This window comes from Lathamus discolor, chromosome 1 (genome assembly GCF_037157495.1).
Source record: "Lathamus discolor isolate bLatDis1 chromosome 1, bLatDis1.hap1, whole genome shotgun sequence".
In the NCBI taxonomy this organism is placed as follows: domain Eukaryota; kingdom Metazoa; phylum Chordata; class Aves; order Psittaciformes; family Psittacidae; genus Lathamus; species Lathamus discolor.
The window spans coordinates 103,713,238-103,782,948 of NC_088884.1; the positions used below are offsets into that span (position 1 = coordinate 103,713,238).

Genomic DNA, 69,711 nt, shown 5'->3' on the forward strand with positions numbered 1-69,711 from the left:
GTTACCAAGAGGGACACTGATCAACTCAGAACATCTCATGCTAAATGGTACAAATCATCTGATTTCTGAAATGGCTTATTTCATGCCAAAAACTGAGTTGCTTGCCTCAGGACAGAAGATCAAGAATTGGTAAAACTGGTTTAATCTCCTACCAACCTGAGGCTACTGCCCTGCTTAGCCAAGTCTGACAATCAGACCACAGGAATTTCACTTCCTTTCTACTTACTACAAAAGCTGACACTGACAGCAACAAAAATTACCTGAGGCAAGCTTTTCATGCTGTGTATAGTCACAAACACTAAACCCCATTTCCGCTGTGGTATTTATCAAGTTCCATTTCTCCAAACCACCTTCTTGCTGGATAGTTCTCTTCAGGACAAATCTTCACCCTTAAATAAAAAACCCAGCCGATTTCTCTGTTGTGTTCAGGTCAAAAAGATCTACGAGAATGACAAGCGCCTCACAGCTGGCAACCACGCTGTTGAGCTGCTCCTGCACGACTTTGAGAAAAATTATCACATGTATGTGTACCCTGTGCACTGGCAGTTCCATCAGCTTGATCAGCACCCTGTTGACAGGTAAAAAAAGATCTTTGTGGTTCAGATTTGCTGTTGAAGTTCAGGCTGTTTCACTTTTCTAAACCACTCGAAGGATTCTCTACCTGCAGGAGCAGTCCCTCAGCTGATAGAAGGCTATGTCCCCCTCTTTCTAAGGAGGCATTCGTCTAACACAGAACCTCCCCCATTGTTTTGCTGTAGCCATGTCTTAGGTCAGGATCTGGTACCCTCTTGCCTTTCATAATCATCATACATCACACCTTAGGCTCTATAGTGTCTTCATAGCTACTAATGCCCTGATTCTGAAAGAAAACAAGGCTCACAAGATTCTGTTATTACTGAAGATAAGAGGAACAGGCTAAGTACAAAGGGCAGAGGCCTGTCAGCAAGAATTCACTAGTGGTATACCCATAGCTTTCAAATAATGCTACGGAAGTCTCATAGTTTAAAGAACACATATGGTAAGACAGCACCAGTGTCACAGTTCAGAGGAAGCCCCCAGCTTCTGAGAAAGTGACTCAGATTCCAGGCTTTTAGCCATGCTACTTGCTGCCGGAATTCATGTTTCCAGGCTGCAGGCTCCAAGTACCTCATGCTGATCACACCTACTGTCTTAGAACATAGCTAAGCACCTTTGTAAGCTGATCTCCTGAAGATTAACAGCAAAACGCCACAACTTCTGAAAAAAAAGTGTTAGCAAACAAATAGCAGTAAAAACATTTTAGTTTATCATCGGGTATCGAACATCATTGTAATGGCCTGGGACAGATTCACTACGGAAGCACCACAACAAAATCCACCAGGGCACCTGTGTCAAAGCCACCAGTCATCCTCTAGCAGCTTAGATCATCTTTGATGATGCTGGTGATTTATTAATGAAATATAGCTCTACATACTGCTCTTTCTTTCAGATTATTAACGCACTCTGAGCTTGCACCTTTGAGAGCCTCCCTTGTTCCCATGGAACACTGCATAACCCGCTTCTTCCAAGAGTGTGATGGAGACCGTGATAAACTCATTGCTTTGAGGGAATGGTGCCACTGCTTTGGGATTAAGGAAGGTAAACTAATAAAACAGACACATGTACAGGACAAAATGTTCTTACCAAGACTAGACACATTTTCAGACCAGAACATATGAGATTGTAGCCAGAGGCTCATGGATGTTGTGCACAGAGGCAACTGGAACAGTAGCAACACTGCAAGAGGTTCAAGGTTCTGAATTGCTATATAAAGATAAGAAAAAATCTTTTCCATGAGGAAGAATTTGGGAAGTAGTTTGTATTTAATCTCAAATAATTCCTGTGTGATGTCTGAACCTGTACGTTCCACATGTCTGTCCCTTAGAACACTCTATTTTACTCCTTGGTGCCAAAGGAAAGGCAAAGTGAGCATGTATCTTTAAATGAGTGATCAAAACATACTGATTGAAAACGCCTTTAAAGATCTCAAGCCAAGCAGGGAAAACAACAGAGATCTCTCACTGATCAAGTAACTATGCTCACTTCTAGATTGCTATATACAACACAAATGCTGTCATCACACAATAGCTGCAGGCCAAACCACCTATTTCACCACATCTGTCAGATGCAACACACACCCAGATGGTGCCCACGAGACTGCACGCATCAGTAGGCTTAGGTAGAGGCAGTGTCAGTTTCTGAATCCCAAATGCATTTACGCATATGTTTGGTTCAGCTCAATCCACATCAAGACTTCTCTAGGAAAGTGAAAAGCTAGATACCACTGTGTTGGTGACGTCTCTAGAATTCAGCAGCAGCTGAACAGAAGCTGGCAAGATAACAATTTGAGATTTACATACCTACATTTAATGTAGTACATTCTTCTGTAATCCACTGTCTTCTGATCTAACCCTGAGTGACAGCTGAACAATAATGCCAGTCATTCAGAAAGGGTAGCAGTAGCACAGGTTAATCCTAGCTATGTGACAGAAGGCCCTTGGCAAAACGTGCAGACTGAAGTAATGTGCTCAAAATTCTATTAGCAACTCCCTGCTTTTAAGTGGAAGCTGATCCCAGTCAGACATGTAGAGCTTTCACTCTTCCCAGAATTTTTCCAGGTCTTCTGATAACAATTTACCAGTCACAAATCACACATGGAAGTAAGCTGTGAGGAGTTAATCATAATATACATGTACTATGCCAATGATTGTTCACCCAAAGAGGGGTTTAGGGTCAGTAATTTGTGAAGAGTGGGGTGGGATTCTTGTCTTACAAACAGATCAAGGAGACCTAACACGAGAAACAAAAAAGCACCTATCTAGAAGGGTCTAAATGGATGGCTCCTGGATATGATAGCAGCAAGCATATTTGGATTTTCGTTAGGGATAGCATTCCCCTACATGAGCCCTCTGAAACTTTAGTGTATCACTCTCTTGATAGTGATACAGTGATACAGCATAAAAATGTCTCTTTGGCATCAAATGTTAATAAAGTTTTCTTGTTCATTGCAGAAGACATAAATGAAAATCTCCTGTTCTGAGCCTGGCTGAATAGAATCCAAGTGCTGCACTAAAACTGGTGAAATAGGTGAATTCTGTTTCTTTATGTAATTAACAGCTTCAGAGTTTTCAAGACACAGGTGGCATAAGGTTCACTGCATTCTTATCTAACACAAGGCAGAAAAGTATTATGTTCAGTAACAGCAGAAAAAAAATTAACTACTCCAGGTGATTCATAGATAAATAAACATTCCCCCATATGTACTCATGATCTCTCCGAACCAATAAATAGTACTAAGCTGATGACTGAGCTGTTCATAAAACCCTTCAGTAGAATGATAGGATGTGGATTTAACTGCACACTGAAAGTTAACTGGAAATAGGACTTGTTTCTTTTATTTACTGTATTGTCAGTTTAACATTCTGCATAGAAGCCTCCAATAAAAGTCTACCTAGATACAAGGGTTTTGTCAGAACTTTGTCAAAGAAAAGTTATCAAGGCAACAGTTCAATGGAAATTTAATTTTAGATTTAAGGCAAGTGAAGAAACTAGAGGGTACAACATATATAACACCAGTCCTAAAACCGTAATTCCTACAATGCATGGAGAAAAGCCAGAGCTTTTCCAATACTTCTTCCCCCACCTCCTGAAATGAAACAGTAATAGTACCAATGCCACACAGCTGACAAACTGTGTAATAAGCTAATTGCATGAGCATGCTGATGTGTGTCAAGACAGGCAACAGGACCACCAATCACAAGGAACAGAGGATATAAACAGCTCCAACACCTCCTTGTTCTCCTTAGTAAGCACATTCTTCCTGCCTCCCACAGAAGCAGCAACTACTGCTACCATTTTTCCTGAGAAAGAAACTCTATTTATTTCATCATCTCCCAACTTCTTCTTTCCTAAAGACAGACACAATTTAGGCACAAAAATCATGACAGGATGAGATTATTCCTGAATCCCATTCTCTTCGTGATTTTAAGCCAAGCACTTCACTAAAAATGCTCCAGGCATGCTCTGCTGTAAGCAAGAAGCTGCAAATGCTATTCCTACAAAGGAAGGTTAGAAAACACCTTTTGCTTGAATCATAGAATCATAGAATAGTTAGGGTTGGAAAGGACCTCAAGATCATCTAGTTCCAACCCCCCTGCCATGGGCAGGGACACCTCACACTAAACCATCCCACACAAGGCTTCATCCAACCTGGCCTTGAACACCGCCAGGGATGGAGCACTCACAACCTCCCTGGGCAACCCATTCCAGTGTCTCACCACCTTAACAGGAAAGAATTTCCTCCTTATATCCAATTTAAACTCCCCCTGTTTAAGTTTTAACCCGTTACCCCTTGTCCTGTCACTACACCTTTCAATGAAAAGAAAATGGAATTCAGAAATGCTGTTTCGGTAGCTTAAATAGTGGAAATCCGCTTGCCACTTGCTAGCTTGTTCTTGAACAAGCAAGGACTGCTAATCCTTACAGCTCCAGCCTGATGCCCTGGAAAACAACGAATCAAGCTATGATTACTTTCAACACAGGAACTTCTTAAAAGCAGAAGATTATTTCTCTCCAAAAGCAGTTTCACTAACAGCTTCTCCTATAAACCGGATTTGTCATCCACTTCTCACTCTGTAACATCACACAGCAGTGTACATAAATCAACCTGGATTACATATACAAAAGCATATTCCCTGTCTCGCCCAATCTGTTTTGAAACTTTCAGCAATGCTGCCACTTCAGCTTTTCCATTGCAAGGCACAGAAAAGGAGCATTTGCTAATGTATGCAGATAGATGCTACCTACAGTCACAGTACAAGAAAAAATTTCACATGAGCTCATATAGCCTGTGAAGGGGCAAACACCACCAGTATTTAATCTACAAATTACAAGAGCACTAAGAGTAAGCATGATAAATGAAAGCAAGTTTCCGCAACCGTACTTTAACAACGTCATTATTCTATCTTAATTTATAAATATTTTAATCTTTATTATTTCTTCATTTTGTGAAGTAGATAAGACAGTGATGATTTTATTGATCTTCTGTAGACTTGGTTGTTTCCATTTAGTTTTGAATGAACCTAGATTAAAGCATTTATGATGTTTTAGTAAGACCACAGAAGAAACCAAATGTGCAGGAAGAGGTGAGCAAGGACTGAAAGAAAAATTAATAACTCTTAGCATTACTTTTTCCTTAGGAAGTAACATACTTTAACTCTACAAGATTCCCAGTGTCTCCCCATATAAATACATATGACTTCTTCCCAATTAGCTAATGAAATCTGGAGAAGTGGTGTTGAAAAGGAACAAGCCCTAAAAACACTCACTAGTTAAGGAGGACATGGCCAACAGTCTCAACAATGCATGAGCATGTCACACTACTGTTAGAGAAGGTAATTCCAGACCATGACATTTACCACCATCTGACTTCAACACATGGCTCAAAAATTCATTAAGATCCCCTCCGCAGGTCTCAACCACAAAATTAAGCTGTCACTGTCACCAACTCTTTGACACTTACACAATTAAAAGCAATTACCCCTGGAATAAAAACATAGGGAGACATGTCAGCAACTGTTGTGCAGCTATTGTTACCAGCATAAATGTCACAGAAGGCCCACATCAGCCTCCTGACTGAAAGTGACTCACGTTACTTAAACTGAAAAAAACCCCCCCCACAATTTACAAGATTATACTTTAAGGTTGCTCTTTCCAATGATCCTGTTCATTGCAGTCTTCCTAACAGCCATAAGCAGTATGAAGAGAGGAACCTTAAAATCCAGCTCCCAAAGTTAGTCATCAAGTTACATCCACCAACAGATACTGTTATAGATAAAGGCACTGTCAGACATTCAGATGTGAATACCATCCACACTTTAAACTAGAGAGCAAGAAATGTGAAAACTAATCTCTCAGAAAATCACTGAAAGGACACATCAAGCAAAACTCAGAAAAGAAATGTCATTTTATTATGTAGCACTTCAATCGAGTTATTATTCAGGCTATCCTCCCACAAGTCTCTCATCCTGTATGGATTCATACACTTGACAAGAAATGAGTGCAAAAATACAGAGCTAAAGTGTAGAGCCTCTGAACTACAACCAGTCAGAATCCGCGTTCTCATGCAGGTTGGCAGATGTTATGAAATGGTTGCAAATAATGAAGACAAGGCAAAACAAGGTAACAGCTCTACGTTCACATCATTTCACACTAGGTAAGAAATCAAAAGAAGCAATCTGAAGCTTCTATTTATCATTGCCGAGTGTTTTTGCCCGATGAATTTTGCAGAATTGTCACTGAAAAGGACACCATCATCTCTTTCAAAGCTGGAAAATGTATTCTCCCCTTTGTGTTCATTGGTTCTTCATTTACATCACTCATGGCACTCAGGACCAGGATTCTCACTCCAGTGGGCTCCCCATTTCTCAGTCACAAGCTTAACAAAGTAGCTATGACTTGCATACAGCTTGAGCTTCTCAGTGATGTCAACCCACTTGACCATTCCAGCATCATCACCTGCTTCCAGGGGCAAATTATCCAGTGTCTCACCTGTTCACACAACAAGAGTTAGGACATGATACTGCATCTTCTTTCCCACTTTTTCTTCTCACAACTGATCAGTTCCACCCTTCCACATGGCTCTTTCACAGGCAGCAATCTTCAACTACTTCTCAATTAAGTTGCTCACTGTTTCTGCGCCAGAAACCTTTTTTCAGACTTGCACTATTTTAAAACACTATTTTAAAGCAGAGATGTTGTTAACTCCTTGTCACCACTCCTGGGGTATCAGCAGCAGCATAAGTTAATAGAAGTCATTATGACAACATGTACTCAGTACCACAAGTTTAGCTAATCCCTCTACCTTGGTTTGTTTGTTTGGCTAACATCTGACTGCTTCCTTTCTCAGCCACTGTTCTACATGACAAACTGAATTCTGAAACATACATGCTTATGGAAAACCAGAATAATTAAAATTTTACTAAAAGCCCCAAAATCAAAAATAGTACTTAAGGAGAAGAAGCAGAGAAGCCTCTGAATTGTTCTCCAAAGCTTCTTACTCTGTTTCCAAAAAGAATCCCAAGGACTTCAGACAACAACCAAATAAAGGCTTTTAAAAGTATTAGACAATGTGTATCAGAAACAAAAAGGAACAGCATATTCGCAGTTTGAGTGCTGATAAATCAAGTATCAGTGACATGTGAAACTTCACTGGTACCTATCACCCAAAACACAGTGGAAATGTCATTAGATGAAGTCTCTGACTTGTTCACCTAACTAGGTTGACTTATATTAAAGGCAAAAGATTAGAATCCACGTTAACAAAGCAATCTAAGAGCTAGCAATGTATGCTATGCCCATTCCTACTGATTTACAGAAATAAAATAAGGTCCAACACTTACTCTGGCACAGTAACCAAGATAAAAGGTCTCAGAGCAGTTACAACAACAAAGCAATAAATGCAGTGAGAATCTGCCAGCAGCCAGAGGGAGTGTTCCTGAAGCACACACTAGCTACTAAAGAAAAAATATTAAGAGAAACAGACTATCCTCCCACCTCAGACTCATTAAAAAGGAAATTAAATGAATTCAAGGTAAACAGTGACAAGAAGGAACCCTTGTCCAATCTCCAATCTCCATATGAAGATTGAGCTTCTCAAGGCACAAAGTCCATAGCTTAGAACTAGCTAATAAACACATATAATTTTCAGGTGAAGTCCGTATGTTTTGTCCTTATTTCATACAACCCAATTTCAAACCAACATACAGAGTAAAAGGCAACTAAAAGCACATATGGAGACACCCACCAGTTTCATCATGATAGTTCACAGCCTCTGTCTCCATCCAGGCATTATCAGTGTTACGAGGGTCATCCACATATCCTCTGTATACCTAAGGCCCCAAACAAACCAAAACAAGCTCAGTGTCAAAAAAACAAGGTGGAATCACTAAGATTTTTTTCCCTTTCTTCCTGTACATTTGCCCTTACACAGTTTTTAGTAGTCACTTCCTACACCATGGCAACCCAAGCATCACAGCTTATTTCCATTTCGGCAACACTCTTCCAAGCTCCACACAGCTGTGAGTTACATGCATAGCTCAAGAGGCCATCACAAGAGACAAAGAGCTCACCACAAAGTGTTCCTGGCTGAACAGCTTGTGGAGTTGCTTCTCTAATTCCGCTTTCTCCTCAGGCGATTTCTGCAAGGAATTCAAGGCCTCCTCCTCAAATTCTCGCTTCAGTGTAGCACTGATCTTCTCCCCTGGGTCCACCATCCCCTTAAAGGGGAGGGGAGAAAGAAAAAAAGAAAACAAACGTGACTATCCCTTAGATTCCACTTGGACTTAATCCCCTTTAATTGGCTCTTCATATATTACATCCACCTGCATCATACTCTGGACATGGGAGGCACTGTACATTTAGCTGTAAAGTTTGAGCATGCACATCCTTCAAAACCCGCAATGGATTAAATTATGCCTACATTAAGCAAAATACATGGTCAGAATTAAATACAAATATTGCCTTGTAATGAAGAAACAGCAGAAGGCATCCCACCTGATGCTTGGGCAAAGTCAGTTTAAGCAGACTTTCTCCTCACCTCTGTACACAAGGCTGTTCACCAGAAAGCATGCTTTTACTGCACACACACAAGTTATCGCCTCATGTCCTTGCCAGCAGGGAAATATCTACTGTTACCAAAGCTTTGTTCTTACCCCTGGAATGGCCCACTCCCCACAGTCTCTCCTCTTGATAGCTACAAACTGCAAGATGTTTCTGCCAGTAACTGGATGAGCAACTTTATTCCCACTTCCATCTCTCTTCCACCTGCAGCAAATGACAAACAAGAACATGCCTTTCTGCCTCCTGACACGAGGGCCTGGCAGAGCAACAGCAAAGCAACCGCACTGTCATCTGTGCAGGAGCAAACAAAGCAGAAAAAGAACAGTCATGGGGGGCAGGTGATGGATGCTGTCTGGCACAATCACAACCCAGGGCAAACCACTTTGTTTTTCTGCACACCTCTACCAACTGCATTTTCCTCAGCCAGAAGAGCAGAAACTGTCCAAGAGCCACATTTCTGTAACCACACTGATAGCGGCAGCTCCTTTGAGAGCTGCCTCCAGCACGTCCTACTAGCTGCAATGCTCCCGAAGCCTGGTGCCTATCCATAATGAGAGGGTAAGTATGCCTTCTGCTAAAACTGAACATACATGCAGCCTGCAACACTACGTCTGAACTGCTTGCCAAGCACCAGCACAATGCCACAAACAGTTCCTTACTGAAGACAATAGTAGATAAAAACTAACAACAGAATCATATAATCATAGAATAGTTAGGGTTGGAAAGGACCTCAAGATCATCTAGTTCCAACTCCCCTACAATGGGCCGGGACACTAACCCATATTACCCAAGGCTCTGTCCAACCTGGCCTTGAACGCCACCAGGGATGGAGCATTCACGACTTCCTTGGGCAACCCACTCCAGTGCCTCACCACCCTCACAGTATAGAGCTTAAATAGTTAAATAACTTAATAGTTGAAGCAAAAAGCTGTCTAAACAAATACAAAAATCAAACCATCATTTCTTTTACTTTCAACAAAACAACTTGGTAGCATTGATAGCCTTCTGAAAAGGGAAAGAACAAAAATGCATTCACAATGGTTCCATCTTCAGCATGGCACTGCTTCACTTGCACCTGTGTTAACTACACAATCTTTTCTGAATGCTTTCTTTGTGTAAAACAGTCAGTATGTACACACAGATCCCGCTAGCAAAAGCGCCATTAAAAGAGCATATACTGACAAAAATGTATTAAAAAAAAAAAGGAAGAGGCTAACCCCACCTCCTCCTATAATATACTAGGCCAAGTTAGTATTCCTTACAAAGCAAAAGGAGGCACACCGCTTTTGTTTGCAGTTAAGTCATTGTAACAGAAAAACCTATCCCTGTAATTTAACATGCCTCACCTAAGGCCTTTTGAGATATTATGTATACAGTATTGAAGTATCACATAATCCTTTCAGTTTTTACATTCATTACTAAAGATTATTTGTAAATTACATTTCTATTTAAGCCTCCTGTACTATTTTTTCCCCTTAAATCTTTTTCCTCAGCATTTCAGAAACTACTGCTTGTCATTAGCAGTGAGTTCTTATTCCTCTTCAGAGACCAAGGCTAAAAAGAATAAAATTAGGAAATTTTTGTTCCAGATGTCTATATATATATCTCCGTTCAGATACCCATATCTGAATGAGCTTACACATAGATAAACACATATGAAAGGCCTATGGTAAGTAATAGTTTGTCCAGAGATGCAAGGAAAAAGCAAAATGCATGGGGTTTTTAGCTCTACTGCAGGGCACTTTCTGTCACCTGGCCCTTACCTAGTTACAACAGGATCAGCAGCATGGTTTGGTCCCCAGCGCCCTAACAATCCTCTGCCTGTGAGGCCAGTCCTTCCCACTGGATTTCTGAAATGAGTGGCACAGTACATTAAACACATTTACTTCTCCATTTACTTACAAAATATGCTCCAAGTATTCTAAAAACACAGCTTTAAAGAAGCCTAAACAACAAAGGAAAGGACAGCAAGATACATTCGGTGCTACCATATGCTTTAAAAAGCAATAGAGACAAAGCACTGTTTTCACCTTTATCAACCTCTTTGTCTTTGATAGTACAGGGAAAGGAAATACACAAAATGGCTCTATCATTTCCTAGATCCTGTGTCCCAAGATACTCCTGATTAAACATTACTCTCATTGTGCCCACAACCTTGTCTGAAAATGGAATCTAGTTTCCAAGACTACAAATGCACAGAGCATTCAATTACATTCGAAAGACAGAAATAAAAGATGTTATTTTTAGGTGAGATTACCCATCTGTGCTATGCCAGGATGCATCAGTAGAAGGAAATACTCTTCTGCTCTACCACAGCACAGAAGTATTACAAAAGCTTCAGAGGCCAACATCTGGTCAAACTGTAGAAACAATTGATTCAACAGACCTTACTATAAACAGGTTAGGCCTCCTCTGACTCTAGTGTCACCACAATGCTCTGTTGTGGCAGTACTGGCTAACCTTTAGTGCCTCTCTGCCACAAACTTCTTCCATGGCCCTGAAGTATCATTTTCTCTGTCTCTAAGAATGACTATCTTGATTTTGTTCTAGCAGGTGCCATGTATCAAAACTGACAGACCTGTAAGAGCCCTACGTCACTGAAATGAATATGTGAACAACGGGCACACTCACCGGGGCCTCCCATTTTCAACCATGTATGTGCCATTGAGGCTCTTCCTGTCCACTTCTCCATCTCTCTCATTGAATTTGGGAGAAAACCCTTTATCACTGTGTGGAAAAGAATAATAAAGATAATTTATAAAACTTGTCACAGAAGAATACAATACAAGCCAAGCAGCACCTGCCTTTCATAAACCCCTACTGATTGGGCCTGGTCACCTGGCTGTTCTGTATGTCCCACCTGAATACTAACCCAAATTAAGAGCAAATAGAAGCACATGTTCACAGAGCAAAACAAACAAGGAAGGTAAGGCTGAAACCTCAAGTACCACAATCTTCTGATCTTTATACACAGATGTGGATGTACAAGAATCACCACTTCACACTATGACAAGTTACACTAGATGCATGGATCTAACTTTCTAGGCAAGAAGCACACAGCATTCCTTGAGAGGAGAAGATATTCACAGAATCAATACAAATGAACACACACATTCACTAAAAAAGAATTAGTCATACATTCAACCTGTCACATTTCCTGAATCAGAGCACTCAAGAGCCAGAATTCTACTTTAAGTCTTTTCTCATCTTGCATTCAATTGTGAACAAGTGTATTATAAAAATGTTCTCCCAAATTCTTAAGAATGAAGAAATTTTTACTTAGCTCACAAGACAGAGAAGCAGCACTACCCAGCATCAACAGATATCCATTACTGCAATTAACATTATTCTTAGCTCTGTAAAATCATGTGTCCTTAAGAGCTAACTCAAATGATTCAGTTCTCTAACCATCATCTTTCTAGGTCCTGACTTTCACACATCACTATAGAATCACATAACTTAAGCTGAGGATTTTATTAATTCAGCTGATCACTATTTCCTACTTCCATGTTCACAGGAGAACAGAAACACAATGACACTCACTTGATTTGCGGATCTGCCCAACTGGGTCCAGCCAAAACAGATTTTGCAGTGTACTCCACAGGATCATAATCTTTCCACTCAGTCAGCCAGCCCACTTTATCTGCGGGAACCTGGCTACGCTCCACATGTGATCCTGGATATGGGGAGGTGAGAGCTTTGCTGTGGTAGAGCTTAACATTATAACTGTTGAGCATGTTAACAGGATGAAGATGGGACCAACAGTTTGCAGACAAATTACTGAAATAAAGAAAAAAAAAAAAGGCATTGCATTTGTTAGGTTTTAACCCTCTTCCTTAATCCCAGACCTGCATAGTACATCATAGCAAGCAGAACAGACTAGGCTTTTTCCAGAAAACAGCGCTCAGTAATATATTATTACTTCTTTCAGGTACCATGCAAATGCATACCTGGACCAACAAATTCTGAATTTTACCTTCATCTTCTTGATGTATTCTACTAGACACACATGAGAATTTTGTAGCACGAGTGAGAAGCTAAGAACTACCCTTCCCAACTGTGGAACACTGACCAGTTATTAACCATAGACAAGGAAAACCTCAAAGATACTTACCATAAATGCAGCAGGAAGGCCTGCTAGAATATTAAATCCCTATGTGAGCATTTCATCAACAAACCAACCCAGCCTTACAAGAGTCCTGCTCTCACATCCAGTGGTAGGTCTAGTAAGGGCAAGAATGAAACATCCAAACCCCTGAGCAACACAGCTCTGTAAGCTGCTGTGACCACCAAAATATCACTTCATGCAATACCAAATAGGATAACATATACCTTGTTTTCCAATTTTAAAGAAGGCCATAACTATCAAACTAGTTAACAGAAAGCAATACTTGATACCTCTAGTGATTTTATTCTGCCATGGGTCTTGGGAGCTGAAAAGCTAGTTAACAATAAAATACTTAACAGCAGATTGCATTACAGTACCTGATCACCAGTTCTTAAAAAGAATCGCTTCCAGCATGTAAAGAAACATACATCCTCTTCAAAAATACATTCAGGTTTTAACAACATGACATCTGAGCAAGGTGATGATGGGACTGACGAATTCCAGGTAAAAAAGAAAGCAACTCATACATTAAGTATTAACCCTGCTGTTTAAACCCAGACGTGAATATTGGATTATAATCAGCAGAACAGACCAGGCTTTTTCAAAACCAGCAGTTCCAGTTCTCAAACACCACACTCATGCTATGTAATCCTCAGGTCCATCTAGAACACTGAAATCAGGAACTCCTTGGTTACAATTACAGCATGCACGTGCTCTCACATACACTGCTGAGACAATATTCTCAAGAGCACAATCCAACTCACAAGCCATTTGAGGCTTACAACATCTTTAACAGAGATGGGGAAAAGCGCACACTTGATATCAAGTGCGACCTCCACATGAAGATTAACGTTAGACTGCTTCTGTATTTTTCAGTGAGTCCATCAACTTAAAGCACAGCCCGATTTTTGTTTCTGTCAGGCCCCAAAGGGACACGCTCAGCTACACAGCACATCCGGCGCCAAGATCCCCTCAGCTGACAGGGGTTGGCAAAACCCTGACGTCCTGGCCCAGCGATGGGGTGCCTGCTCCCTGGGGAACAGAGCACCACCGCCACGGGCCAAACACCAGAAGAACCACGGCCTCAGGCAGGCTCTGAGCCCAAGGAGCGACAGCCTGGCCACCACTCAGCTTTACCAAGCCACGGTACCTGAGGGGCGGGCGGCGCTGCAGAACACACCAGGCAGGCGGGGCGGACAGCGTAAAAGCGAAAGTGAACACGGCGACTGCCCGGGACACACCGGGCACCGTGCCTGCACGCAGGGCGCCGGCGAGGAGCAGCATTGACAGCGGCACCGGCCCACCTCGGCTGCGCAGAGCTGGGCACGGAGTCAGGCACATCCGCCCGAGCATCGAACAAGAGCCCAGGCCATCCCCCAGTACCCTGCCGAGCTCGGCCGCGCCTGCAGCCCTCTTTACAAACTCACAGCTCATTGGGTGAGCGCCACCAATCAGGAGAGCCTCCAGCCCTCCGGCTCGTCCTCTCCATAGACACGCCGCCCCAAACGCCGCTCTCTGATTGGTCCCTGCGCCGCCGGGGGCGGCTGCTCCTCCCGCCCGGATCGCTGCCAGGCCTCGGCGGTTGCGGTCCTCACGCTTCACTGGGTCGTGCGGGGCGAGGAGAGCGCGGAGTGCGGGTGGAGAGGGCTGGGCAACGCAGGGCAGGCCGCGGCGGGGCAGCGGTCCGTGCCTCTGACTGACAGGGCGGGACCAGCAAGCCCAGGCGGGCCGCCGGCGCCCCCTTTCGACCGGAGAGGGGCGCGACCGGAGGGCCCCTGCGATACCAGCAGCAGCGCACGCAGACCGGCACTGGCGCTCCGCCGCCGTCACACCGTTCGGGAGTAAACGGACTATCAGCAACAGCATGAATCTGTTTGTGGAAATCCTCCTGTTCGTGGTCACGCTCATCTACTCCTACTTAGAGGCGTTTGTGAAGCTTTTTATCCCTGTGAAGAGAAAGTCTGTCAGTGGAGAGCTCGTTCTCATCACAGGTGCTGGCCACGGGGTAGGGAGGGCGACAGCCTTCGAGTTTGCCAAGCGTCAGAGCAGACTGGTGCTGTGGGACATCAGCAAGGTAACGGCACAGCTCGTGTCTTGACTCGTTCGTCCCCGAGGGAGGCACTGGGGGTTAAGAGCGCGGGAAGGGCGGCACAGGACTGCATCCACACACCTGCTGCCCCGGCCGCTCCTGCAGGCTCACGGATGGGGACGCTGAGCCCCAGCCCAGGGTTTGCCCCGTTGCACCAGAGGGTGTCAGTGTCTGGGTCCCACGGTCACTCGGCGCTAATCGGCGAGGTGGTATCCACGGCACGGCAGAGAGGACCTGGAAGAGGGAACGCAGGGGTCAGCAGGGTGCTGTGGGAACTGCTGCCTGAGCGGGCAGGAAAAGGCATGTGAGACCAGCAGCCTGTTCCTGCAGAGAAGGGGGTTCACCACCTGCTCGCTGCCTCCCTGGCCTCAGATACTTTGTGTATGTTGCTGGGTTATGCATACGTTGCATTTGTCTCCCCACTCATATCCAGGGGAATCACCACGTTGAGCTATGGGTGAGCCCTGCTGCCCTCCGCGCATCACATGTGTAGGCAGCTCCTTACTAAATGCTGACAAATCTGCCCAAATGCAAAAAGACCTTGGCAAGTGGAGGATGGACAGGTACAAACATGCAGGATGTCATTCAATGGGGATCAAGGCAAAGGCATGTTTGTAGGAGCAATTGGCTGTACATGGGGTTGAGTAGGTGGGCAGCTCTGTGTGGGGAGGGCTTCTGACACAGTGGATCAGAAGCTGCAGAGGAGTTCCTCATGTCACCCTGAAGCTGCAATAAACAAACAGCCCACCACAAACAAATAAACCCCCAACCCAAGCCTAGTGTAAGGGGATTTTTAAATAGGGAGGATATTGTAGAACATTTTGGGTGCCTGTTCATGCTACCCATGATGGCTAAGACCAGAGTCTGGAGTGGGTGGGAGGAGGCAAGGCACTGGGATGGGTGAAAAGGAGTAAACTTAATTGGTGAGCGATATAGTGCTGGAGAATATGTTGTAAAGGTGTGTGTAAACAGGCACTGAAATACAATCCAAAGGAGGTGGGGGATCCCAAGCATTTTAGGAATATGCTTCTCCAGTCCAGCTGCCTTAACAGAGCCCCCACTCCTTGGGGCCATCAGCCTTAACCAGCTGCTGGGTCTGTGTGGCTACAAGGCTGCAGCAAAGTCACTTCTGCCCTCACTTAGTGGCTCGATAAAATGACTTAGGGGAGCTTCTGTTGTGTGTGCATTGCATGCTGTTCTCATAAGAAAAGTCTCTCCACACTGTGCCCTTTGGAGCAAACCGCTCCTCTCACATCCAGTCCATGAACACAGAAACACAAAGGGCCATGTTTACATTGCGGGGGCTTCATGAGGGTCTGTGTTTTTAGAACTCTGAATTCAGCTGTGGCATCTGCCTGCTGTGGTGGGAAAGCCACCTAGTGCCCCCTTCCTGCAGCCTACCTATGCGTGCTTTGCCAAGACAAACTCACTCTTGCCCTTTCTGGCAGTTACTCTACACAGGTCCAAAATTTGAGGCTGGAATATTGGTCCTGCCACAATATCCCAGCTGCAGCTCTTTTACTTGGTCCCTATGAACTGTTCGGGGTCTTGGCAGTGATAATGCAATTGACAGAAGTCTTTAGCCTTTGGCTGATGTGAACGATGCCCTAGCATCAATACATGGGCAATGGTACAGTTGCACACCTTTCATTTCTGCCTTTACAGCACAGTGTTGAGGAAACGGCAGCAGAATGCAAAAGGCTGGGAGCCACTGTACAAGCCTTCGTGGTGGACTGCAGCAAAAGGGAGGAAATCTACAGTGCTGCAGAGAAGGTAGGGGAGCAGGGGCACTTCCAAAGGCTTACCCAAACGTGCTTCGTCTTTGGAAAGGTTGGGAAAACAAGAAGTGTTGTACGCAGTTCACGACAACTGCTGGAATCTGCCCACTTCTTGCTGATTTCAGTACCGAGAGCGAAGTAGCATTTCGTTTCCCACATGGCAGCCACTCTCTTCCTCTTCTGTGAGGCTCTGGCATATCACACGTCATTGCAGGTTTGCTCTTTAGATGTCCAACTCCTGCGGGAACTTCTGCCTTTTAGTCTCCTAAAGAGCAAACAGAGCACTGAGGGCACTGTGTTGTTACTTAAAACGAGGTGGCTCAAAACAGTCTCTATGTCCGTAGTCCCAACTGAAACTACTCAGAACATACTGTGTCTGTAGGCAATGTGTGGAAGACTACAGATACTGGCAGTAATTAAAAGGGAGAAGCATCAGATCTAAACCCTGTTTCATGGTACTGCTGCAACAGTTCCTACCACCTCTGGAAATGGGGCACTACTGTCCTCTCCATAAAAAACCCCTCAAACGTATGACACAAAACTTTCTGGGTTTTTTTCTGTCTAAAAGGTAAAACAGGAAATTGGGGATGTCTCCATCCTGGTGAATAATGCTGGTGTGATTACAGCTGCTGACTTCCTCTCAACTCAGGACCACCAGATTGAAAGAATGTTTGAAGTCAACATTCTTGCTCACATGTGGGTAAGGGCCACCACCAACTTCATAGCTATATTTTGGGAGGAGTGTTGTTCAGGACACATGTTTAGACTAACAATTATTTTCAGCTACCAGTGAATTACAAAAACATCATTCACATGTGTATAAACTTGACTAACCTCTTGCTAATCTGAGCCTAGCCCTGATTTTCATTTTGTCTTGTCTCTGCAAGAGCCAGCTGGCCACAGCCTCATCTGTAGCATGGGTTTGTCTCTATTGGAAATGTGTTGGGGTTTCCCTTTGCATGGGGTAGTTTGTGCACCCACAGCTGAGCACCAGGACCCTGCAAGTACAGCGACAGGGCAGCTGCCAGCAAATGCTACTTAGCAGGAGGGTTTCAGCTGTTAAGGAGTTTTTTGCAGTGGGATTAAAGGGAAGGAACAGATTATCGTATGTGCTGCGGTGGGACACCAGCAGCCTTCCTGCTGACACCCAAATCTGAAAAGCAGCCTGGGACAGATGTGAGAATCAGCTCCTGTTGACAGCCAACTTCCTGAAACATTCCAGTTTGGGAAATAGGTTGCCACTTGTACGAGCTGAAAGGAGAACTTAATTAATGATAGTCAGGGTCAGTGCTGAATACACCTAAGAGAACATTGTTCTTTCTTCCCTTTTCTCCCCCCCTGCAATTTTCTTGATTTCATTGATGTCAAGACCACAAAAGCTTTTCTGCCAACTATGATCAAAAATAACCATGGTCACATTGTCACGGTGGCTTCAGCAGCGGGTCATTTAGTAACTTCTTTCATGGTGGCTTACTGGTAAGTGACTTTATCATCAGATCCTTTTTTATTATTATTTTAATAGCATCTTCATCAGAAAGCAAAAAATAACCAAAATAATCCAACTACTGAATACAGTATGGCCTGAGGTCTGTGCTAAGGAAAAAAAGGCCAACTGTCAGCACTTACAGATGCCTGGAGGTTCTCACTAATTTGCTTATTAGGTGTGACTGAATCAGAAGCAATGCTTGTACGAAGGAATAATTATATGACAAATCAACTAACGAAAGCTTCTTCATTGTCCTCTTCCTCACTGATCCAGACTTTTGCTTAGCAAAAAAAGGTATCCTCTTCCCTTCTTCTTAGAAAGTAGTTCTTCTGTAAGTTTGTGTAGTGTTGTCAAGTATACTCCTAATGAATAGCTTTTGATCTTTTTACCTTTGTGACAGTGACTGTAGTATATAGAAATAATTTTGCCATCATGAGACAAAATGTTTTTTGACTGTAAAATTAACTTTCAGAAAACAAAAAACATAATAATACTTACTGTGTTGTGAGCAAACTAACTGATGAATCTGAGAGGTCAGTGTATTGCCTGTTTCTACTATAAGCAATTGAATCATGGTGCGTGAACAGCAAACCTGCCAGACTGCATACTGTCATTCTGTGTCAGACCCAGCAGCTCCAGGATAGCAGCTCCAGGAAGAGCAGTCTTCCCCTAGGAACACTCCTCCTTAGAGAGTCATTCACTGCTGGCAACGTGAGCACTCGCGTGTCAGGGATTTGATTGGAATTACGCTGTCCAAATCAGTAACAGTCAATAAACTGGTTTTACTTTCTTGGGAGTTGATTCATACTCCTGGCCTGCACCAATTTCTGTAGCAGTATGTTCCTCATATGGCACACATAATGCTCTTCTATGCCAACACTCACACATGACTGTCACGAGACACTCCTGTGTGGTACGAGGAGCAGTAGGGGGTTGTTCTCCATTCCTACTCTGCCCATCCTTCTGAACGTCAGAGCTTCATGCTGCATGCCTTCGAAGAATCTCCTCACATGGAAGAACCAGGAATGCCATCAATTGATGCACGTTGGTTCTCATTTTCTAAGAATTCCTGACATTTGTCTGTCTGTTCACGGCAAAGGCAACTTCTGAAAGGCACCGCTCTGCATTCCACAGTTACTGTCCCTAATCTAGCACTATGCTCAGGTCCAGGGGCAGTTAGAAGCAGTCTCTGCACCATTTCTCAGCTGTTTCTCAGGATTGTGTTTTGTTGCCTCCTAGTCAGGACTGTGTGGTTTTTTTAGGCCATTTCCAGTTGCAGAAAGTTAGAAATAGTATTTCTGCCTTCTCATTTGTGCTTTTCCCACTCCTGCAGTTCAAGCAAGTTTGCTGCAGTTGGATTTCATAAAGCTCTGACAGAGGAGCTGTCTACCCTGGGAAAGGATGGAATAAAAACTACATGTCTTTCTCCAATATTTATAAACACGGGATTTGTCAAAAACCCCAGTACAAGGTAACTACTGAATCTCTGCTTTCCTGCCCTGCCTTCTGTGCACCAAGACACTACTCATTAGCACCAGCTTTAGGCCTTGTGTTCCAACTGACTCTATAAAAACAGTTGTAGCATTGGCTAAAGAAAAGCTGCAGTTGCCTTTAACCCCCGTAACAGCTGCATTTGGATTCCCTGAGCATGTGCGTATGTGAAGCATCGTATATCAGCTCATACCTCCCCTGTTATACCCGTGCAGCTCTTACATGTTTGCTTTCCTGTGCAGGCTTGGGAAGATTTTGGAGATTGAGGAAGTTGTCGAGGCCCTGATGGAAGGAATATTGACCAACAAGAAAATGGTTTTTGTTCCACCACATCTAAACATTGCTTTACTCTCTGAAATGTAAGTAGCAAAAGGGGAATATAAAGGGGGTGCGAGGGGAAGGAGAGAATATATCAGTGCTAACTACCTGAGTATGCAAGCATCAAACTTGTTAAATCTGATTCAAGATTACTTTTTATGAGGAACTGCATTTTTCAGCTATGTGTTAACATAAAATATGGTTTGGCAGCATAGAGATACAGTGGAATGACAGCTGTACAGCAGAAGTTCATATTCAAATCAGTTTCAATTTTCTGTTATCTTCAGTTTTTGACATCACTATACAGTTACCAGTCTAAATCTGACATTATTATGCCTACACTAACTAGATAAAGTGTAACTGTCTGCAGAAGAGAATATTATTTTTTAAACAACCACCCATCGGAAATATTTTAGTATGAGAAACACATGACAAGTAATGAGATAGCAGTGCTGTTTTTCTAATAACAGCAGATGTCATACACAAAGGAGTTTCTTTTAGCCCTGTCATAGGTCCTTGTGACCCACTCTCTGCTGCTCACTGTCCCAGCGGAGAACTCAACTGCTCTGCCAGTTTATACAGAAGGAGAGGGAGAACAAGTTAACACTTTTTCTTTACAGACTGCTATTTCCCTTAGGCTTGTGAATAACTGTTCCTCTGAACCAGCAGCCCTGGGGTAGTTTCAGAAAGAGAACCTGCTGCTTAGTAGTGTTTGTTTCTTCATGTTGACACCAAAGACTGAGGTCATAGAGGCTGGGAAAATTGCTTCAAAAAGGCTCTACTTCTTCTCCCTGCCACATAAAGCAAGATTTGTCCTGTCACATGATTTTAATAGCCGGTGTAGCTGCTCTGCTGAGGAGGTGTTTTTAGCAGAGCACAGATTCCAAATCTGGAATCACATCAAAACGACTAAATAAACTTTCCAGTTAATCCTACAGTATTTAATGAGACACTTGGTAATATCTTATTTGCAAAACCCAGCACAGAGACTGGAAAAATGCTTTTATGTCTTTTTGCATCTCCAAGAGCTGCATGCTGAAAGTACAAGTTGCAGAAGCATAGACAAGTCAAACTTAATGTTGTCAAAGCCCTTAGGATAACTTTGCTTTTGTGTCTTAATGTGGGAGAGGGAGGACACAGAGACATGACTTGTAAGAGAAGAAATCCTCAGAGAGGAAAACACACCTCAGTTTCACATCTCATCCTTCCACAGGCCAGCTGCTTTCTAGAGCATAACACATCCAATATGCACCTAATATTGACCTTCTTTGGTCCTGCAGCAGGATTGCAACCCAAATACTATCAAGCAGATACACAGACTTGGAAGTGTCAAGGACATGACCGGGACTGGAGTTAAACTAGGCAGAGATTAATGGAGGCTATGTATTCTTCAGAAATAACACCTGCCTTAAGCCTTGGTCTCAGTCTGTGTATGGACACTTCCACTCCCAGACCAGCTCTTCCATCACCTGTAGTGCCACTTTTACCCTGATTTTTCTTATCCTACATTAAATCTCCTGCTATTGTCTCTTTCAGGTTGCTTCCAGAACGTGCCTTGGCTGTCCTGAAAAAGCTCACCAATGCCAAGTTTGATGCAGTCATTGGGCAGAGAAGCACCCAGTGAAAAGCAAAAATTGATTCTCACTTCCCAGTGGCACCAGTGAAAACAGAACATGGGCTGAGTGTAGTTCAGCTGCTTTGATTCTAACTAAGAATCAAAGAGAACTAAGAGAGATGCTTCCAGGCCACCACTTCCAGGCACACCCAAGTGCTTATCCCACACGTGCAGCAGGGACATACCCGCATAACGCAGAGTGTTACCAAAGCAGAGAAGCAGCTCTAGAAGTGTCAAGGCTGCTTTGGCTGTACATCACGTTGCCTCTATCTCCTAGAGCTGACACAGACAGGAATTCCCACAAAGGCACTACTACAGTGCACTCTTGGGAGTGTACTGAGAGTATGTTCATCTGGCCTCATCCCTGATCAAAGGGGTCTTGGAAGCAGCAGTGTATGGAGGACATGGGTGGCCTGTTTCACCTGAATTTAGCTTTTTAAATTTAAAAAACTGTGTGCTAATGAGCACTCCCTTTTGTGTGCTTTTGTAGTGACTACTGAAATTATACAACCTTGTTTGTAACATACTACCTTATTACATTATCAATTATACATTAGCACCATCAACACTCCTCATTATAAATAAATACAGTTCTCTAACCTACAGGTGTCTCTTGGCAGTAAAAGTGGTAATCAGGTTCAAGCAAGGACAGTGGAGCAGGAGCCACAACAGTGAAATGCTCATCCAGAGTGTGCCCACTACCCCACCAGGCTGCAGGGACAGGCAGATCCCCAGTCACACCAGAAGCCACATCAGGATCAGAAGGTACAGGCCCATTCATGCCACACCAACAGCGCAGCCCATGCTAGTGCCAGGGTAAAAGAGTGCTTAAACATGGGTGCCAGACTGGGGGGCAGAGGAAATGGGGGAAGGCTCCAGATGAGCCCTCTCACAGCTCCTCATCACAAGCCAGTGGCCTATTCTGACAGGACCCACCTTGACCAGTACCCCCAAAGGTCTGTGGCCTGTGGTACAAGAGAACAGCACCTGATGAAACACAGGTTAAAGATCTCTTCAGAGCACAGACTATCATTCCACCTACTTGTGCAACTCCCAGCTGCACCAGGCACTTGCTGGCTCACAGCCATGTAAGGGAGGCCTCAATATGCTGCCACCTTAGGCACAGCAGGAGCCTATGCAAGTGATCTTCATATAGCTGACCACAGCTAGATCCCAAATTTGAAGAACAGAACCTCACATCCTGGCTTAGGACTTGTTATGAGTCAGTTGGTGACTCTGGCCTCGTCCTCTGCCTCCCTCTGAGGTATCTCTTGGAATCGGTGCTTCTCTGCCCTCTCTGCCTCCTCTGGCTTGGCCATAGCATTGACTGGAGCCCCCTGCCAGGAAAACAACAGCACCACTGAGCCACACAACTGGGGTCTGGCCCAAACGCTGATGTGTTAATTAAGAACAGAGCTAAGTTCCAAGAGAAAAGTAGGGACTGCCTTGCTCTGAATCTCTCTGCTGGAGCTGACCCAGTCTCCTGCAGACAAGATGAGCAACACAGCAGCCAGACCACCAGGAAATTGAAAAAAATCCTTTCCTACAACTCTGATCTTAACTTTAGTCCGATTTTGTTCAGAGGACAGATGTTCAGGCATCGTTCACTCTTTCCCAAGCATCTCAGAGGTATCCTTATGTAAAATTATGAATATGACCTAGGCATATTTAGCTTTCTAACTGAAAAAACAAGGAGTTGTCATCAATCCTTTTCAAGTAAGGCCACACAGTTATGTTCTTAGAGCTGGAGAAACCACCTGAAATTAGTTTTATCCTATTTCCTATAAGCACTCCTCTTCTGGTTAAGGTTCTGTATATTCCATTACACATAGGCAAGTTCAAATGCGAGTAGTGCAATTCAGACTCAATTAAATAAGGATGACCTAATTCATTCAGTCAGTGCTATTTTCTAAAGGACTTGAGGAAACTAAGCAGCCAGAAGATAGAAGATATGGGTATGGATAGCTAACTAATTTAAAGACAGAAAAAGAGGGAACAGGCAGCCAAGATCTCACATGTGGAGTACCTCAAGTTGAAAAGGATTGTGCCATTCAGCTTTCATTAAATGATATGGAAGGGGAAGGTAGGGGACAAAGACTGCTGACAATGCACAGGTGTTCCAAAGGAAGGACTTGGACTCACCCTGAAGAAAACCGCTTAAGAACCTCGGGAGACTGAGCAGTTGGGCAGCCACACAGCAGCATTTGAGACAGAATTGAAATGCAGAGGTGAAGGGCGTCTGAGAAGCTCTCGGGTTTTTGCCAGTAACTGAAGGCGCTACCTCATTGTCACTCCCGTCTCCCTTCCACCTGCAGCAAACGTTACACCGGAACATGCTTTGGTGACTGCTTACAAGACAGTACGGCGGAGGAACAGCAAAGCACCCGCGCTACAGCCCTCATGACAAGCTCGCCTCTCATTGACGGCGCGCCGCCAATCGTGACCGCCTCCAGCCCGCCGGGTTGTCCTCCCCATGGTCACGCCCCCTCCCAAACGCCGCTCTCTGATTGGCTGTTGTGGCCCTGGGAGGTGCGGCCGGTCTGGCTGTCGTGGGCGCGGACGGTGGAGGCGGTGTGCGCTTGTCGGAGCCGCGCGGTGTGACTGACCGCTAGGTCGGTGGGCGCTCAGGAGGGCTGCTGGTGAATCAACAACCCGCGTCCTCGGCAGGAGAGGCTGAAGTCCAGTCAGACAACCAAAGGACTATCAGCAACAGCATGAATCTGTTTGTGGAAATCCTCCTGTTCGTGGTCACGCTCATCTACTCCTACTTAGAGGCGTTTGTGAAGCTTTTTATCCCTGTGAAGAGAAAGTCTGTCAGTGGAGAGCTCGTTCTCATCACAGGTGCTGGCCACGGGGTAGGGAGAGCGACAGCCTTCGAGTTTGCCAAGCGTCAGAGCAGACTGGTGCTGTGGGACATCAGCAAGGTAACGGCACAGCTCGTGTCTTGACTCGTTCGTCCCCGAGGGAGGCACTGGGGGTTAAGAGCGCGGGAAGGGCGGCACAGGACTGCATCCACACACCTGCTGCCCCGGCCGCTCCTGCAGGCTCACGGATGGGGACGCTGAGCCCCAGCCCAGGCTTTGCCCCGTTGCACCAGAGGGTGTCAGTGTCTGGGTCCCACGGTCACTCGGCGCTAATCGGCGAGGTGGTATCCACGGCACGGCAGAGAGGACCTGGAAGAGGGAACGCAGAGGTCAGCAGGGTGCTGTGGGAACTGCTGCCTGAGCGGGCAGGAAAAGGCATGTGAGACCAGCAGCCTGTTCCCGCAGAGAAGGGGGTTCACCACCTGCTCGCTGCCTCCCTGGCCTCAGATACTTTGTGTATGTTGCTGGGTTATGCATACGTTGCATTTGTCTCCCCACTCATATCCAGGGGAATCACCACGTTGAGCTATGGGTGAGCCCTGCTGCCCTCCGCGCATCACATGTGTAGGCAGCTCCTTACTAAATGCTGACAAATCTGCCCAAATGCAAAAAGACCTTGGCAAGTGGAGGATGGACAGGTACAAACATGCAGGATGTCATTCAATGGGGATCAAGGCAAAGGCATGTTTGTAGGAGCAATTGGCTGTATATGGGGTTGAGTAGGTGGGCAGCTCTGTGTGGGGAGGGCTTCTGACACAGTGGATCAGAAGCTGCAGAGGAGTTCCTCATGTCACCCTGAAGCTGCAATAAACAAACAGCCCACCACAAACAAATAAACCCCCAGCCCAAGCCTAGTGTAAGGGGATTTTTAAATAGGGAGGATATTGTAGAACATTTTGGGTGCCTGTTCATGCTACCCATGATGGCTAAGACCAGAGTCTGGAGTGGGTGGGAGGAAGCAAGGCACTGGAATGGGTGAAAAGGAGTAAACTTCATTGGTGAGTGATATAGTGCTGGAGAATATGTTGTAAAGGTGTGTGTAAGCGGGCACTGAAATACAATCCAAAGAAGGTGGGGAATCCGAAGCATTTTAGGAATATGCTTCTCCAGTCCAGCTGCCTTAACAGAGCCCCCATTCCTTGGGGCCATCAGCCTTAACCAGCTGCTGGGTCTGTGTGGCTACAAGGCTGCAGCAAAGTCACTTCTGCCCTCACTTAGTGGCTCGATAAAATGACTTAGGGGAGCTTCTGTTGTGTGTGCATTGCATGCTGTTCTCATAAGAAAAGTCTCTCCACACTGTGCCCTTTGGAGCAAACCGCTCCTCTCACATCCAGTCCATGAACACAGAAACACAAAGGGCCATTTTTACATCGCGGGGGCTTCATGAGGGTCTGTGTTTTTAGAACTCTGAATTCAGCTGTGGCATCTGCCTGCTGTGGTGGGAAAGCCACCTAGTGCCCCCTTCCTGCAGCCTACCTATGCGTGCTTTGCCAAGACAAACTCACTCTTGCTCTTTCTGGCAGTTACTCTACACAGGTCCAAAATTTGAGGCTGGAATATTGGTCCTGCCACAATACCCCAGCTGCAGCTCTTTCACTTGGTCCCTATGAACTGTTCAGGGTCTTGGCAGTGATAATGCAATTGACAGAAGTCTTTAGCCTTTGGCTGATGTGAACGATGCCCTAGCATCAATACATGGGCAATGGTACAGTTGCACACCTTTCATTTCTGCCTTTACAGCACAGTGTTGAGGAAACGGCAGCAGAATGCAAAAGGCTGGGAGCCACTGTACAAGCCTTCGTGGTGGACTGCAGCAAAAGGGAGGAAATCTACAGTGCTGCAGAGAAGGTAGGGGAGCAGGGGCACTTCCAAAGGCTTACCCAAACGTGCTTCGTCTTTGGAAAGGTTGGGAAAACAAGAAGTGTTGTACGCAGTTCACGACAACTGCTGGAATCTGCCCACTTCTTGCTGATTTCAGTACCGAGAGCGAAGTAGCATTTCGTTTCCCACATGGCAGTCACTCTCTTCCTCTTCTGTGAGGCTCTGGCATATCACACGTCATTGCAGGTTTGCTCTTTAGATGTCCACCTCCTGAGGGAACTTCTGCATTTTACTTTCCTAAAGAGCAAACAGAGAGCACTGAGGGCACTGTGTTGTTACTTAAAACGAGGTGGCTCAAAACAGTCTCTATGTCCATAGTCCCAACTGAAACTACTCAGAACATACTGTGTCTGTAGGCAATGTGTGGAAGACTACAGATACTGGCAGTAATTAAAAGGGAGAAGCATCAGATCTAAACCCTGTTTCATGGTACTGCTGCAACAGTTCCTACCACCTCTGGAAATGGGGCACTACTGTCCTCTCCATAAAAAACCCCTCAAACGTATGGCACAAAACTTTCTGGGTTTTTTTCTGTCTAAAAGGTAAAACAGGAAATTGGGGATGTCTCCATCCTGGTGAATAATGCTGGTGTGATTACAGCTGCTGACTTCCTCTCAACTCAGGACCACCAGATTGAAAGAATGTTTGAAGTCAACATTCTTGCTCACATGTGGGTAAGGGCCACCACCAACTTCATAGCTATATTTTGGGAGGAGTGTTGTTCAGGACACATGTTTAGACTAACAATTATTTTCAGCTACTAGTGTACCATAAAAGTGTCTTTCAGATACATATAGCACAAGGGCATCAGCTGGACTGACTGTTGGGGACCGATATTAACATCTTGCTCATCTGAGCCTGGCCAGGTGTTAATGACTTCTTTCTTTGCAGTGGGAGAAGAGGGAAGCAAGAGATTGAAGAGTGTTTTATTGTATGTGCTGGGGTGAGACACTGGCAGTATTGTCAGTGTCACCTGTAGTCTAAAAAAGCAGACTGGGACAGATGTGAGAATCAGCTCCTGTTGACAGCCAACTTCCTGAAACATTCCGGTTTGGGAAATAGGTTGCCACTTGTCTCAGCTGAAATGAGAACAGGTATCTCTGTGGCTCTCAGAATCTGAGCTGCTGTGCAGCACACAGCATTTTTGATAGTATTTACCACTTAATTAATGATAGTCAGGGTCAGTGCTGAATACGCCTAAGAGAACATTGTTCTTTCTTCCCCTTTTTCCCCCCTGCAATTTTCTCTCTTGATTTCATTGATGTCAAGACCACAAAAGCTTTTCTGCCAACCATGATGAAAAACAACCACGGTCACATTGTCACGGTGGCTTCAGTAGCGGGTCATTTTGTTATTTCTTACATGGTGACTTACTGGTAAGTGAGTTTAAAACCAGCTCTCTTCATTATTTATTTATAATAGTGTCTTCTCTGTTAGAAAGCATATAATAACCAAAATAATCCTACTACTGAATACAGTATGGCCTGAGGTCTGTGCTAAGGAGAAACGCCCAATTGCCAGCACTTACTGATACCTGGATCTGCACAGCAAGTTTCTTATTAGCTTTGAGTTAGCATCCCTTCTCTTTCTGAAAATGTACTACTTCTGCGAGTTGTTGTAGTGTTAGCAAGAAAACTCCTAATGAGTAAATTTTGATCTTTCTATCTTTGTGGTAATGATTAGTCTACAGAAATAATTTTGCCATCATAAGATAAAATAGGTTTTTTTACTTGAAACTCACCTAGAAAATCATGGTGCATGAACAGCAAACCTGCCAGACTGCATACTGTCATTCTGTATCAGACCCAGCCCTCTATGATAGCAGCTCCAGGAAGAGCAGTCTTCCCCTAGGAACACTCCTCCTTAGAGAGTCATTCACTGCTGGCAATGTGAGCACTCCTGTGTCAGGGATTTGATTGGAATTACGCTGTCCAAATCAGTAACAGTCAATAAACTGGTTTTACTTTCTTGGGAGTTGATTCATACTCCTGGCCTGCACTAATTTCTGTGGCAGTATGTTCCTCATATGGCACACATAATGCTCTTCTATGCCAACACTCACACATGACTGTCATGAGACACTCCTGTGTGGTACGAGGAGCAGTAGAGGGTTGTTCTCCATTTCTACTCTGCCCATCCTTCTGAACGTCAGAGTTTCATGCTGCATGCCTTTGAAGAATCTCCTCACATGGAAGAACCAGGAATGCCATCAATTGATGCACGTTGGTTCTCATTTTCTAAGAATTCCTGACATTTGTCTGTCTGTTCACGGCAAAGGCAACTTCTGAAAGGCACCGCTCTGCATTCCACAGTTACTGCCCCTAATCTAGTACTATGCTCAGGTCCAGGGGCAGTTAGAAGCAGTCTCTGCACCATTTCTCAGCTGTTTCTCAGGATTGTGTTTTGTTGCCTCCTAGTCAGGACTGTGTGGTTTTTTTAGGCCATTTCCCGTTGCAGAAAGTTAGAAATAGTATTTCTGCCTTCTCATTTGTGCTTTTCCCACTCCTGCAGTTCAAGCAAGTTTGCTGCAGTTGGATTTCATAAAGCTCTGACAGAGGAGCTGTCTACCCTGGGAAAGGATGGAATAAAAACTACGTGTCTTTGTCCAGTATTTATAAACACGGGATTTGTCAAAAACCCCAGTACAAGGTAACTACTGAATCTCTGCTTTCCTGCCCTGCCTTCTGTGCACCAAGACACTACACATTAGCACCAGCTTTAGGCCTTGTGTTCCAACTGACTCTATAAAAACAGTTGTAGCATTGGCTAAAGAAAAGCTGCAGTTGCCTTTAACCCCCGTAACAGCTGCATTTGGATTACCTGAGCATGTGCGTATGTGAAGCATCGTACATCAGCTCATACCTCCCCTGTTATACCCGTGCAGCTCTTATGTGTTTGCTTTCCTGTGCAGGCTTGGGAAGATTTTGGAGATTGAGGAAGTTGTCGAGGCCCTGATGGAAGGAATATTGACCAACAAGAAAATGGTTTTTGTTCCATCACATCAAAGTGTTGCTTTGTTTATTGAAAGGTAAGTAAAAAAAAAAACCAACACCAAAACCTCTCTTCTAAACACCCCTAGCCATGTATCAAATACAACTTGCTGAGTGTACCACCCTTAAACATGCAACATCAAAATGCTTAGAATGCATCAGAATGTAACTAAACAGTGCAAACGCACTGCAGGCTGACAGGGAGGGAAGGGTGAGAATAAAAGAACACTTTTTCTTTCCAGATTGCTGTTTCCCTTTTGTTCAGAAACACTTTATCTACCAGGAACCCCAAAATAGTTCCAGAAAGAGCTGAGAACCTGCTGCTTATTAGTGTTTTTTTCTTCATGTAAACACCAAAGATTGAGGTGTCAGAGGCTGAGAAAGTTGCTTCAAAAGGCTCTACTGCTTCTCTCTGCCACATACAGCAAGATTTGTCCTTTCACATGGTTTTACTGTCCAGTGTAGCAGCTCTACTGAGGCAGTATTTTTACCAGAGCATCATTTTAAAGCTAGAATTAACATCAGAAAAACTGAATTAAGTTTTCAGTTAACTTCCACAATTTCTTATCCTACATTAAATCTCCTGTTGTCTCTTTCAGGTTGCTTCCAGAACGTGCCTTGGCTGTCTTGAAAAAGCTCACCAATGTCAAATTTGATGCAGTCATTGGGCAGAGAAGTACCCAGTGAAAAGCAAAAATTGTTTCTCACTTCCCAGTGGCATCAGTGAAAACAGAACATGGGCTGAGTGTAGTTCAGCTGCTTTGATTCAGAGCAGAACTAAGAGAGATGCTTCCAGGCCACCACTTCCAGGCACACCCAAGTGTTTATCCCACACGTGCAGCAGGGACATACCCGCATAACGCAGAGTGTTACCAAAGCAGAGAAGCAGCTCTAGAAGTGTCAAGGCTGCTTTGGCTGTACATCACGTTGCCTCTATCTCCTAGAGCTGACACAGACAGGAATTCCCACAAAGGCACTACTACAGTACACTCTTGGGAGTGTACTGAGAGTATGTTCATCTGGCCTCATCCCTGATCAAAGGGGTCTTGGAAGCAGCAGTGTATGGAAGACATGGGTGGCCTGTTTCACCTGAATTTAGCTTTTTAAATTTAAGAAACGCTTTAATGCACACTGAATTCCATGTGCTTTTGTAACAAGTACACGAATTAATACAGCATTGTTTGCAACATACTACCTAATTACACTGAATATCGATTCTGCAATAGCACCATCTATATGCCTTATTCTGAATAAATACAGTTCTCCAACCCAAAGGTGTCTCTTGGCAGTGAAAGTCATAACCAGGTCCTGGAGGTGCACTTAAGGTACAGTATCAAATAATACACCCTTTCCTGGTATCATTTCTCACACTGTTCATCTGCAAATCCCAGACACCTTTGAAATGCCTTCCTGTGAAAACAGTGCAGTATTTCTCTACAATTTTCCAAGTTCCTTCCTGCATGTCATGCATGCCACAGAATGCTATTTGTTACATGAGAACACAGACCAATTTGGACTATTTTTCTCCTTGCAATACAAGGCAAATAATCCAACCTAATAAAAATTCTGCAGACCACCTGCTTCAGTATTTATAAGTCATCTTTGAAAAAAAAGAGCAGGGTTATGCTGAGCCAGAAAAGCCTTCATTCACACGTAACAGCTGAGTGTTAGTTGAAGTCCACAGATCCTCTGCATCTGTGTACAGTGCAAGAGAAGGCCTGAATACATCTTCATTTCATCCAACACATTCAGCATAACACAAAGCTATACCCATACAGACACTGTATACTGCATGTGTTTTCCATGTACAAAAGCATGCACCAGACAGAGGGTTTATGTATTTCATTCCTGAAATGCTGTCTCACTGACTGGAAAAGATGCTGCAGCAACAACATCACTGTGTGATCCCCAGCTTTTCCTTCCCAATCCTGCTCTGCCCATTGCAGATGCATGGGAGCACTGGAAGAGGGATTTTTGGCAGGAGGAGGTACATCAGGTACCACAGGTTGGGGTGAGGCAGAAATCTCACTGATGGGGCACTGACCCACTGCTCCCAATCAAGGATGGTGGAGCACGAGCCACAAGGCGAAAGGCTCAGCTGGAGTCTTCCCACCACCCCACCAGGCTGCAGGGACAGACAGGTCTCCAGTCACACCAGAAGGCACATCAGAATCAGTGAGGTACAGGCCCATGCATGCCACACCGACAGTACAGCCCATGCAAGGGCCAGGGCTTAAACGTGGGTGCCTGGCTGGGGACAGAGGAGCATAGAGAAAGGCTCCAGATGAGCCCTCTCACAGCTCCTCATCACAAGCCAGCGGCCTGTTCTGACAGGACCCACCTTGACCAGGACCCCAAAGGTCTGTGGCCTGTGGTACAAGAGAACAGCACCTGATGAAACACAGGTCAAAGATCTCTTCAGAGCACAGACTATCATTCCACCTACTTGTGCAATTCCCAGCTGCACCAGGCACTTGCTGGCTCACAGCCATGCAAACAAGGCCTCAACATGCTGCCACTTTGGGCACAGATGAGATGGGTGACTTCCAGTAGAATCCATCCCACTCACCTGTGAATTTCATGTTGTTCTGTAAACTGAGGTTCTTCAGGAAGAGGAGAGTCCTCATCATCCAGCTCCTCTGGCTCTTATGTGGCAACAAGTGGAGGTTTGTGCTGCCAGCAGCATGAATGGTTGCTAAACGTGCTAAATGATACAAAAAGGTTCCCTTTTTCCTTATGGAACATTCATGTAACAGGAAATCCAGGCTGTGTCAAAGCCAAAGTTCCCAGCTTAGGAACTTCTGTTTTACAGTGCAAGATTCCTGTACCAAATAAAGGGAAAGAAAAAGGGGTTTGCTAATTTCAGGGAATGAGAAAAAATAAACAAGTTAAAAGCCAATTAAAGAGTATTAGACATGTTTTTTATTTAAAACCAAGACCTTCCAAACCCCAGAACATTACAGAGAAGCATGCTTTGAGTCCTGAAGGATGAGACCAATTGACACTCACATTCACTGAGTTATTTCGTAAGTCTGTTTTCCTTGCCTCAGAGACATCTCCCAAATCAGGAGCAATGATTTAATGTCTACTCTGAAAGAAGTTCCTTGTTTTATGCAGTTTCTATTTGAGCTATATATAAAGCTCCTGCTAAGAGGTCAGGCCTGTCACAACTGAGAGCCTCTTGCTCTTCTGAATGCTGCCTGAGACTCCCGGTCTTCTGCTTGGCATAAAGAAACAGAGACAAATGCAAGGATTTAAGCCTTCATCTCCTGAATACCAGTGACAGAATTGAGTCATCAAGCCTCCTAGGCTCTTCAGTTCTCTTTTTGGTCACAACAGACAACTGAAGCTTACCCTAAAATCTGGTCACTATGGTTGCTTAGCAGGAACCTATGCAAGTAAGCTTTACGTAGCTCCCCACAGCTAGTTCCCAAATCTGAAGAACAGAACCTCATATCCTGGCTTAGGACTTGTTATGAGTCAGTTGGTGACTCTGGCCTCGTGCTCTGCCTCCCTCTGAGGTATCTCTTGGAGTCGGTGCTTCTCTGCCCTCTCTGCCTCCTCTGGCTTGGCCATAGCACTGACTGGAGCCCCCTGCCAGGAAAACAACAGCACCACTGAGCTGTGCAATTGGGGTCTGGCCCAAACGCCGATGTGTTAATTAAGAACAGAGCTAAGTTCCAAGAGAAAAGTAGGGACTGCCTTGCTCTGAATCTCTCTGCTGGAGCTGACCCAGTCTCCTGCAGACAAGATGAGGAACAGCACATCTAAAGCACTGACACATTGGCCAGAAGCCCGTGGAGGTCCTTCCAGCTCCTGCAGCTGTTTCCTTTTCAGAAAGCACAGGCATGAGAGGACCCCACAGAGATTTTATGTACCAGATGCACTACGTATTCCATGAGCTCCCAGCATGCAGCTGCCACTGCTGTGACTGCCCTGATAGCTGACAGTGGCTCTGTTCCCCAGCACAGAAGGCAGGAAAGAGAACCAGTAGTATCACAAACCCTATGGCTGTGTTTGCAAGCTATATGGCCAGGCACCACGCTCATCCACTGCTTTGCTGTCATCCATACTGTCGAAGTGTTAGCATGCTTCCTGGCATAGTTTTGGTCCTGATGGGGCCCTCACCCTGCGTCTGGCAGTGTATGTTCTGGCATAGTTTGGAGGCAATGCATCCCTGGCTATGAACTGATGGGCACACAGTGTGGGTGAGACCATCTGCTTTGGAAGAGGAGTGGAAGTTTATGGACACAGAAGCCTTCCAAGGACACCACCCAAATCAACACTGAATAACACAAACGGGCAGCAGTGTTAGTTTCTCTTTGTCCACTATATATGCACACATGACTGGTCAAAAATTTGAGAGGATCATTCAACTTTTAACAACAATATTTAATGACAATATTTAACATAATTACTGTCTTCATAATGATAGGTGAAATTTTCAGTCTCTAAGTGGCTTCATCTCACCTTAGTCACATCAAGTCTTACTGAATTTCTGATAGCATAGATTAAAACTTCCCACAGCACTTGAGCCTGTAGCTAAGTCTGAGCATACTTCTTCAGAGACTGCCCCTGCTGCATTTTTCCGAAGTCTTTGATTTATAAGGATTATTTTGTTCCTAACCCATATGGCTAATCAGTAACCTATGTAGGGGCATGAGTGGCTGTAGCTTATTTCATGCTCTCTGTCCTCAGGAGAAGGAACAGACAGAAAGGAACAAATGGCAGCATGTGCCAAACAGAGGTGTATTCTCCCTTAGCAGGGTAAGTCCATGTATACTCCAAGCCTATAACAAAGCAATAGGACAAATTTTTCAGCTAGTTATTTTTCAAGCCATGGATTATTTCAATCTTGCCCTGTCACATACAATGCTGTATTTACATCTACAGCCTCAGAAGTCATGAAACTTAGGGTGCTCCATACACAGTTACATGAAGCACAGATCCCCTCAAATTCTTAAAAACCATAAATGGCTCACAGACAACCAAATCTTAAAGCATGATCCTCCAAACTCTAAAGGCAGTTTTAGTTATGTCTGTGTTGTGCGATGCTGAGCTTACTCAGTGTTCAAAGGCACTGAGAAAGAGATGTTTTGCACTTATAGATAGCCTCATGCTTATCTGCTACCTCGGAGGCCAGCAGTGGTGCAGCTGTGTTAGTGCAGCTCTTTGGTAACATGTTTGGGAAAGGGAATGCTCTTCATTCAGCAGCAAACTCGATGATCTGTGGACGATGCCAGGTGACACACTGCAAACCTGTACTCAGTGCATGACACCTTCTTGGCAAGATACAACTATCTGGCATTCCGTCTGTACCCAAAGCCTCTTCAAGGTAGCTGTTTACGCTCCTGTGGGATCTCATCCTGTAGGCATATCTGATACATGCTATTTAGCTGAGCCTAGCACACAAAGTCACAGTTACTCTACACCCAAAGATCCTATTTACGCAAGCTGATGTCCTGTTTCTGACCTCTCAGATCATGATTTCTCTTTTGAAACAACTGAACTTCCTTTTCCCCCTCAAGCATAACACTGGGGGGAAAAAAACCAACAACCAAACAACAACAAGCCAGAAACAACAACAAACCCCCAAAATCCCCAAACAACAAAACCAGCTTTCACAGTTTACTCTTAAGTCAAGTATCTGCTTCTCTCTCTGTGAAAATGTTTACTATATAAGGAACAGCAATATTTTAAACTTAGTTTTTCAGAGGGCATTCCTGTTCCTAAAGCATCCCTGTCTGACAAACACTCTCTATCCCTTGCCTGACTGGGCACAGTTGGAAACTATCTCTTTGTTAACATTAATCCTGGATACAAGATATATTAAAAATAGATGGCAGAAATATACATGACAATAAAGGCCAGTTTAAAATATCTATGTTTGAATTTTTCAATTTAATAAGTGAACCTTTACAGCAAGGAGATAAAGTATCAAAGTCTTACAGATCTCTTAAAAGCCAACCAGCCTAGTAACTGTCTAGACTTTATACGTTTGTTGCAGATTATTTTAAATGATCACTAAATCCTGCTATGAAACTTCAAATTCCATCGGCTCTACACTGTCCAACTTCAGATACAGTCCAAACCTTGGGAGTCTGAGGTCCCTTTCACTATTAATATGCATCATGCAGCACAGCATACACAAGCTAGTCTTTTGAGTCCTAAAATTATTGTTGCAGAACTAACGACATGGCTGTCTAAGCTTAAATGCATTAGGTCCCTAATCATATTTCCATTTCCTAAAATGTAATTTCTGACCAGTGCAATTTTATAAGTATTAACTGTATTTTCTAGAAGATGTTTTCTGATTGTACAATTGCTAACCCAACAAGCCAGTATAATGTAAAACTCAGGTCTTTAAGAGAACCAAATGATGTAACTTATTTTATATTTACTAACAAAAGAGAGGAGAAGCATTTATGGGAACAGTCATAACAAATCACCCAGCATCCTGCCCCAAAGTCTCTCCCCTTTCAGGACAAGGTAACCTCTTTCTGTCATCTGAGATTATACATTACACATGTAAATCACTACTTGCAAGGACTTTGTAGATAGATGTATATGAGGGCAGGAGGGTAGTACTGTGCCAAAGCCCTCAAGGGCAGCAAACCTAAACAATGGTGTCTTTGTGGATGAAGGCCTGATCAGACTATTACTGAAGTCAATGGGAGCCTTTTCGATGATTTCCAGGGGTGCTGAATGAGAGCCACAATACATTACAAAGCAGTATCACTAACTCTCTAACCAGAAATAAGAGCACAAAAGCAATAGTTGCTCAGTTAGAATAGCAGTCTCCCCACTGATTCCCCCTACCTTTTTACAGAACACAGCAACGACCTTGCTCCAATCCCCAGTGTTCATCTCAGGAAGCTGGGAGGTGAGATTTCCTACAACTTCTTAAGTGTCAAACTTTCATCTTGAAGAGAACCAGTCCGGGAAAGTAAAGTAGCTGCCAGGCTGGACATCATGGACATACAATGTAGCAACTACGAGGCCAATAAAGAATAATAGTGCACATTAGGGTAGGTGGCAAGAAGAAAACTGGAAAACACAAACCTCTGACAAACTGATGTTCCTATCACACCATCAGCTGTGAGCCTGCAGTTCCCAAGGCTTGCTGGGAAGTCACCTTCTTAACCCTCTGACAAGAGGTCTGTCTGCTTATGGCTAGCAGTATTTCTGCCATGTACATACAGGTTAGTACCTTTCAAACACATGGCCAGGTTTGGGGAGGACTGCTTGGGGTTATGTATTCAGGAAAATAACTCCTAAGGCATTGCTGAATTTTAATTTTCTGAGATGCATTCATGCAAAACCTAAAATGCTTTGTGTTAATCAAAACTGGTACACTCTGGGCAGTTCAGCCCATCTTGTAATTATTTCACCTGTTTGCTAATGAATTTTTACCAACTCTGAGCTCTATGAAATACATGATGGGGGGTGGTGGGGGAGTGGCAGGAATAAAACCCCAAACTCATCTAATAGTTCTGCCGTTCTGGTTTAGATAGTAATGATTATCCCCATTTTCCCACAGATGATGTTCTGGTTCTTTCTCAAACAGGCCAACTCAAATAGCAATGTTATTTAATTGAACATTTTTTGCCTTTAAAAACTCGAAAATAAATGTGCATCTCCTCCTAATCATAGTGTATGTGTATTCTGTTTGGAACTGTAAACCTCCAGCCACTCATTCTTAGATAAGCATGGATTTATAAAACACCTTCCTGCTTTTCAGCAGAATTGTGTTGTATTTGGGAAAAAAGCAAATCCTAGGATTATTACGCATATCTATAGAGGTGAACTTGGCACGGAAGCATGAGATTCCAGCTGCCAACTCTGCAGTATGTAGCTGGAAAAACTATGCAGTTATTTAGCTGTGGGGCTGGAGGCAGAGGGCATTTTCAGTTGGCTAGCTGTGCTTGCTTTTGCGCAACGCAGTTATTTAAGAAAAATGCACCTCCCAGGGCATGTCTTTCTTTAATAAGGTCTTTCTCTGATTCTAACAGCCCGTAAAATACTCCTAGCTAACTCTTTTCAAGTTCTTAAGTTGAGCTTTAAGCAAAAGTGGACCGAGGCTTACCCTTATTGCTCCACAGGCAGAGGGAGACGCTACAAACAAATAGAGATTGAAACAAACCTGAGGGGAAGCGTTTAATGTGGAAATATACTCCTGCACTGAAGGGAGTGTAAGGCAGCACTGTGTGAGATATGTACATATATACTGGGTGCACAGGTGGGGAGGAAGAAGCTGGTACAGCCTTTTCCTCTCTCTCCTAGATCCTTCTCTCTCTGAACTCACAGAGAGCAGCTCCTCCAAAATCTGAAGTTGGATCACTCTGATCTGTATTACCTAAGAGACTGGGTGATGGTATTTCTCAGGAACTGTTCTGCTTGCCTCTGCTTGCCATTGAATGGCAGCTTTTTCACATGTCAAGAGGAAAGGAGGTAAGCTTTGGTACATAGCATTGAACCAGAAAAGGGTAACACGTTTATGAGAAAATAGCAAGCCAACAGACCAATTTTCACAGTGAGCATGTCCTGGGATGTCGAGTGTGCGATCCAGCAGCACTTGTGTGCCTTTACTCATGTGCAAATCTCGTTTTTTTTTTTAAATTGGCCTGGAAAATGTATTTTCCACAGAAACCACTCTCTAACAGAAAGAGAATAGAGACCAAATACAGCAAGAAGAGAAACTATTCTCATATGGCACTTGATACAAGTGGAGCTGGCACAAAGGATTAGATACCCCATGCAGCCATCGCCTCTTGCCAACCTCTTTTCTCCTCTGTCCAACAAGATGAAGCCAAACACAGCTAGAGCAACTGCTGTCAGCAACGCTGCACCAAAGCCTCCCCCTGGAGCAGCAGCAGCTGCTTTGTGCCATCACCATGAATTGCCTGAGCCAAAATAAACCCTGCTGCTGGCCCACTGTTAGATAGCAATGGAGCACATGTTCCCATTTCCACTGCAGAGCTTTGCCTTCTCCCCTCTCCAACCCCCTATATGCAGCTGCCTTCCCTCAGTGTGGGGTTTTTTTTTGCCTATGTTTGTTCAAAGACAACCCTTGAACTACAGGTGCCGCAGCAGGCTCCAGCCCTCACAGCACTGAACTGCCTGGTCAGATAAAGCGCAGCTACCGTGAAATGCCAAGAGACACAAGAAATGCTGTATCAGCTTGGACGCAGGCCAAACCCTTCCATCTCACATCTAGGTGGGGGGATTGAGTGCTCCCTCAGTAAATTTGTGGACAACACCAAGCTGGGCAGCAGTGCTGATCTGCTGGAGGGTAGGAAGGCTCTGCAGAGGGATCTGGACAGGTTGGACCCATGGGCTATGGCCAGTGGTATGAGGTTCAACAAGGCAAACTGCTGGGTCCTGCACCTGGGCCACAACAGCCCCATGCAACGCTCCAGGCTTGGGGAAGAGTGGCTGGAAAGCTGCCCGAAGGAAAAGGACCTGAGGGTGCTGTTGACGGAGCTGAACATGAGCAGCTTGTGCCCAGGTGGCCAAGAAGGGCAGCAGCATCCTGGCCTGTATCAGCAACAGTGTGGCCGGCAGGGCCAGGGCAGTGATCATCCCCTGTACTGGTGAGGCCGCACCTTGAATCCTGTGTTCAGTTCTGAGCCCCACGCAAGAGAGACATTGAGGTGCTGGAGCGGGTCCAGAGAAGAGAAATGGAGCTGGTGAAGGGTCTGGAGTGCAAGTGTGATAAGGAACGGTTGAGGGACCTGAGGTATTCAATCTGGAAAACAGAAAGCTCAGGGGGGACCTCATCACTCTCTGCAACTACCTGAAAGGAGGATGGAGTGAGGTGAGGTTGGTCTTTTCTCCCAAGTCTAAGAGGTAATGGCCTTGAGCTGTGCCAGGGGAGGTTTAGACTGGATTACTAAAGTATTTCTTCACAGAGAGGGCAACAGGCTGCCCAGGGAAACGATGGAATCACTGTCCCAGGGAAGTGCTCGTAAACTGCTTAGATAGAGCCCTCAGTGACACGGTTTAGCGGTGGACTTGGCAGGCCTGGGGCACCGGCCGGACATTATGATCTTAAAGGTCTTTTCCCACCCAGCTGATGCTATGATTCTCATAACGGGGTCCGCCGCTGCCCCACAACGCCCGGGACAGAAGGCACGCAGCCGGGCACCGCAACACGGCCCTTCGGCCTCGCCCCAGCCCCAACCCTCGTTCCGCCCCTCCGCGGGCCGCGCATGCGCCCCGGCCCGCCGCCCCGCCCTTCGTCCCTCCCCCGCGGGCGGGCGGCAGTCCGCCGAACCCGGCTCCCGTGGCGGCGGCAGGTGAGCAGGGCGGGCGGCGGGGGGGCGCCGCGTCTCTCGTCCCACCCGTCGGGGCTGCACCCCACGTTCCCGGGCCCTTCCCCCGCGGCCGCGCTCCCGCCCCCCGCCGTCGCACCCCTCTCGTTCTCCGTCAGGGCCCACCGCCGCCATGGTGGGTCGCCCCTGCCTTTATGTAACTCACGCCCGTCCCCTCAGGTGTAGCGGTCAGCGGTCCTGCTTGCTGTGGCGCGGGGGCTGTCGGCATGGCTTTGCCTTCTCCTCCTTACAGCCCCCTGGAACACCCCTGCCCGCCCACCCGCTCGCCTCACGGTAGGGCGGCCGGACCCCGTTCCTTCGGCCGCGGCAGCAGCGGGCCCGGGCCCCTTTCACTGCACAGTATTGGCCCAGCCGTCTTCAGAGATCCAGACCGAGCGTGGGTTCTTGTGAATTAACCTCGAATTGATTCAAGTCACCCGGGGCTGGATTATGCCCCTTGCAAGAGTATCCAAGGGCAACACGCTGCCCAGGCTAGGCTCCTCAGCATCAGTGGGCTTATTCTGTGGGAGGCACGCATGTAGTCCTGAGCTTAACAGGGCTCTCGAATCGTATGGTTGCCATAAAATTCCAGCCCAGAGACAAAACCACACAAATAAACCAAGCTGGCAGTCCACATGTTTCAAGATGCTGCATGTAATTTACTGCTGTGGAGACTGCAGCCCAAGAAACCAGTGCACTGATGAGCTTACTGCTGACATCTTGTAGCAGAAATACTGAAGTTACCCCAAGCCAAATATTTCTTGTTTTAAAAAAACAGCAAGAAATTACCTGTTGCCACCTGGGAGAGCCTTAGGAGTTCCTAACCTCCCCTTCCCTCTCTTTCTTCTCAGATAAGAATTTCAGATGCACAACTCCACCACCTCTTTATATTGCCTACTTGAGTTTCCTTCCTGCTTTGGTAGGTGCCACTTGCCAATCTCCACTCAAGCCAGTTGCTTACTGGCTGCTGGCAAGTATCAGTTAATGAAGCTCTTATCCATAAGGGGTATGGAGATAGTTCACAAACCAAATACAGCCTGATAGTTCATAGATCCGTATTTCTTCCTTTGCCTACTCGTTCCTATGTATTCTGCTGTAGTAAAAGTTATAACACTCAGAGGTACCGACTTTATGTGCGTATTGCAAAGGCTTCTGGCAGTATAATCAAGAAACTATTTACGTATGTGACTGTAGAAAAGTACCTCATTAGGTAAAACAGCTCATCAAATGTTAACAAGCTGAAATAACAACATGTGTGTCACACAGGCTTTGATTGCTTGTAATGGAGAGTAAGCTGCAAAAGGTTCAGACAGCTTCTTTACACAATTGATTCTGAGGGTTTTAAGTTAGTTTGTGCTGATTCCCCTGTAATCATTGTGTGCTATGTAAGAAGATGTGTCCACTTTGAAATGTGCCGAGATTGTACCTGTAGTTTCAGTGCAGCATGGGTTTAGTAGTGTACTCATGATCTGGTTTATTTTACAAATGGTTAATAAAGTGTCAGGAGCCTAGCATTCAGTTTTCTAGTTGGTCACTTATTTGTAAAAACAAGTTTAATCAGTGTGGTCACAAGAGGACACAATCATTGTGTAATTACTGCCAGTAATTTGATGTGAGGCAGCATAGCACCATGTTAGCCAACATCTTAGTTCTTCCTCAGCAGGTTTCAGCAAACAGATTTTGTAATAATAGTTTCGTGCTTCTTGGGTTGTAAACCCTTTTATCTTGTATTACTTCTGCCCCCTCCTGATTTCAAACAGATTTTTAAGGAGTCTTACTGCTCTGGGATAAAAGAAAGGTGAAACTGCTTCATGATTTGAACTGTTTGATTTGTGAATGTAACATGAGGCTACAGCCTCGGTGAATCTCAGCTCTAGATGAGAGAATACGATGATGGTTGGCATCTGAGGCAGAGAGCCCTGAGAGGATGGGGATGGTTGGTGTGTGGGAAATGGTGTTGGGCTACAGCTCTGGGATGCTCTGGTGGGTGCCATGCCTTGATTTACATGTCTAGAATAAAGGGCAGCTGGTAAATTACTTAAAAATTATTTTACACTCTGTTAACACTTCCCAGGAAGGGCTGAACTAAACACTGCTATGGAGACCATTAAACTATTGTTATTTTTAATCAGGTCCCTCAGAAAATACAATAGTGCGTCTCCTTGGTAAGGGCCTGTTCTGTGTTCTTAGGAATGTAAAGTAATAAATAAAAGTTTTATTACATAACTATCAACTCTTTCCTATGCTCCCTAGAATTGCTGTGGTTTTCTTTTATGTTCTGCTCTTTGGATATTCTCAAGGTTACCCTGAATAAATAAAGGACTTCTTAAGTGAAGTGATACCTTTATCTGTAGAGCAGAGTCCTTCCTGTTTTGGGGCTTTTGATGGTTTTTGATGGTTGTTCTGAAGCAAAAGTAAGTCAAGTGTAAGTAAATCATGGCATAGTTTGATATTGATTATGCAAAATTGATCAGAATTTTCAACCTGTCATCCTATAAAGCCCAGTAGACACATAGCCATGCCATATAACATATGCCATATAGTTCCAGTGGAAACTGGGATTAAATCTCATCAGAACTTTGTTGAGCATATCCATGTTGGATCAAAGGAAGCAGGGAAGAAGCTATCTCAAAACAGGATTAAAGGATTGCCAGGCAGAATTATTTCCAAACTGATATTTTATCTGACTGTGGGTTTTTATGCTCTACAAAACACCTTTTTGGTCCTTTTACTGTTGCATTTTTCCAAGAAACAGCAGTCCTCATTCACTGTTTGTGTGTCTGCAGCACTGATGGTGTTTTTGTTATGGAAGCAGATGAAATGTGGTGTCAACAGCACCCATTTCACTGTTTTCTGAACTACCTGTGTGACAAGTAACATGGAACAGTAATACATACAGGCTTTGCTACGAAGAGCTTTTGGAATACTGAAAGGACCTAGAAATTTTATATTAGTGTTGTTTAAGAAAATCTTTAATGAATTTCTGCAGAAGAAAGCCTGGTAGTTTTAAACAAGCTAAACTAGTTAGATGTGTGGTTTCTGATATTTTCCCCCTGTTAAATTATTTTTTTACTGAAAAGTACAGTAGGCTTAGGCTTGAAGCTTGAACTTTCCCATGTTTTCCAGACTTGTCTGTTTTGATCTAATTAGCCTGGACATCTGAGCAGTTTTGTGTGAGGTTTCCATAACTCCTATGATGGGATTGGAGCATGGAGAAGGGGAGAGCACTGTGTTTTTTCTACACTATTGTTTTTATCCATCAGTTTTTTCCACTACGTTCCTTCTTGGTGATGCAGCTGTAACCAGATCGAACAGTGAACAGCTGCTTGTGCAGTCCCTGACAGAGCTGCTGCTTGGCTGCAGTTTGCAGTGCAGCTGCCTCCTGTCTTTCCCACTTCCTACCCTCTGTCTCTTCCTTAGCTCTGCCAGCTGCCCTCTTTTCAAATGTTCAAGTTTTCTTAGTACAACACAGGACAACAGCTCAACTTGTTCTGTTAGCTAGATTAAATTGGGGAAGATCTTGTCACTACATATGCTATCTTGTGGTCAGCAGGACCAGCACATAATTACCTTCAGAGGCTCGTCAGGCTCTATATTAGACAAGTTAGTTTTACTCAGTCACATGAACAAACTTGTATAGATTTATATGCATATGGTCTGTTTGTACTAGAGTTGCTTCCAAAATCTCCCTGCTCACAGAGCTACAAACTCTGCTTTTACAGAAGGTAAATTTCTCATCTTCTTCAATTAAAAGGCCCTTTTGTTTCCTGAGTGAGGCTACCTGCCCTTCCCTGCACAGATCATGATATGATTTTTGTTCATCTTATGGGTAGGTATACAAAATTACCAACAGGATAGTTGGTGAAACTTCGCCTGTATCTTGATTTCTCCTGGGTTTTTGCCTTCTTTTTTTCCAACTTCAGTACCACTGCCCATAAAAAGCAATGGATTTATAGATATCATAATACCTATCTGAACACCTCGTAGTCACGGTTATAGAGGGATTCTTGGTTTTGTTTTTGTTCTGTGTCACTGAAATGTCTTCCTCCCTTGTGTCAGTGGAAAAACAAGGAGGATCCCCTCTTTCTAGGACACTGTCTCCCAAGGTAGCTGACAGGGGAGGAGGCCATGTACTCCAGCCTCTAGGTTGGCTTTTTGGCCAAGATTCCTGGTGTTTAATTTCATGACAGGGGAAATCATAACAATGTTCATTCATGTCCTACCGGCCTACCCCCATCTAATGTCTTCTATTTCTTTTTGTTTCAGAATTATTTGAAGCATTTTACCTCGGCTGAACATAAGTACTTGAGGAATTTTACACGTAATTCAGTTTCAGATTAGGTAGAATCGAAATTGCTTCATTTAGGATTTTACTGTTGTTTGAATTGTTGGAGATATAACATGCTTGTGCCCTGACCTCCCATCTCTGCTTGCTTTTCTAAGTTTGATAGTGAGGAATAGCTAGGGACCAGAACACCAACTCTGCAGTCTGAAACAGCTGCACTCTGGGAACAGCAGACATATCAATATTTCTAAATGTTTAACTTGAACAAGAAGATTGCTGACTTGCTCTCAGCAAACAGTGGTGAGCTATAAACAATGTGTGCTTTGTTTTTTTATTCAGACAGTTACCGCTTCATGGAAAGTGTCAAGCAGCTGTCTGCAAGGAATAACAGATGATGTTATGATTGAGGCACTTCCTTTAGTTTCCTTAGGATCAGTCACTTTCCTTGATGGTCACTTCACTCTTAGCATAGTCTCTTTCAAGAAGCGTGGGCAACAAGTTTACAAACAATGGCTTTTCCTAAAGCTACAAGCATAGGATTCCTGACTGTGTGTCTTTTTCCTCCTTCTCCTCCCACCTTCCTAAGTAAGATTATAGGTACATATTTATAATATGTAATCACAGTGTTAGGTACCAGGAGTACCTAATGTTTCATCTGCTTTTTTTTTGTGGGGTTTTTGGCTTTGGCTTTGTGGGGTTTTTTAAACAGGAAAATGAACAGAACTTAACTGCATTTTAGGACTTGGTTCCTGATGGGCTGGATTTTTGTCTTGACAGGAGTTTTTGAAGATTCATGCAGTGAAAGAAGAAACAGCCAATGGCTTCAGAATCCGTGGTCCCAGAGCAGGGAAAACAACATCTGGTAAAGGGAAAAAGGCGGCAGCAGCAGCAGACTAGGTCTTCCAACAGTGACGGTGAAGATGACATCTTTGTATTTGAAGCAAATGAGGCTTGGAAGGATTTTCACAGCTCTCTTCTTCACTTCTTTGAAGCTGGAGAGCTCTGCGACGTTACACTGAAGGTGATACTGTCATACATTCATTGCATTTAACAGTCTGAAGATTAAGCTGTGAATAAGTGTGCTGGAGCTGGCTTTGAATTTGGGCACGGGTATGGAAGCCATAGAATACCTACTGAATCTGAGGCATCTCTAGATATGTTTGTGGGTTTTTTTCTTATTTAGGAAGTTTACAACTGAAATGTAAACACTTAAGTTCTTGACAGTCTGAGAGAGGAAGTTCATGACTTTGACCCAATTTGTCTGCTACACAAGTTCCCACAGTTGATCAGTATATTACTGTGCAGTTTCAGATTCTTGTAGCCGCCTTGCTGTGACACACTTTCATCCCCAATTTTATGTCTATTTTTGCATTCTGCATTGCTTTGCTAAATCTTTCCTGACAAACAGGATTTCTGGAACAAATTTAGCTTCCAGCATTCTCAAAGGTGAAAAAAAAAAGAAAAGCCAACAGTCAGTTATGTTCTACAGCTGATGAAAGAGTTAAAGGAGGAAGAGGAAACCAGTTTTATGATTCTTGCATAACATTGCTTTTATGCATTCTTTGTAAGTCATCTGTATGTTACTTATATCCTGATCACAATAAATTTATATCTAGCATCTGTAATAGTGGTTGCCAATGCCTACAAATATGAAGTATTAGTTAGCTGGGCATCTTAGTAGTGCAAAATAATTATTTAAGAATAAAAGCTGAAAGAGATTTGCTCCAAGAGCAAATGACAGATGCTGTCAAGAGAAATCGTTTGTCTGCCACTTTTACTATTAGATATTAACAGAGAAAACCCTTGACAGATGTGTGTCATTGGTCCTTCCCCAGTAGGCAGCTCATCTTTCTAAAATGCTTGGGAGACAATGGGAATATGTGCGAGGAAGAGGGTGTCTCTCCCTCCTGCTCCAGTGGACAACAGGAGTAGACTAAGCAAGAATCGTAAAATCATAGAATAGTTAGGGTTGGAAAGGATCTTAAGATCATCTAGTTCCAACCCCCCTGCCATGGGCAGGGACACCTCACACTAAACCCTCTCACCCAAGGCTTCATCCAACCTGGCCTTGAGCACTGCCAGGGATGGAGCATTCACAGCCTCCCTGGGCAACCCATTCCAGTGCCTCACCACCCTAACAGGAAAGAACTTCCTGCTTATATCCAATCTAAACTTCACCTGTTTAAGTTTGAACCCGTTACCCCTTGTCCTGTCACTACAGTCCCTGACGAAGAGTGTTCCTTTCAGATACTGGAAGGCTGCTATGAGGTCTCCATGCAGCCTTCTCTTCTCCAAGCTGAACAGCCCCAACTTCCTCAGCCTGTCTTCATACGGGAGGTGCTCCAGTCCCCTGATCATCCTCGTGGTCCAACTCTGGACTTGTTCCAACAGTTCCTTGTCCTTTTTATGTTGAGGACACCAGAACTGCACACAATACTCCAGGTGAGGTCTCACAAGAGCAGAGTAGAGGGGCAGGATCACCTCCTTCGACCAGCTGGTCACACTCCTTTTGATGCAGCCCAGGATACGGTTGGCTTTCTGGGCTGTGAGCGCACACTGAAGCCGGCTCAAGTTCATTTTCTCATCAACCAGCACACCCAAGTCCTTCTCCGCAGGGCTGCTCTGAATCTCTTCTTTGCCCAACCTGTAGCTGTGCCTGGGATTGCTCCAACCCAGGTGTAGGACCTTGCACTTGGCATGGTTAAACTTCATGAGGTTAGCATCAGCCCACCTCACAAGCACGTGGAGGTGTTCTGTTCTGCTTTGCAACAGGTATTTGGTCATAAGCACTGAGCAGGCACTAGAATAGGTGCAGTGGCTCATAACAGTTCAGGTAATGCTCATAGGACATGGAATGACAATACTGAAGCTGCTCCAGACAGCATGAGAGCCATGAAACAGAACTGGCCTGACTGCTCATCATCAGGTCTTTTTACATATGTCATTTTAAAAGGTGGTTTGGGGAAGAAGGTACATGTCACAACTCTTTAACAACCCTCTTACCTATTTTTGACCTCATCCTTACTTTTATCTCTTTCCACTCACCCTTGCAAAAAAGGTAGAAAGTCTTATTTTATCAACATAGTTAAATGTATACTCTTGCTAGGGAAACTTGGCTTGTAAAACACACTTTACTGTGGCTGCATTTTAACTTTCCCTAAGTTAGGCTTTTATTAATGTCCATTTGTATTATTCGTGTGGAGCTACTTCAGTAATTTAAGAGAATTAGATTGCTTGACTTGGCTTCCAGTCTACAAGTGGAGCCTATGATCAATGGAGGCTAGAGCAGCTGTGTACATCTTACATAAAGCTTCTGAAATCAGTGATTTTCAAATAATTAGTAATAAAACTGGAGCTAGAATTTTCTGGAGGGCTTGATTTTTCTTTCTGTAGTGCTCAGCCATTTCTCATGTTTTAGGACTAACTACTGAACTTTCTGCTTTTGTGCATGACCTCTGATAGTGAGCAGTTCTGTTATTGATGTTGTCAGGCCAATTACTGATTTAACTGCTGGCTGTTAAAATATGATAGTTACTAACTGGAGGGGAATTCCGATTTCAAAATACCAAGAACATGCTAGATATTTTAAATGTAACATTCAAAAATTCAAAGGAAAGATCTAATTAGATAGTGGGAGGATGGAAAAAATAAAAATCTCTGAAGGTGAAAATGGCCTTGGAGCTTTCCCTGATACAGCAGACCAGCTGGTAGCATCTTTTTGTATCAGAACTGTAATTAGCTGGAGTGCTCCTGTAACAGTGACAAACTGTGGGGGCACGCTTCCTCTTCTCTAAAGGTTTAAAAAATGGAAATTCACCTACTATAATGCTACTGTCATATGGACAGCTCCATGTTAGAAGGTGGAGAGTGGCAGATGCATACTATCTGCTTTTCTCCTGTTGGTTCGGGTTTTTGTTCACTTGGTAGGTCTGTGAATTGTCCCTTCTGGAGTGATCTGATTAACTCTCACTGAACCATCTCTTTTTTCCTCTCTTTTAATCTGTGTATTCTTTCATATGTGTTTGCTTTCTGTACTCGATTTACTACTCGCCAGGCAGGTTCTGTGTGTAATAATATACACTTTTAAGGGTAGAACTACTGTGTATTGAATTAGAGCTAGAAAAAAAACTCCAGATCATCCTGTACAATGCAATACTTTGTTGGTTTTTTTTTTTTTTTTTGAAATTGCAAGATGGCTCAATAACACCTTCATCTGAAAGTGAGCATGTAATTCAAGTCTGTCAGGGAAACTGGTTACTTAAGTCAGCCATCCCCTTACGTTAGTGCAGACTGCTGAATGACAAATGCTGTAAGAAAGCACTCCTGTAATATAAATTAGTAGTGGATTGTTCATTTACCTTCAGTGTTAACATTCTCATTTTAATGTAATTGAATTCTATAATTTTGTTAGTGAAAAGCTTATTTTGCACATGTTCTGATCAGGATTTTGAAAAAGACATTGTCTTTATGGGGAATACTCTATCATTTGTAGCTAAACACCTAAAAATCTTGAAGTGATTGATAACTTTCATCAATTCCTGTAATAGCTGTTACTACAGTGGTTTTACAGGAATTTGCTTCTATAAACAGCTTTATCAATTCCTCAACAGTAATACAAGTCCTGAGGGTTAAATTAAGTAGCCTAAAAATATCACTTTACAATCCCCCCGTCTCTGAATACACATAAAACAAACAAGAGCCTAGCAGTCTTCTGTCTCCAAGATGCATCTAGAAGGTTTCTAAGGATGTTTCGTTTAAAAAATAGGACACAGCTCTAAAAGAAAAGTTCAGCACATCAGTGCTATTGCTTTCTTGCGTTACCACGCTGCCCTACTCAGGCAGCCAAGTTACAACTCAGATCTGATTGGGATACATTGATCTATGTCATAAGTACAGGGCAAATGGAGTTAATTTGTTTCAACAAAACACAGTAGCTCAATGCATATTGAATTCAGAATTCTTATTTCAGCTTAACTGTCCATCCTTTCATAGCTGAAACTGACAATCCCATAAAAGATTGGGGTTTGTTTTGTTTTGTTTTTTTCAGGTTGGTTCAAAATTTATCTCCTGCCACAAACTGGTGCTAGCTTGTGTTATACCTTACTTCAGAGCCATGTTCCTCTCAGAAATGGCTGAAGCCAAGCAGACGGTGATCGAGATCAGGGACTTTGATGGCGATGCAATAGAAGACCTAGTGAAGTTTGTGTACTCCTCCCGGCTTACTCTGACGGTGGATAACGTCCAGTCTCTCCTGTACGCTGCTTGCATTCTGCAGGTGGAACTGGTAGCAAAGGCATGCTGTGAATACATGAAGCTGCATTTCCATCCCTCCAACTGCTTAGCAGTCAGGGCATTTGCAGAGAGCCACAACCGCATTGACTTGATGGAAATGGCAGATCAGTATGCTTGCCAGCATTTCACAGAGGTGGTGGAGTGCGAAGACTTTGTGAGTGTGTCACCACAGCACCTCCATAAGCTCCTGTCCTCCAGTGACCTGAATATTGAAAATGAAAAGCAAGTTTACAATGCTGCTATCAAGTGGCTGCTAGCCAATCCACAGCATCATGCTACATGGCTGGATGTAATACTTGCCCAGGTAGGGCAGACCAAGGTTCCTGGTGTCTGTCTCGTCAATGGTTTAGATTTATAATTAACTGTTTGTACTTAGGTAGACCTCAAGATTAAATATGTTCTTACCAGTTGGTGACTCATCTGGTATTTACAGTTGTGAGTTGACAGTGGAAGCAGGTTAAATCTCTTTAATATCAGGAAGAAGCTGTATTCTCCAGTTTCTGTAGAGAAGAATATTCACTTTATGCTCATGGCTGGGAGGTGGGGAACCAACAAAAAGCTGCATCTTCGTTAGAGCAGAAACTCCTTAGATTTACACATAGTGGAGAGCAAAGCCATCACTTCACTTGGTTTGATACTACTGCAGCCTGAAATACTCACTTGCCTCGCTGGTAAGAATTGGTACTTAAAAAAGGAGAGCAAAGCTGTTGAGGAGGTTTTTTACATAGCTAGAAAAGCTGTAAGCGAGATGTGTCATATCAAGTTGTGCTACTTCTAGAATATTCTATATATTTAATTAGCAAAAGACCAAGACGTGTTAGCCCTGTGAGCAGCCTAGGTAACATACTCTAGATCTTTCCGTGTTCAGTAGACTAGCGCTACTGGTTACCTGTAGGATCTGAAAGGAGTTGGCAGTTTAATCATCTAGACTTGATATGAGTCTGCCTCTTCTGAAAGAAACATGGGTATCAAAAGGTCACTCAGCTGAACTTACATAAACTCCCTCAGTTATTCAAGATCTTTGTGTGCTAGTTATGGGAGTTTAAAATACAGTAACTGAGACAGGTATGGAGAACCTGTGCTGAGGAAGAGGGAGGTACATGCTATGTGCTGCAAAATGTGCTATGATCTTAGCGGGTAAGATCAACTGTGCTGTTTCAGGTGTCACGGAACTCCAACTTGAATATTTTGCATTTGGCAGAATTGCTAATATTGAGGTCATATGGGTAATGAGAGGTCTACTGACATACTGCTGTCATTGTCTTCATGCATCATTTTTCACATTTCCTGGTAAAAAGATCACAGCTGTGTATTAATGGTCTCCCAAAGCCTTTCAGTTTCATCTAGACAAGCATAAGATTTTTTGTACACATAAACCCTTCTTTAGTACACTGGAATTAAATTCACAGGCAATGTAATTTTTGATTTAAAAATACCCCAATTTTTATTACCCAGTTATGCTAGCAGAAGGGATTTACAGCTTTATTCTAGTCATGAAAACCACAGTCTAGAACAAAGCAATGAAAAAGTAAGCCCCTTCCTGTAAATATGGGTTATTTGCCACAGTATATGGAGCAATCAGTTGATCTGAACATTACTGCTAGGAGAAAACATAACAGGGTTTCTTGGCAGTTATTATCCACATCATAATCAGCCTTACAGGTTTTGTTGTTACAATGAGGCTCTGAATTTGTCAGCCTTGAGTTCTTACCATCTGAGAACTAACCTCACAAGTCTGTTAGCAGGGCTGTCGTGCTTTTAATCAGCCTAAAATAAGCTGAGCCAAAGTAAATGAAGAAGTGGAACTGAAAGCAACTGGGCAAGAAAGAACTGGTATAGACCATGCTTACTTGAAGACAGGGACACTTGCCAGCCATAGAACAGCACTATCCTGCTGCTCTGAGAAGCACCACAGATACTGGACTTCTTCACCATTGCCTCTGAACTGATTGGGAGCTGCTTGACAGCATTGACTCCAAACCTTAGGAAGTCAGATGGTGGTTTACTTCAGTTCCTCCTACTGACACACATCCCACCTTTGTGCCTGATTGTACTTCATAGTCCTCACTGTTTCTTTCACATGATAATGTGAAGATAAATGAAAGTTTTGCTAAAATAAATAGAAAGGGAAAAGGACATTTCAAGGCAGTCTTGGAGAAGCTGACCTTATTTCATATCTGCCCTGTCACTGGGGATTGCTCTGGGCAGTAAATACCTGTAGTGGCACCCAGAAAGACCCTTCCATTCCTCCACCTGGTCACCAGCTCTCTTCTGGGAAACTACAGGAAGAAAACAGAGAAACAAAAAATTAGCTGTCAAGGTGGTTTTTTGTTTGGTTTTGGTTTTTAAATCCTGTAGTCAAGTCCACACCAGAGAAAGGTGTTACTACACTAGCAATACCTCCTCGATAGAAACTTAGTTCATGCTGATAATGTTTTCTTTTTGACTTGCCACCCACAGAAAATGAACCATTCTAGCAGAAGGCCTCTTTTGCTGGCATAGCAATGAGCTGGAAATCAATACCTTCCTCAAACTAACCTGACATGGGCTATCCTGGTAGAGTCACAGGTACTGCCTCCATCACTCCAGGCAGGTGCCTGGGCCACGGGACAGTTCTCCGCTGCTGCTTAAATGCGAATGGTTGTAGCAAACATTTGTCACTAAAAAAGAACTGTTCGTACCGCTCTTACTCTGGGAAGAAAATAAGAAAACCTCTCTTTTTAGTGAAGTGCGTGGGGCTGCCAGCTGACTCAGAAGCTCCATCTGTTATGCATGTCACTGTAAATGGTGAGACTCAGTTCAGCCAGTTACTCCAACTGTGTTCATTTCTGTTAGGTACGGCTGCCTCTCTTGCCCGTTTGTTTCCTTATGGGTGTTGTGGCAAAGGAAGAGATTGTCAAGCAGAATCTAAAATGTAGGGATTTGCTGGATGAAGCAAGAAACTACCACCTTCGCCTGAGCAGCAGGGCAGTGCCAGACTTTGAGTACTCCATTCGCACAACACCAAGGAAGCAGACTGCTGGTAATTAAATGTGTGTCTGATTATCCAGTAGGAAGTGGTATGGAGAAAAGGCAGCACATCTGTGCAGGGTTAGCTGGCTTGGTATAAATGATTGTTAATGACTTAATGCAAAATTGGGAAAGCCACTGGTCACCTCTCTGGTAATTAGGTAATGTGCTGCATTTTCCTAGCAGAACTTTAGCAGTCATTTTCTTTGTTTAAATCATTATTTATCCTAATTAACTCTATCTGCATTAAAGCCAGAACTGTTAAGTGTGGTATGACCAGGCAGTGTGCTCAAAACTATACTGAAAACAACAGACACTTACCTTTTGGTGTGAAAAGGTTGAGCTAACTTTTAAACTCTTGGGCTAGCCTACATCAAAAGTAAGTGATGAATATTAGACTGCAAATCCTAATTGTTATGTTTAACAAAATCTGTTTATCTCTCTAAGCAAAATCACAAAAAGCATATTTAAAATGTGCATTTTTTTTTTGCCAGAGCACAGATAGTTAATTGGCATGGCAGCATGCCAAGCAAAGTCCAAAATCCAGCATCCAGCTATGGAGAGCAACCATACCGCTTGGAGTGAAATACAGCTTCTCCCAAACTGCATAATTTTCAGTGCACTCTGCTCTACAACTTTATTCCCCTTCTTCCTGCTATTTTTCTGGAAACCTGTTTTGTCTTCTTCAGGTGTGTTGTTCTGTGTTGGTGGTAGAGGTGGATCAGGCGACCCATTTCGCAGCATTGAATGCTACTCTATCAGTAAGAACAGCTGGTTCTTTGGCCCCGAAATGAACAGCAGGAGAAGGCACGTGGGTGTGATCTCTGTGGGAGGTCAGTAAACCCATTCAAGCAACCCTGATCAAAAGGCACTTGTTTGGTGGAATTGGTACTTTTATTACTTGTAGTACTTCTACTTGTTTAACTTGAATATTCCTCAATTTAGTAAAGCTTCTTCCCATTAAGAGGTTTTAATTCTGAAACAATCTGAGAGCAGCCTTACTGAAAAAAACATAACTGTAAACTGAGAGAGCTGGGGTTGTTCAGCCTGGAGAGCTGATTCTTAAAGGGGACTTATAAGAAAGATTGGGGTAGGCTTCATAGTAGGGCCTGTAGCAATAGGACAAGGGATGCTATTTTTAAATAAACTGAAGGAAGATGGATTTTTTGTTTTTACAATGAGGGTGGTGAAACACTGGAACAGGTTGTCCTGCGAGGTAGAAGATGCTCCATCCCTGGAGCAGGGTCAGGCTGGATGAGGCTTTTTGAGCAACCTGATCTAGTTGAAGATGTCTCTGCCCATGGCAGGGGGGTTGGAACTAGATGATCTTAAGGTCCTTTCCAACCCTAACTATTCTGTGATTCTATGTTCCTGCTCATTGCAGGAGGGTTGGACTAGATGGCCTTCAAAGGTGCCTTCCAACTCAAACTAGTCTATGATTCTATGAACTGTATACAGCCTCTTGCCTTAATATGTGATTTATTTTTATAAATCCATTTACAAAGAAATGGCCTTACACAGCAGAGTTACCCAGAATTTGATACTGCCCATATTAGCTCCCTTCATACTTAAATCTATACAGTCAAGTCACGAAGACCATAACTCTTCCAAGGAGAGACCTACCTTTATTTTCAGGTCTGCAGCTTCTGAAACCAGATCCATGAAGTCCAGGGCAGCTTAGCACCCATGATCATAGAATCACAGAATGGTTTGGGTTGGAAGGTAATGAAATGATAAGAATAAACTAGCGGGGTGTATTGTGCAGAATTTGGGTTGGAAACCTTAAAGCTCATCCAGTTCCAGCCTACCTGCCATGGGCAGGGACACCTTCCACTAGACCAGGTTGTTCAAGCCCCATCCTACCTGGCCTTGAACACTGCCAGGGATGGGACAGCCACAGCTTCTCTGGGCACCCTGTGCCAGTGTCTCACCACCCTCACAGTGAAGAATTTTTTCCTAATATCTAATCTAAATCTCCCCTCTTTCAGTTTAAAGTAATTTTCCCTTGTCCAGTCACTACATGCCCTTGTAAATAGTCCCTTTCCAGCATTTTTGTAGGCCCCCTTTAGATACTGGAAGCTGCTCTAAGGTCTCCCCCTGAGCCTTCTCCAGGCTGAACAAGCCCAGCTCAACCTGTCTTCATAGGAGAGATGCTCCAGCCCTCTGACCATCTTCATAGCCTTCCTCTGGATTCACTCTAACAGGTCTATATCCTTCTTATGTTGGGCTTATGATGCAATTTTCCTTGTACACGGTAGCCCCTGGGTTGCTGCAGCAGAACAGCAATCTCCCCCATAACCCCTTAGAAAATCTGGTGAGACTGATAAAAATGTCCAAAAATGATCTGACCTGCAGTACTCAAGAGATATTTTTTTGTCTACATAACCTTAAGGTTTGTATAACAGTCCACATTAGAGCAGATTTCTGGTTGAATACAGCATTTAAAAACATGAAGTCCATACTTGTTAAAATCCTGATACTGAAAACATTTGAAAATGTTAAGCTTTGAGCTTTTTGCCTCCAGGCAGGCAGATATTACATAAATGAAAAGTGAAATATTGCCAAGCAATATCTGTTTCAAAAGATGTTTATGTGTTCAGGTAAAGTCTATGCAGTAGGTGGACATGATGGAAATGAACACTTGGGAAGCATGGAAGTATTCGATCCTCTCACAAACAAATGGATGATGAAGGCATCAATGAACACGAAGAGGTACATGTCCTGTGATCCAAAATTTGAGCCCTAGTCTGTGACAGATGATTTTTTTGCTGATGTTGAAAATAATCCTGTCTGTCCTGTGTTTTTGTTTCCAACCTTTGCTGTTTTTAGGATTCCTTTTTTTTTTCTTATTCTGGGGCTTCATGCTAATACACAGCTTGATTTACTAGCTGTACAGCAAACACAAATCTGCATCACACTTGCATCTATCACATATTTGCACAAAGTTCTGCATAACATACTGTAAATATTTCAGTGCAAAACTGCATAATCCCTGATTGTGTTTCTGCTTTGGCTTTCTTTTACTGCTCTATTTTCCTTTTCTTTTTTCTTTTTCTTGAGGGGCTAGCTTTTGGAGCACTGAGCTCTTCATAGTCCAGCTGTGCTTACATTCTGATACCTAGGGCCTTTTCTGCTATGCGTAATAAAGAGCTCAAAACTGACTAATTGTTTCTGTGGGGGTTTTTTGCTCTTTTTAAGAATGAGCAAGACAAGTGCCAGCAGAACATGCACAGTGAAATACTTCATGCCCAGGAAACAAATAGCTGCCTATGCTTTTGCCACAAAAGGCCAGAAGAACTAAAACATTGAAAGTCAGCCTGAGGATTTTTCTTGCCTTTTGACATTTAAGATTCTTTTAAGGAGCTACTGGACTCACAGATCTTTTTGTTTCTGCCATCATTTAAATCAGCCTCCTTTGTTCTACATTCCATTTTGTTATTTGTTGTTTGTAAAAGCATCACGTAAAAGTAGGATTGAAATAACGGAGCATGGCTAAGTCCTAAAGCTGTGGCCTGATCAAAGTAAAGACCCAAGCTCCTAGAAGGGGCTTCTTGCTTCACTTCCTCCCTTCTGCCACCAGCCAGGGCATATTTTCAGCAAACTTACTGCTTACATTATAGACCATGCTTTTCATTTTGTAGTACTGATTGTATGCTCCTACTGGTACATTCAGTAGAAAAAAAATCCGACAACTACTTTAAGACAGACCTATTGGAAAATAATAGAATGGAAGAAATTGCAATTAAATCTTGCTAGAGGTCAGTCATCAAATACCTGGCACGGGTTTGGATTTTAATACGTATCAATATCACCCCCCCAAAATCATCCCAAAGCATAGCAGCAGCTATACCAACAAAGTTAAAATCAGCAGGTTATGGTTCCCCATCAGATACAACAAAAAAAGATATAAAATATCAAATTCACTACCGGCATGGAGAAACCCAGGTAACTAAGACAATCTCATATATCCAAGCATATAAGTAGAGGACTTGGGCTATAAGTGACACACAGTCAAAACAGTATTCCATACCTCCCTGCCTTTAGGGTTTTATTATTTTTGAAACCGGAGCTTTGTCTTTTTGCAGTCTAAAAATATTCTAGCTGCAACAGTCCTGTTCATGGGTCACACAGTAACATACAGGTACGTGGGAAAGCTGAGGTGAAGGTGAGAGAAAACTCAATGGGAGGCTGCAAACATAGAAAGACTTTGAGGATAAAGCTGCAAGCCTGGCACACGTGTGCCTGCCACAGTGACTGGTCATTGTTTATTATAAATTGCACTTTTTAAAACTTCATTACTTTTTCTCCATAGTTTGAAGCAGGTGCCAATCAGGTAACATTGCACTTCATGTGTCTTTCCCATTCCCTTTTTCTAAGGGTTTGCACTGAGGTATTGATCCTATGGTTTTCTTAGGAGAGGAATCGCGCTTGCCTCTCTAGTTGGCCCCATTTACGCAATAGGAGGTTTGGATGACAACACTTGCTTCAGTGATGTGGAAAGATACGACATTGATTCCGATTGCTGGAGCGCGGTTGCCCCAATGAACACTCCGAGGGGAGGAGTCGGCTCCGTAGCCCTTGTGGTAAGTGACTTTTTCCTCCCACGGTGTGGCCAACCAAGGAGCTGACCAGCTTTTCAAATCTTTTACAAGGCAGAACACAAACCAAAATGCAGCTGGTGGGTCTGAGCACCTCCAGTCATCAAAATCCTATGGAACTGTGCACAAGGTGAGGATATTTAGGATAATACTCATATCAAATTGAACTACATGCCCTGTTTAAGCAGTATTTGAGGTACTGGGGGCAAGTAGCCAGACCATTCTGACATCAGGCTAATGCCTCATGTCTCACTCAGAAAACTGGTTTGTCATGGTTACTATGTTTAAAGGTAGTGAACACATCTACACTTAAATCCCCTTGATACTATGTATACTCTATAGCATATCTACAGTACTATGTAGCTTTTCACTTCTTTATTTGCAAGAGAGCATCATTAGATAATGAAGTTTGTTGCTGGAATTTATTCATAGAAGTAAATAATTGGGGCTGTATGGATATACCACATTTGCCTATAATTGTAACAAGGCTTATGAAAAGCTGAGGAAATAGATATACATTACACATAATCTTTCTTTATACAACTGTTTTCCAGAACCATGTTTATGCTGTGGGTGGCAATGATGGTGTAGCATCTCTTTCCAGTGTGGAAAAATACGATCCCCATTTGGATAAGTGGATAGAAGTGAAAGAAATGGGTCAGCGAAGAGCCGGCAATGGTGTCAGCGAGCTCCATGGCTGCCTGTACGTTGTTGGTGAGTAGAAAAGTGGTATTCTGTAGTACTCTTTCTGCCAAGTACTGGCATTTGGAAAAGGTTGTTTATAGAGGAACTGATAGGTAGGCCTGACCTGTACTTTGTGTTCTTGGGCAGGAAAAGAAAGCGAGCACAACAAGGGCACGCTTACATGAAAGGATGTTAGTGAGGAAATAAAAAGCAGTTCCTAACCCACATTTCAGGGTGCCTATACTGCTCAGGACAGTATGTCCATACAGAAAATGCTCTTGAGATTCACTAATCTTGAGTTTCCTTTAGGAAAATTATTAAGTTCACATACTTTCAAAGCACTCTATTTATATTTTGAGCTTAAACAGTAGCTTTTTCACAAAATGATTACACTTACTCCACAGTTTGTTGTCCTAGGCCTGTCTTGATCTGCCCTACGTTGCACTTACCTGCTTTCCTAAGAGGAAGATGCCAGGTAGATACACCATAGTGATAGCTGCAGTGTTCTGCCTGGTGTATCATCATAAGTGATTAAAGAAAGCTTTGAGTAAAATGCTCCTCTGCCAGCTGCCCCGGCAAGGGGAATGCATCACTGAAGTCTAATTTGAGGAGTTTTTCCCTGGTGTTCAGCAGTGCTGTAATTTGAAACCACCACAAGAGGGTGCTTAAGCCAAAGTAAATCAGGCCCATCCTTTTACTTGCCTTAGGTTTTTTCTATTCCAAATTAGAAGTTCTTCCATTGTAATGATGTGCTAAATGCATTTAAGGAGGAAAATAATAGAAACACTTCTCCTTGCAGATTGAGTAGAACACTGTCACACCGGGTGATGCTTACACAGTGACAGGAGGGAGGGCCATTAGATTAATTTCTAGAAGCTTGTGAAATTCATGTAAAGAGCTGGAGCTGGACACTAGCCCACTGAATGCCAAAAATAGCCTGATAATGCCAGGCCTGGATATCACTGGCACTCGAAGTGGCTTAAAACTGACAATGTGATGATTCTTTGCAGGTGGCTTTGACGACAACTCTCCGCTGAGCTCGGTGGAGCGGTTTGACCCGCGCAGTAACAAATGGGAGTATGTGGCAGAGCTTACAACTCCGAGGGGTGGTGTTGGCATAGCGACACTGATGGGTAAAATCTTTGCAGTTGGAGGTCATAATGGCAACGTGTACCTGAATACAGTGGAGGCATTTGATCCCATAGTGAATAGGTAACTTAAAATGCTTTATTTGGCTTAAGACAATGAAATCAGCCTATATGAAAACATAACATAATAGAAATAGCATGCAGCAGGAGTCTAGCTGCTGTTTCCTGGTAGTAATTGAGTAATATCCATGACTAGCTACATTTATGCCACTAGATTCTTCTTGTAAATACTTAAGCACCTCCTCCTTCTTCCTCCTTCTCCATCCCTTGTCCTCTTCCCTTCATTCACAGTGAGAATCTACGTAGTTCTGGTTGTTTCAGTCTGATTTCACACTAAATTTACTAGTGAAATAATAAGAATAAACTAGCGGGGTTTATTATTGTGCAGAGTAAACAGCTAGGTTGTATTATAGAATTTCAGATGACTTTGGAAGGTCCCTTCCAGCCCACACTATTCTGTGATTCCAACACAGAGAAGAAATACTCAGAAAGGACAGGAGCTTACTTTTTTTGTTTCCTCTGCCATCTTCTTCAGGTGGGAACTCGTCGGCTCCGTCTCGCACTGCAGGGCAGGGGCCGGCGTGGCTGTGTGCTCTTGTTTCAGCAGCCAGATCCGGGACGTGGGCCAGGGATCCAGCAACGTTGTTGACTGCATGTGAGCTCTGCTGCTTCCTCTGAATTCCAGAGGAATGTGAGCAGGGAGGCACTGCAGAGCTTTTAAACACAGTGTTTTGTATGGTAGCTTAAGAAATAAAACCAATACATTTTTGTTGTGAAAATGTTACCTTCTGCAACTGTAAAGCTTTTGGCGGCTGTCTACCAACAGTGATACAGAAAAGCCTGTGAAAACATAGAATACAAGTGTGACTCAGGAGAGAACCTGCCAAGAGCTGCAATCATCCTGTTTTTGAGAGGCTCTAATTTTAGAATCATTTGAGGCAGCTGCTGCAGGAACTCTGTTGAACTGTAAACCAGGCATGGGTGAGTGAGGAGAGAGGGCAGCAGGTGGTACTGCTGAGCCTTACCCAACAGCTCTGCCACATGTTTTCTGGAGAACTCAAGTAACATTTAATAGAACCCATTTTCAGGAATATAGTCTTAAACATTTCCTAATTACAAGATCTTTGTAATACAAAACATCTCAAGTTTTGGAAGGTAATGACATCCCTGTTGCACACTAAGGTAACTGCCCACCTCCCAGGGGGCCACTGGCAGCAGTAGAAATTCCATCTTTTCCATCTGAAACCTGTCTTTCCAAGTACTTTCTCAAGCTAATACATTTGTTAGAAAGCTTGAAAAGATCCTTGACGTGAGTTTAGCCATGGGAGTACTAGAATTCTCAAGTCTTCAATGAAACTTGTAGTAACTTCTGCCCCTCCCTGCCCAAGGCAAGTTTCTGTTTAGATATCATTCCTGAAGTAACCAGTATAATTTGTCCTAATAGTGTATGGAACTGTTGGCTTCAGTGGTGTCTGAATCACCATTTTTATACAATTGGGGACACATAAGAAAAGTTGCAGTATTCTGTTAAGACCTTTAAATACAACCCGGGAGGTGAGATGTCCAGTTTCAGTATCCAGTAGTTGTAACTCTAGAGGTACTGGCTCTTTTAAGGGAGTTGGGCCAGGAAGCTTAGCCTCAAAACAGGTAGATGACTTAAAGCTTGCGTAAACCAAAGACAATCACTGACAAAAAGAATTGGAAATAAACCAGTACTTACATAAAAAATTTAAGTAGAAACTCATCAATGCTGTGTACAGAGGTGTCTTGCATTAAGCCAGAAACCCTGCATTCTGAGTGAAGTACAGCTGGAAAGACAGCAGATTCCTGTTCCTGCATCACCTTGAACAGAACAACTGACAGTTCTTTGTGACCAAACTTTCACCTTACCAGCTTGTTCCAAGTGACCAGGAAGAGCAGCAGACTCCTCTGCATTCAATACCAGGACAGAGGCAGGACAGCAAGAGCATAAAGCACGGGCATGTTTTGCTGTTGAGTTACTGTCATTCAGCTTTTCTGTTTCATGCGGCTTGCACTTCGGTAGCGCCCAGGGACAAAGTGAACGGTACTGTGAATAATGAACCATTGCAATAAATTGTTTGTACTTCAAAGCACCTTGTTTATAGTGCAATCGGAGCGTGCTGTTGCAGGGAAACATTACAACACTGAGTATTTTTACATAGTGAAAGTTGTCCCTGCCCGTGGCAGGGGTTTGGAACTGGATGATCAGTAAGGTCCCTTCCAGCCCAAACCATTCTGTGATTCTGTAGTTCCCAGTAGGAAGGCTTTGTTAGCAGGGAAGATCCTGTGTTACAGCCACAAACTGTACTACCCTGCTACTGCCCTGCCTCTGTGCAAGGACATGGTCACCCTTGTGGCTCTTGATCTGACTAAGAGGGGTGGTCAGAAAAGGTCCAGGAACCTTCTACAGAGCTGAACAGGTTCTGCTGTGCATGTTCTGGGTAAGGAGAAACCTTCAGAAAAAATGAAGTCAAGTTTTTCACAAAGTAACACTGGGTGTGAAAGCCAGTGCTGCTTGCCCGCTGATCCATTCCTCCTCCTGGTGGGGAAGCACCAGCGCCCATAGGTGCAGCCTGTAACACATACATCTGGGTCGCGCTGGTGCCTGCACGGTGATTGCTGTCAGAGGGAGAGTTTTCATGGCTGTGTGTTCAGCCATGAAATGAGGCTAGAACAAATGCACTGGGATTCTGTGCTGCTGGGAGGAGCTCTGCTTTGGCCCTGTAGCTGAAGGCAAATGGTGCTAAAAGTGATCACGATAGAAAGAGACATTTCAGTCTGCATCCCCTCCGCCCCCAACGTCAGCCATACTCAGGCTTCCAGAGGCATGTCACTAAGGGCTGGCAGGAAGACTGCAGACAGGTTTACAAGGAGCAGCCCTGTTGCCAGCAGTGGTGTCCACATTATTCATCTTAGATGGCATCAGAACTACAAATAGTTTGTGCAGAGCTGTTTTTAGAAACACTATTGCTGGAAATGTGATAATGATGTCAAAGTATCAAAAAAACACACTAATACAGGATTACTGTGGGAACCAAATGTAGTGACTTAGCTGTGATTTAACACCAGCAAACTCATTTTAATTCCTCCAGTACTGGCAATAGGATGATGATAAAGGAGTAACACGTACCTCCCAAGGCTGAGGGAACATTGTAGCATTGGATCCCCCTGGTGAGGCAGCCCCCCGGGGGGCAGCGGAGTCGAACTCCCACCACGTCTTCTAATTTAAACTTGGGATTTGTGGTAGCGGAGTCTTTAAACATTCAAGGTCATGAAATCCTTGCATCTAAACGTGATGCACATCCTAATGTGGAATAGAATCATAAGATGGTTTAGGTTGGAAGGGACCTTCAAAGTTCATCTAGTCCAACCCCCTGCAATGAGCAGGGATGTTCAACTAGATCAGCAGAAATTGTTATTGCTTCTGTTAATGATGTTCTTTCTGCATCTAAAAGCCTTGACCTCACCCATAAAAGTCATAGACTCAAAGATGTCCATCAGTACATCCATTAAACAGAGACAAAAGTCATTTTGGAAGAATCAAGTGTGGTCATGGTTAATCACATCAAAGCTTCCAGCCTGCCGATTTGAACCACATGATGGGCTTCCCAGTGGGAGCGAGACCAGGCTCTGGACCACTCCTGACTATCCCCCTTGGCCATGTATCTCCAGTTGCCAGTACTTCAGAGTCCCACTGCTGCCTCAGCTTTTGGGACGTGCCCCCTCCATTTCCTGCTGCCCCACAGCAGCCTTCATGCACTCACTGCTCCTCACCTTGGGACTCCAACTGGGGCTCCCCAGTTCTTCCCAAACCACACCGCTGCCAAGGGCAGTGCATCATCTGCTGTGCCACCCAGCCAAAAGCAAACCAAGCATGGCTCCGTTAGGGTTGGACATCCTGCTGCAGCGTTCAGATATGGACAAAAGACTCCGGAAGGTGATGCACGTGCCACCTCATAGTTTACAATGGCAACCAAACATACGCATGCACCGTCAGTTCCGTCAGAAAGAGCGCAGTCTGCTCCCGGTGAAACACCAGCTGGGAGAAAATGAGCTCGCTGAAATGTCACCTGTAGAGGGGGAGCCAGCCCTGCCCATAACGCAGCCTTCACACGGGGCTGTGCGCACTGTGGCCATGCATCATAACTAACAGGCCATCACCAACAGGCTGCTGCAGGGAAGCCGGGGGCAACATTGATCCCAGCCCGGCAGTGATTTGTCTGATCCGAACAGCTGGGCTGCAAGCATGGCTCTGTTAGGAATGAGATGCCTTTGGGGAAGAGCAACATTTAAAAGTATTCAAAGCTGTGAATGCGTAGCCAAATTCTCACAAGCCCCTTTGAAAGGTTACAGTAAGGTATGATTATGGCTGGGGAGCAGGCAGCTGCTTGTACAGAAGAAAAGTGATGGAGGTGCAGACAGTCTGGCAGCCATGAGGCCAGCGAAACCTCAGGGAATTTTATGAGATCACTTTGCTGCTCTGAACTCCCACATGCACTCACCTAAAACCAGGCTGCCTCCCTGCGGCCTGGCTGCACGACCTCAGCTGTGTGCCTCACCTTCACACACAACCACATTTTCCCTCTGGAGCGATTCCATCTCATGTAGGAGTTGGAACTGAGCTGCATGGAAAACTCAGGTCAACCGGCAAAAACATCTACAAACAGCAAACACTGAGGACCAGGAAGCAGGGAAACCTCAGGGAAACTCCTGAGTGAAAACCTTTATAGGTTTGTTGAAGATAAAACTGGATGCTCAGAACACAGCACTGATTGTGGAGCTTCCCAACAGCTTCAGCCCCACATCACTGCCCAGAACCATGATGATGAGCACAAGGGGTTGTGCTCACCTCAGTTGCTGCTTGGCTGCCCTGTCAGCTGAGACAGCTGCAGGATGCTCCGTGTGATCTTGTGTGATGGGAGCACCAAAGGGAAGAGATTCATCCTACAGATTGTCCTCAGGTGACAGGAGTTCAACTAATTAACCTGCTCAGCCCTAGTTAGAACAAGTGGCTAGGAAGCCCCTAACTCCAGATGACTCCCACCGTTAAATGGGGCTTTCTATCTTGAATCAGGCTGAAACCGCATTCAAAACTGTTCTCAGCACTGCTGCAGTGCAGAGTTGTGCAGACCCAAGTACTTGATTCCAGATGCTCCACCTAAATCTTTTGCTGGCTGCTGTTACCACGGCTGTATTTGTTCTCTGAACCTTTGCATGCTCTCTCGACTGGAGCCGGCAGCAAATAAAGCGCTTCTAGCCAAGAGATGACACTTGGACCTGCAACTCTTTCCTGGCTCTGGCAGCAAGGTTGGTGGCGTTGCTGCCGCTTGGTGGCATTCCAGCACAATTCCTTGGGTTCCAGACTGTTGCGTTTCAAAGCTGCTCCAGCACAAGAAAAGCCTAGAGGAAGTGCGGAAGATCAACGGACAGCACGCTGATTAATGTAATCAGAAACTGACCTGTATTCACTTCAGAGCACTGCCTTTTATAGCTTCCAAGCCTGGTCCCGCGCTTAAGATTTACAATGATTGGTTTCTACACATAAATCCAAGACAGCTGATTGGTTCCTTCTTCAGCATCCGGGAGCAACACTAGCTGATTGGTCCCTTCTTCAGCATCCGGGAGTCGTTTCCCTCCTGCAGAACTTCCGCATACGTGGCCCCGACTTTGCTCTGAAGTACCCGGAACTAGGCCATTAGTCCTCACTACGAACTCTAACCAATGGCAAGAGCCCCGCATCGCTCACGTGCCCATTGCTTGTTAGAAAGCCCTCAACACCGTACCTTGACTAAACACATCACTGGTGTTTCACGTGGGCTGTAACGTGCCCAAGTCCTCATTGCAGGAGCATAAAGTTTACAGAAAATGGTGGCCCAAGAGCACTGCCGGTCTCAGGTAGTGATGGGTTACTAAAAGTGCCGTTAGCATACAGAAAGCACAGGCTGCCAACAGGCTATTTTAGTGTTTGGAGAGCAGCACAGGGCTGAGAAACTGCAGTCAACTTGAATGCAGCTCCTTTGCCAAATGTAACATTTGGCTTTGAAAAGGATAAGCCAAGCCAAAGCGACAAAGCCAGACACTTTATGGTACGTAACACATCTCAAAAGAGATTAAACACAGTTGCAGAATGCGATTTAGTCAAGAAAGGCCCAATAAATAAACAAACTCTGATTGCAAAGCAACCCCAACATGGTTTTGGCTGCTTTAGCTGGGGATGGGGCCACTGCCTTGGGCAGAGAGCTGAGGAGGGCCATGGATGCTTGCTGCAGCCCCACGGCCTCCTGCTCCCCCTTTGCCCTCCCTGGCTTTGAGATGACCTCCGCGCTGGCACGTCACACCTCCTCCTCCTGCTGCATCCCTCCTCTTCCACTCCCCATCTCCATCCCACCTCCAAAATGAACCCTCCTCTCTTTAGCCCCAAGCAAGGATTGGAGGAAACAAACCTTTTGGGGTGCGAGGGGGAGGGAAATGAGGGAAGAGAGGATGTGAGTGACACAGGTGCAGCTGCACCCTGGCTGACAGAGAGGGCATCTTGTGTTCAACTCACCCTCGCTCCCCACCAGAACCAGAACAAGATCCACACATGTACGGCCACAACCATGAGCTGCCTTCCCGTGCTCCTCTTCCTACCTTCCATGCATCTTGCAGCCGGCCTGGGGGAGACCTGCTGTCACACCACTTGAAACACTGATCGATGGCAGGGAACCGAGTCCCACTCCCACCTTGCCTGAGCAAAGGCACCACCAAGTTCCTCCTGTCTAAGCCTGGAACTAAAACTCCCACCAGATGCTCACATGGGCATGGTTCACATCTGGGTTTTTTTTACTAAAGAGACATTTCTTTCCTTCCTCTTTCTTCAATACCAGCTTTGCCATTGGGGCTTTACGTGTGCAGCAAAAAAGTGTGCTGACCCCCCAGAAAGCGTACATTTTAGATACAGCATCTGTAACAGCAGCCTGTCTGGTGGGTATTACAACAGGCTTCAGGATCCTCTACAGTTTACAGACTACACTGGAAAACCACATCCTTGGGTAGCAAACATCTTGGGCACAGTGTCTGATGCAGAAAGGACCTGAATAATGCACAAATTGTATCACAATAGTGCATAGAGACATGCAGAAATCATTCTTCCAAGGCACAGTTACACTGCCCAACATAAAACCAAATAATGGGAAAAGCCCCAAACAAGAACTGTTAAGGCCATTGCAAAGAGCTCACCTCACACAACCCACGAGAAGCAGAGCTACCATGGGGCATGGAAGCCTGTGGGATTCCCTGAGGGAATGGTATTTCCCTATCAGCGAGTGCTCAGAGCCAGGCTCTGGTGGCTGCTGGCGGCTGACTCCGGCACAGTCTTCCCTGTCCCATTTCAGGAGGAGAAGAGGCTGATGCCTTGAATCATGACCCTCCTGTCACTCTAAGCACCTAGATTTGCACTCGTTCTTAAAGGAAAGGGCAGGGGGTGACAAAGAGGGGAGCAATTGAAACAGAGACTTCTTGTTCATAAGTTCATACTTAAACCTCATTCAGAAGGGAAACGCTGAGACCATTCAGAGATAAAAGGCAAACTGCAGCTTCTCTACAAGAAGCATGAAAATGCTTGCAACAACTCGTAACCAATGGGCTACTTCGTTCATTGTTTATTTCCCCAGATGAATGAATGGACCGTCTGAGAAACTCCATCACACTCAGGGCAGAAAACATCATTTACAAGAGGGGCGTATGTCCCCAAAAGAAGTTGAAGATGTGCAGATTTGTAATGGGAACCAAGAGGGAAGGGAGAGGACAAAACAAAAGCAAGGACGTCGCAGTCAGACTTTGACCTTAATTTACAGAGGAGCTCTCTGTGGGGTTTTCAACTGTTAAACAAATGGCATCTTAAAAATAGAACATTTGACAATTTCAACACATGCATTACTTCTCCTAAATAAATAGGGCATGGAAATGATTTTGCTGTGCTACCATAGCTGCCTCCTTTCCTTACGGGACTTCACCATCACCTGCTTTCCCTTGGATTCATGATTTTGTTCCTCAATGGCAAATGTGATTTCTTCCACTATTATGTGTTTTGGTTTTATTCATTCATTCATTCCTCCGTTCGCACTTGTTAAGACCTGATACAGGCCCAAGTGGAAATGATGAGCATCTTGCCTAACCCTTCACAGGCCTCTGACCTGGCTCGAGGAGGAAACATGATGGCTTTTAAAAAATTAACTCTTATTGAAACAGTCTCCCCCATGACCTGCAACAAAGCACAGCTTCCTATGTGGCTTGGTACTGATGCTTCCTCAGCTTGCTTTTGAAACAAAAGCCCCCAAGTACCACCCTGCATACCTGTGACACAAACTGCCCATGATCCCATTTCCTCCAGTTATAGCAGAGTTTGCCCCGGGAGTGGGAGCAGTCCTTGCATGACCACTGGCACACGGTAGCAGAGCACATGTGCCCTTTCCCAGTTGTAAAGAGGCAAATGCCGGTACATCTGCCTTCACCAGGTGTCTTCTTACCAACTCTGCTCACACAATGCACTTGCATGAGCTTTCCAGGGCAACAGATGATCACCATCTGGGCAGCAAAGTGCCTAAAGGGCTGGCAAGGACAGGACCTGGTGCACCCACAGCTTGCAGCGGGCGGTTCCCCTGGGGTGGGCAAGTGGCTCTGCAATGGGAGCACGCTCTGGCAGCAGGGAGTGAGAGGGCTGTATGCAACATTACAGTCCCGAGGGGACCTGCGTCCCTGCTTCACCTTACGCTTACCCATAACTGACACTCTGCTAAGGTGCTTGCAGACTCCCACAGTGGTTTTCAGATTCAATAAAGCCTTCTCCCTTCCTTCCTCCTCCTCAGCTGCCTAGCCTAAAAATTGCTAAATTGCTTTGAAGACAATGTCAGAAGGCGGCATCGTCCCACTAGTATGGAATCGAGCTCCAAAGTGCATGTCAAGCCTTCAGGCTGGCTGGCCATCCCATGCTTCCTGAGAGTGTGAGGTGTCCCTGCCCATGGCAGGGGGGTTGGAACCAGATAATCTTGAGGTCCTTTCCAACCCTAACTATTCTATGATTCTAACAAAACAGTGAAAGCTGAGCCCCTCTCTGTCCCTGGCTCACCCAGAGCAGTCCAGGGAGAAGGAGCGCAAGTGAAGTTTGATGGGTAAAAGAGCGAGGGGGGGACATGGACCTTCCTTCCACTGGTTAGGACAGCTTATCCCTGAAGTGCACTAAGGCTTTCAATAAAGTGAACATACAAGGACAGCCCCTTGAAGGTACAGGAAGGCCCAGCCAGGATCCTGGCAGTCCCGCACTGCCAGGGTAGGCGAGAGGACTCCAGGCTTCCTGGTGGCAGAGGCCATTTCTACAGACACTACTTTTGGAAACGCAGACCTTTTGTTCTCCACTTTCGTGACCATCCAGACTACTAGCAGGTAGTTTACACAATACTGCTGCACACACGCAGACCTGCTCCTCCATCCTGAAATCGTGTGGAAAACGGAGCTCATCCTTTCCTGTAAGAACAGTTATTTTAGGACACCATTCTCTTCACCACTCCACAGGTCTGTCCGAGACAGGGCAAGGCATGCCAGAGGGGACCAGAGGGCTAAGGCACACTGTGAGATACGAGGAGAGCTGGATGCTGCTGTCACACAACAGGAAATCTCTGGGTAGAGAACGGTGTCCCCTTTCTGAACACACAAGTGCCGCAGATGCTGCCCTCAGAGTTACTGTCACCTGCACAATCACAGCTTCAAAATGCAGCCCCCAGCAAGGAAAAAATGCTTGCAAACAGCTCATTATTCCTTGGGTGTTCCCTTGACAAATTCCTAAGTTGGTACCAGTTCCTGCTTTTAGATATTCACTGACACCAACAACGCTTACAGGCAGATACCCAAACACAAGATTTGTCTTACGTTCCACATTCAACCACTCAGCCCCTCTTTAGAGAGAAGCCATTCCTCCCCATGTAAGCTCTCAGACCCAGAACAGTGTCCAAACAATCACAGTGACCCAGTACAAGCCAAGTACCCCTCCTGTCAAAATGGCAAAAAGCAACAGGACAAGGAGTCCTCAGTGTCAGTGATCTCCCTTCACCACAGCAGAGGCAGAGCTGTTTCCAACCACACTTGGTCATTTTGCCACCCCAGCTGTGTTTGGCTGACAAGGTTTAAACCAAACAAGACCCTAAGGAACACAGCTCAAGTGCTAAGAGCATGTGTGCGTGGCAAGGAGGAAGACAGCGGCGATGACTTGAGCGAACTCGCAGCACTGAAGGCAGTGGCTTTCCCCCACTTCTCAGGACAGCGGGTGGCTGACAAATGCAAAAGGGTGAGGTCGGAAACAGGCAAGGCAGTAATTTCTGTGGCTTTTATTATAACATAACGCTGCCTGGCGCTGATGAGGTTGTTCCTTGCCAATGCAGAGGTAAAGACACCAAAGGCTGCACCTCTGCTCGCAATAACCTTTCTCTCAGATGTCTTCTGGGCAAACAGCTGTTGCAACCCGGGAGATGTTGCATAATAACCTCGGGAGGAAGATTTCCTTCTTGACGGCACTTCCTCCTGTATAATTCTTGTTCTGCTGGTTATTCATCATATTCATCATGTTTGTAGACCATCAATACCTTGAGCCGTTCAGACAATTCATAGCACTTTGTCGTTTTAAAGGAAGGTGTCATTAACGCTGTGGCTTTCCTCCTAAAAACAGTTGAAAGATTTTCCATTATACCCAGATCTATCCCACAATGATTCCTTTTCCTCTGCAAGTGCTTTCTAGCTGAGAATTCAACAGTTCAACACCTGAACTATCTAAGAATGCTATAAAGAGAGGCTGAGACTTTGAAAGTGCAAAAAAAACCAAACAAAAAAATCCCAAGGGGAAGAAAACAAGAAGAAATAATAACAATAGAAATCAGAATAAGAACGATAGTAAGAAAAACAAGTTCCAGGTACTTAAGAAGAAAAAGTTGTCCCAGGTACCTACAACGCTGGTCCAGGTATCTACGACGCTGTTCCAGGTTCCTACAAAGCTGTTCTAGGTACCTACGATGCTGTTCCAGGTACCTAAGATGTTCTTCCAGGTACCTAAGAAATTGTTCGAGGTACCAAAGAAATT

General features: G+C 44.5%; 5 protein-coding genes and 1 long non-coding RNA gene across 14 annotated transcripts in view; 4 read left to right on the forward strand and 2 right to left on the reverse strand.

Moving 5' to 3' along the window:
- The window catches only part of SPARCL1 (SPARC like 1), an 11,389-nt gene extending 8,331 nt beyond the window's left edge, over positions 1-3,058 (forward strand). The window contains exons 8-10 of the mRNA XM_065665210.1: positions 430-578; positions 1,469-1,617; positions 3,030-3,058. Of these exons, the coding sequence (XP_065521282.1) occupies positions 430-578; positions 1,469-1,617; positions 3,030-3,058 (327 nt within the window). The remainder of the gene's footprint in view (positions 1-429; positions 579-1,468; positions 1,618-3,029) is intronic.
- A 2,907-nt stretch (positions 3,059-5,965) lies between these two features.
- On the reverse strand, positions 5,966-24,026 carry NUDT9 (nudix hydrolase 9). Of its 2 annotated transcripts, XM_065688887.1 has the most exons (10): positions 23,665-24,026; positions 16,640-16,877; positions 14,173-15,068; positions 12,181-12,417; positions 11,269-11,364; positions 10,401-10,487; positions 8,730-8,841; positions 8,148-8,294; positions 7,823-7,907; positions 5,966-6,567 (listed from the first exon to the last, which is right to left on the reverse strand). In XM_065688887.1, the coding sequence occupies exons 3-10, from the start codon at positions 14,232-14,234 to the stop codon at positions 6,392-6,394; spliced, it is 1,002 nt and encodes a 333-aa protein (XP_065544959.1). In that variant the 5' UTR covers positions 14,235-15,068; positions 16,640-16,877; positions 23,665-24,026; the 3' UTR covers positions 5,966-6,391. The 2 variants fall into 2 exon arrangements, with proteins under 2 accessions (XP_065544959.1, XP_065544950.1); XM_065688878.1 differs by lacking the exons at positions 14,173-15,068; positions 16,640-16,877; positions 23,665-24,026 and adding an exon at positions 13,896-14,166.
- On the forward strand, positions 14,298-22,125 carry LOC136019085 (estradiol 17-beta-dehydrogenase 11-like). The gene is made up of 7 exons (XM_065688901.1): positions 14,298-14,819; positions 16,500-16,607; positions 17,181-17,312; positions 17,982-18,088; positions 19,432-19,569; positions 19,832-19,948; positions 21,444-22,125. The coding sequence occupies exons 1-7, from the start codon at positions 14,610-14,612 to the stop codon at positions 21,529-21,531; spliced, it is 900 nt and encodes a 299-aa protein (XP_065544973.1). The 5' UTR covers positions 14,298-14,609; the 3' UTR covers positions 21,532-22,125.
- A 59-nt stretch (positions 24,027-24,085) lies between the features above and the next one.
- LOC136019124 (uncharacterized) lies at positions 24,086-40,712 on the reverse strand. The gene is made up of 5 exons (XR_010614751.1): positions 40,360-40,712; positions 36,077-36,249; positions 31,827-32,079; positions 26,267-26,504; positions 24,086-24,695 (listed from the first exon to the last, which is right to left on the reverse strand). It is a non-coding gene; the product is annotated as an uncharacterized LOC136019124 (long non-coding RNA).
- On the forward strand, positions 24,096-30,531 carry LOC136019117 (17-beta-hydroxysteroid dehydrogenase 13-like). Its single transcript, XM_065688986.1, has 7 exons — positions 24,096-24,446; positions 26,127-26,234; positions 26,810-26,941; positions 27,537-27,643; positions 28,779-28,916; positions 29,179-29,295; positions 29,857-30,531. The coding sequence occupies exons 1-7, from the start codon at positions 24,237-24,239 to the stop codon at positions 29,942-29,944; spliced, it is 900 nt and encodes a 299-aa protein (XP_065545058.1). The 5' UTR covers positions 24,096-24,236; the 3' UTR covers positions 29,945-30,531.
- Positions 39,477-60,697, forward strand: KLHL8 (kelch like family member 8). 8 transcript variants are annotated; one of them, XM_065688926.1, is made up of 14 exons: positions 39,498-39,555; positions 40,422-40,489; positions 43,837-43,911; positions 44,014-44,155; positions 44,633-44,876; positions 48,903-49,451; positions 51,983-52,169; positions 52,846-52,989; positions 54,757-54,868; positions 56,571-56,739; positions 56,813-56,884; positions 57,309-57,468; positions 58,449-58,650; positions 59,122-60,697. In XM_065688926.1, exons 5-14 carry the CDS (start codon positions 44,673-44,675, stop codon positions 59,243-59,245), a joined length of 1,923 nt encoding a protein of 640 aa, XP_065544998.1. In that variant the 5' UTR covers positions 39,498-39,555; positions 40,422-40,489; positions 43,837-43,911; positions 44,014-44,155; positions 44,633-44,672; the 3' UTR covers positions 59,246-60,697. The 8 variants fall into 8 exon arrangements, with proteins under 8 accessions (XP_065544981.1, XP_065545037.1, XP_065545047.1 ...); XM_065688936.1 differs by lacking the exon at positions 44,014-44,155; XM_065688947.1 differs by lacking the exon at positions 40,422-40,489 and having other exon boundaries at positions 39,532-39,555.
- Positions 60,698-69,711: the final 9,014 nt, after the last annotated feature.

Bases quoted from the DNA above. Each gene is read 5' to 3' on its own strand.
- LOC136019117 (XM_065688986.1), top strand. From the start codon at position 24,237: ATGAATCTGTTTGTGGAAATCCTCCTGTTCGTGGTCACGCTCATCTAC. The intron at 24,447-26,126 runs GTAACGGCACAG...CTGCCTTTACAG, and splicing joins TGCTGTGGGACATCAGCAAG to CACAGTGTTGAGGAAACGGC. The intron at 26,942-27,536 runs GTAAGGGCCACC...ATTGATGTCAAG, and splicing joins ACATTCTTGCTCACATGTGG to ACCACAAAAGCTTTTCTGCC.
- NUDT9 (XM_065688878.1), bottom strand. From the start codon at position 14,098: ATGCTCGGGCGGATGTGCCTGACTCCGTGCCCAGCTCTGCGCAGCCGA. The intron at 7,908-8,147 runs GTGAGCTCTTTG...TTGGGGCCTTAG, and splicing joins TCAGCCAGGAACACTTTGTG to GTATACAGAGGATATGTGGA. The intron at 6,568-7,822 runs GTGGGTGTCTCC...TTGTGTGAACAG, and splicing joins GAACTATCATGATGAAACTG to GTGAGACACTGGATAATTTG.
- KLHL8 (XM_065688909.1), top strand. From the start codon at position 44,673: ATGGCTTCAGAATCCGTGGTCCCAGAGCAGGGAAAACAACATCTGGTA. The intron at 49,452-51,982 runs GTAGGGCAGACC...CATTTCTGTTAG, and splicing joins TGGATGTAATACTTGCCCAG to GTACGGCTGCCTCTCTTGCC. The intron at 58,651-59,121 runs GTAACTTAAAAT...CATCTTCTTCAG, and splicing joins TTTGATCCCATAGTGAATAG to GTGGGAACTCGTCGGCTCCG.
- LOC136019085 (XM_065688901.1), top strand. From the start codon at position 14,610: ATGAATCTGTTTGTGGAAATCCTCCTGTTCGTGGTCACGCTCATCTAC. The intron at 18,089-19,431 runs GTAAGTGACTTT...CCACTCCTGCAG, and splicing joins TCTTTCATGGTGGCTTACTG to TTCAAGCAAGTTTGCTGCAG. The intron at 19,570-19,831 runs GTAACTACTGAA...TTTCCTGTGCAG, and splicing joins GTCAAAAACCCCAGTACAAG to GCTTGGGAAGATTTTGGAGA.